Source organism: Elaeis guineensis, chromosome 4 (assembly GCF_000442705.2).
Source record: "Elaeis guineensis isolate ETL-2024a chromosome 4, EG11, whole genome shotgun sequence".
Classification (NCBI taxonomy): Eukaryota; Viridiplantae; Streptophyta; class Magnoliopsida; order Arecales; family Arecaceae; genus Elaeis; species Elaeis guineensis.
Genome location: NC_025996.2, coordinates 100,621,430 through 100,693,518, shown reverse-complemented (window position 1 = coordinate 100,693,518; position 72,089 = coordinate 100,621,430). Strand labels below are relative to the sequence as shown.

The 72,089-nt window shown below is 37.9% G+C and overlaps 1 protein-coding gene across 3 annotated transcripts; it reads left to right on the top strand.

Annotated features, from left to right (window-relative positions):
- The first annotated feature begins 21,144 nt into the window (after positions 1–21,144).
- On the top strand, positions 21,145–54,818 carry LOC105040079 (uncharacterized ATP-dependent helicase C29A10.10c-like). Of its 3 annotated transcripts, XM_073256727.1 has the most exons (15): positions 21,145–21,296; positions 23,266–23,832; positions 24,179–25,330; positions 25,574–25,901; positions 28,648–28,903; positions 28,986–29,163; positions 31,180–31,328; positions 31,628–31,678; positions 31,838–31,906; positions 47,730–47,801; positions 47,946–48,026; positions 51,514–51,594; positions 51,677–51,721; positions 52,163–52,226; positions 54,532–54,818. In XM_073256727.1, the coding sequence occupies exons 1-15, from the start codon at positions 21,201–21,203 to the stop codon at positions 54,538–54,540; spliced, it is 3,198 nt and encodes a 1,065-aa protein (XP_073112828.1). In that variant the 5' UTR covers positions 21,145–21,200; the 3' UTR covers positions 54,541–54,818. The 3 variants fall into 3 exon arrangements, with proteins under 3 accessions (XP_073112828.1, XP_073112829.1, XP_073112830.1); XM_073256728.1 differs by lacking the exon at positions 47,730–47,801; XM_073256729.1 differs by lacking the exons at positions 47,730–47,801; positions 47,946–48,026.
- The last annotated feature ends 17,271 nt before the right edge of the window (positions 54,819–72,089 follow it).

The window sequence follows — 72,089 nt, the reverse complement described above, 5'->3', positions numbered from 1 at the left end:
TGATTCTGCTCCACTCCCTGCGGCGGACCCTACGCAGCTCTATTACTCCCTGACAGGCCCTAATAATGGCCATGATCCTGCTCCACTTCCTGCGACGGATACCGCGCGATTCTTCCATTCTCTGGCAAGTCGCGACAACGGACGTCGCTCCGCTCTCCGTGGCAGACTCCACGTGGCTCGCCCCGATGATAGCCACGGGTCCACTCCACCACTCTCCGCAATAAACTCCTCCTGACTCTGGGCGGTCCACCACCAGACGGTTACAGACATCGCCATCAGTTTGTTGCCCCCTCCGCCTATAAAAGGGGGACCCTAGATACGTTAAGCTCTAAGCTCTCATTTTTACCTAGAAACTCTGCTAAAAATTTTCGTTCGAGCACTCCATTCTTGTTGAGGCAGAGAACTGACTTGAACGTCGGAGGGTCTTGCCGGAGCAACTCCACCTCCGGTTTAGACTTCTTTTGCAGGTCCCGACGGTGACCACGACTCCAACTTCTCCGGTGCTAGCGAATTTTTGCACCAACAGGATTGGCGCTAGAGGAAGGGGCTGTGTCTTCGTAGTACCCTTATTCTTAAAGGAGCGCTCAACGGGATTGCCCCCGAGCATCTTCTCCGACATCCGCTCCCCTTTTCCCCCCACTGGATCCTCACCCGATGACTTCTTGCGAAGCATCCACACGGCGACCCACGGCCTCCGCAACCAGATCTCAGGCTCCGGCCTTGCCTCTAGTTTCCCGAGCCCCACATCCTCCGACAATGGTCGCCGGGATGGAGTGGTCGGACAATCGGCCTTCGACAGATTTCACCAACACCATCTCGAAAGGATCCCGGCAGGAAGCAACCAACGTACTGACCATACCCCCCAAGCGACAAAAGATTGAGGAGCCCGTAATCTTTACTGAAGAAGATGCTCAGGGAGTTCAATTCCCTCATAACGATGTGGTTGTAGTTTCCTTGAGTATAGCAAATTACGACGTCCGCCGCATTCTCGTCGACAATGGGAGCTCGATCGATGTTTTGTTCTACGACGCCTTTTCAAGAATGTCCATCCTCGACGGTCATTTGAGGCCGATTAGCTCTCCTCTGGTAGGATTTACCGGCGATGCTGTTCCGGTGGGGGGAATAATAACTCTGACTGTGACCGCAGGTCGATATCCAAGGCAATCTAGGGCTCTGGTGAATTTTTTGGTGGTGAAGGCGCCGTCAGCCTACAACGCAATCCTCGACCGACCTGGCCTCAATGCTCTCCGAGCCATCGTGTCAACCTACCATTTGAAGTTGAAATTTTCCACCAACCAGGAGATTGGAGAGGTCCGAAGAGACCAGCCCTGGCCAGGCACTGCTACAACATAGCCTTGCAAAGAAGCGACCGATTCAACCCCTGTCCAGTTGATGGGCTGGATGCTCACGACGACCTCACTGAAGAGAGGGGCAGCCCAATCGAAGATCTGGTACCGATCTCTCTGAACGACGGAAATGCAGAGCATGCGGTGATGATCGACTCCAACCTGGGGGAGGAGGTGCGGACGCGTCTCATCGATTTTCTGCGAAAGAATACGGATGTTTTCACTTGGGTTCTAGCAGACATGCCAGGGATTGACACGGAAGTCATGAAGCACCATTTGGCCGTCGATCCAAAGCATCGACCGACGAAAGAAAAAATCCGAGGTCATGCACCAGAGAGGCAGAAGGCTATAGTCGAAGAAGTGGACAAGCTCCTCAAGGCCAGATTCATTAGGGAAGTCAATTATCCTGATTGGATTTCCAACGTCGTCCTAGTCAAAAAGGCAAATGGCAAGTGGAGGATGTGCATAGACTTCAAAAAGTTGAATAAGGCCTGCCCAAAAGACAGCTACCCCCTTCCCAGAATCGATCAACTGGTGGATGCGACCTCAGGCCACGAGCTCCTCACCTTAATGGATGCATTCTCCAGCTATAATCAAATCAGGATGGCACCGGGAGATGAAGAAAAAACCGCTTTCATTACTAACCGTGGCCTTTACTGTTACAGGGTCATGCCTTTCGGCCTAAAAAATGCAGGCGCAACCTACCAGCGGTTGGTGAACAAAATCTTCAAGGAGCAGATCGACCGCAACATGGAGGTCTACGTGGATGACATGCTCGTAAAAAGTAAATCTTCCATGGACCATATCGCCGACCTCGAGGAAACCTTCGACGCCCTCCGAAAATATAAAATGAAGCTAAATCCGACTAAATGCGCTTTCGGAGTGACTTCGGGAAAGTTCCTGGGCTTCATGGTGTCGGGGTGCGGGATTGAGGCCAATCCAAAAAAAATTCGCGCCATCCAGGAGATGACCGCCCCAAGATCGATAAAAGAGGTTCAGCGCCTTACAGGGAGAGTAGCAGTCCTGAATCGCTTTGTCGCGAGGTCAGTCGAACGGTGCTTACCCTTTTTCCAAACTCTTAAGCAACCGAAGAACTTCTGTTGGACCCCTGAGTGCCAACAGGCATTCGAAGAACTAAGGAGCTACCTCGGCTCACCCCCGCTGTTGGCAAAGCCAGAGCCCGGAGAGGAACTATTTTTATACCTGGCGGTCTCTCCCATGGCCCTCGCAGCAGTCCTTGTCAAAGAAGAAGCAAAAGTCCAATGGCCGATCTACTACGTCAGTCGCGCATTGAGGGATGCCGAGATCAGGTATACCAAATTAGAAAAACTGACTTACGCCTTGTTGATTGCAGCCCGGAGGCTCCGACCCTACTTTCAAGGGCACACCATAACGCTGCTCATCGACCAACCAATCAAGGCGGTTCTGCACCGGGCGGATGCCTCCAGGAGGATGGCAAAATGGGCGATCGAGCTCACAAAATTTGACATCAACTATCGACCCAGGCCAGCAGTGAAGGCCCAGATATTGACATATTTCGTAGTGGAGTGTACTATCCCTGAGGAGGCCGAACCTGAACAAGGCAAAATTGATGACCTGAAGCCCCGATCGAACTCCCCCAAAGAGGAAGCAGATCCCTCTGACTGCTTTTGGGCCCTCTACGTGGATGGGTCTTCAACATGTCAAGCACAGGTGCGGGACTGATCTTGACCAGTCTGGAGGGAATCGCAGCAGAGTACGCTCTGCGCTTCGAGTTCCCCGTAACGAACAACGGAGTGAAATATGAAGCTCTGATCGCAGGACTGAGGATCGCTAAAGAGCTGGGAATCGATCGGCTCCGGGTCCACAGCGACTCTCAACTAGTAGTGGGACAAGTCAACAGAAACTATGAAGCACGGGAGGACAGCATGGCTAAGTATCTTGAAAAGGTAAAGGAGCTCGTCTCCGCCTTCAGCAGCTTTGACATCAGGCAGATTTCGAGATTGGAAAATACCAGGGCCGACCTTCTCTCCAAGTTGGCAACACTTGCTCCGACCGAATTACCCAAAGGTGTTCTTTTTGAAATACTCAAGTATCCGAGTACGGAGGAATCACGATCCGTGATGGAAATTGACCACGAGCCCAACTGGATCGACCCACTGATAACATATCTCAGAGACAGGGTTCTCCCTCAGGATGCGAAAGAAGCTCGAAAGCTCCGAAATCAAGCCTCCCGATACATCCTTTATAAGGGCAAGTTGTACAAGAGATCATACTCTTTGCCCCTTTTAAAATGTCTCCGGCCTTCGAAAGCTGACTACGCCTTGTGGGAAGTGCATGAAGGAATCTACGGAAGCCATCTGGGGGCTAGATCTTTATCCCACAAATTGCTCTGCCAAGGATATTACTGGCCGACGATGCACCATGACTCGATTGAATACGTTAGAAAATGTGACCGATGCCAGAGATATGCCAACATCCAGAGACAGGCCGCCACCGAGCTTACACCCTTGAGTGCCCCATGGCCTTTTGCGCAATGGGGGATGGACATCCTTGGACCCTTTCCCGTGGCATCGGGGCAAAGGAAGTTCCTCCTGGTAGCAATTGACTACTTCATCAAGTGGGTCGAAGCCGAACCACTGGCAAAAATCACAGAAGCTAAAGTGCAAGATTTCATCTGGAAGTCAATCGTTTGCAGGTTCGGTCTGCGAGAACCCTAATCACTGATAACAGGCGGCAGTTCGCGGAAGCAAGATTTGCTGAATTCTGTGAAGATCTAAATATCTCCCACAACTTCACATCAGTAGCCCATCCTCAGGCGAAGGCGAAGCTGAAGTGACTAACAGAACCCTGCTGTAAGGGATCAAGACGAGGCTTGAAAAGGCGAAGGGAACCTGGACAGACGAACTTTATCATGTGCTGTGGGCATACCGAACTACCCAAAGACTGCCCACGGGAGAGACCCCCTTTGCTTTGGCCTTCGGGATGGAGGCCGTCATCCCAATTGAGCTTAAACTCCCATCGGCACGAGTCGTGGCATTCGACGAACATCAAAATTCGCAAGATCTTAAAGCCAACCTCGACCTGCTGGAAGAAAGGCGGGAGGTGGCACAGGTTCGAATGGCAGCCTACAGACAGAAAGTCGCTCGCTATTACAACTCACGGGTCAAGAACAAAATCTTTAGAGCAGGAGATCTAGTGCTTCGATAAGCCGTTGTCACACAACCTCAAGATCGAGGAAAGCTCACCTCAAACTAGGAAGGCCCGTATGAGGTCAAAGAAATAGTTCGACCCGAAAGTTATTACCTCAAGGAGCTCAGAGGAGCAGACCTCCTGCGACCATGGAGCTCGAAAAACCTACGAATGTACTACCGATAATCTTATTTTAAACAAAAGTTGCATATTTATATGTCTCCTCCCTTAGCACAAGCTTATGCCGACAGGGCAATCAAAACAAACCATGTTGAAAGCGGGAGGAGGACTTCGTCTCGACAAAGTCGAAGGCCCGGTTCTCTTCAGACCGGATGGGGGGAGAGGCCCTGCAACGCCCATATGTGCCCCCACAGCCCTGTTAGGGACAGGAGGAGAACCTCACCCTAACTTGAGCAAAGTCGAAGGCCCGGTTCTCTTCAGACCGGATGGGGGGAGAGGCCCTGCAATGCCCATATGCGTCCCCACAGCCCTGTTAGGGACAGGAGGAGAATCTCGCCCTAACTTGAGCAAGGTCGAAGGCCCGGTTCTCTTTAGACCGGATGGGGGGAGAGGCCTTGCAACGCCCTTATGCGCCCCCACAGCCCTGTTAGGGACAGGAGGAGAACCTCGTCCTAACTTGAGCAAAGTCGAAGGCCCGGTTCTCTTTAGACCGGATGGGGGGAGAGGCTTCGCAACGCCCATATGCGCCCCCACAGCCCTGTTAGGGACAGGAAGAGAACCTCGCCCTAACTTGAGCAAAGTCGATGGCCCGATTCTCTTTAGACCGGATGGGGGGAGAGGCCTTGCAACGCCCATATGCGCCCCCACAGCCCTATTAGGGACAGGAGGAGAACCTCGCCCTAACTTGAGCAAAGTCGAAGGCCCGGTTCTCTTCAGACCGGATGGGGGAAGAAGGGTTCAGCAACGCCCATATGTGCCCCTACAGCCGTGCTAGAGACAGGAGGAGAACCTCGTCCTAACCAAGGCTGAAACCTGTTACGACAGAAGAATGGGAAGAACCTCGCCCCAACATCAAATACGGTCTGGTCATGCAAGACCAGATGAGGAAAATGGGGACCTTCCCAGCGGCCCCTTCGCAATAAGACACTGTTCCGACTCCTACGGGAGCCAGACTTCGCCCTCGACTTTGATCACAGGAGGACTCCGTTCGGACTCCTATGGGAGCTGGACTACGTCCCCGATTTCGACCGCTGGTAGACTCCATCCGGACTCCTACGGGAGCCGGATTTCATCTCTAACTTCAATCGCAGGTAGCCTCCGTTCGGACTCCCACGGGAGCCGGACTTCGCCCAACTCTGGGAGCCGGACTCCCGCAGCCCCACCAAGAGTAGAGGGAAAAGAGAAAAAGAGGAAGAAAAGAAGCAGAGAGAAGGGAATATAACAACAACAATGGTAAAAGAAAGAAGTTCAGCAGACAACAATTCGACGCAAAGCGCGAACAAAATAACAAAATCTTCTTGTCATTTCTCGAATAACAAGATGTACTTTACAAGATCCGGAGGGCCGAAAAAAGAGAACATTATTACAAGACTCAAGAAGGACACACCGGAGGCCACTTCGAGCTGCAGACTTCTCTTCCCGGTTCTGTCTTTCCCAGCAGTATTTTTCGATACGTGTGATGAGCCTCTCAGCTCTCACCTCCCGCCTCATTCTGCTTCATCTCCAAAATCCCAACCCCAGGGGGAAAAGGATGGGATAGAATCCAGGGGGCAGTAAAGGCAACGGCAGCGGTGATGACGACCTATTTTAAGAAGAATCGGAGTTACCCCGGAGGCAGCGATGGCGCCGGAGATATGCACCACCACCGTGTGTTCCACAGCTACCTCTGTCCTAGGTGTTCCGGCTAGATCGGCATGCGCTACTTCCACCATCCCCGTAACAAGTTCTGCTGCCCCGCCATCGACGCCGATCACTTCTGGTCCATCGGCCCCGACGACATCAAGGATCCCGTCACGGCTTGTGACGAAAGCTCTGCCCCCTTGACCGGTGCCGTCCCGTCCGACTACTCTGAAGTTCTCAGGCAGAATGCCTTCACCGGTTGTCCCCATTATTAAACCCCTGTTGTTGAAGGAATTCTTCCTTGAGCCCCATTTAAAGCGGCAGGAACCCTTAGCGGCAGTCTGGCAACCAGAGAACTCGCAGACTGCTATTCTCCTCCTTGCATTCTTCTTAGTCTGTGGCATCACCTTAAAATCGGCCTCCGGGGTGGAGGCCCCGACAGGGGAATCCCTTGGAGAGACTCGGGGGACTGGAAACGGCGGAGAGCTGGCGGAAATGGCAAAGACCGACGCGAAGGATGCTCGGAGTCGGAGGGGGCACAGATGGAGTGGCTGAGTGGTTAAGCCCTCAGGCGAAAGAAAGATGTCGTGAAGCCCCTAGAGGAAAGGTGGGGGCTTAAATAGGCAACGGAGCCTGGCACAGTTATGGTGGCAGGTGTCCCTAGGCCAACTGGTGCCCACCACGTGTCCCGCGTGTCCCACTCACCATGACCTAGGGTTGACCGTTCGTAGACTTTTATGGCGCGACGCTTGGGATCACGTCCCGGTGGGAGTTCCGAAAAGACTCTTCGGGTCGCCCTAATCAGAAAAAGGCTCCAGCATGCGTGCGTTAAATGCCGAAATATCTGAGGACGATCGCGCGCGGACATCGAGGAAGAAACTTCAGCTGTGACAATCTTTTCGTACTTTCTTCATTCGAAATTCGAACTCGAAAGTAGGGGGACTGGTGTTGGGTATAAAATACCCCCCAGCCGAAGTTCATGATGGGAGTGACCCTCCGGGGATCCAACTGACTTTCGACCTCCGGCAACATCTCCTCAAACCTCTCGGGCGGCCAAGCCTCCGCCACACTCCCAAGTTTTGCCGACGGGTAGGACCCCGCCAGCATCGACTGGACTCCTACGGGAGCCAGATCTCGTCGCCAACTCCAGCTACAGGCAGACTTCATCCGGACTCCTACGGGAGCCGGACTTCGTTCCCAACCTCAGCTGCAGGAAAACTTCGTCCGGACTCCTACGGGAGCCGGACTTCATCCCCAACCTCAACTGCAGGAAGGCTTCGTCCGGACTCCTACGGGAGCCGGACTCCGTCCTCGACCTCGACTGTGGGAAGGCTTCGCCCGGACTCCTATGGGAGCCGAGCTCCGCCCACGACTTCACTTACAGGTAAACTCCGTCCGGACTCTTACGGGAGCCGGACCTCGTTCCTGACCTTGATTGCAGGTGGACTCCGACTGGACTCCTACGGGAGCCAGATCTTGTCGCCGACTCCCGCTGCAGGCAGACTTCGTCTGGACTCCTACAGAAGCCAGACTTCATCCCTAACCTCAACTGCAGGAAGACTTCGTCCGGACTCCTACGGGAGCCGGACTTCATCCCCAACCTCAACTGCAGGAAGGCTTCGTCCGGACTCCTACGGGAGCCGGACTCCGTCCTCGACCTCGACTGTGGGAAGGCTTCACCCGGACTCCTACGGGAGCCGAGCTCCGCCCACGACTTCACTTACAGGTAAACTCCATTCGGACTCCTACGGGAGTCGGACTTCATCCCTGACTTTAATTGCAGGTAAACTCCGCACAAGCTCCTACGGGAGTCGGACCTCGCCCATGACTTCACCTGCAGACTCCATCTGGACTCCTACGGGAGTCGGACTCTGTCCTCGACCTCGACTGCGGGAAGGCTTCGCCCGGACTCCTACGGGAGCCGAGCTCCGCCCACGACTTCACTTACAGGTAAACTCCGTCCGAACTCCTACGGGAGCCGGACCTCGTTTCTGACCTTGATTGCAGGTGGACTCCGACTAAACTCCTACGGGAGCCAGATCTCGTCGCCGACTTCCACTGCAGGCAGACTTCGTCCAGACTCCTACGGGAGCCAGACTTCGTCCCCAACCTCAATTGCAGGAAGACTTCGTCCGGACTCCTACGGGAGCCGGACTTCGTCCCCAACCTCAACTGCAGGAAGACTTCGTCCGGACTCCTACGGGAGTCGGACTTCATCCCCAACCTCAACTGCAGGAAGGCTCCGTTCAGACTCCTACGGGAGCCGGACTCTGTCCTCGACCTCGACTGCGGGAAGGCTTCGCCCGGACTCCTACGGGAGCCGAGCTCCGCCCACGACTTCACTTACAGGTAAACTCCGTCCGGACTCCTACGGGAGCCAGACTTCGTCCATGACTCTAATTGCAGGTAAACTCCGCACAGGCTCCTATGGGAGCCGGACCTCACCCACGACTTCACCTGCAGACTCCGTTCGGACTCCTACGGGAGCCGAATTCTATCCTCGACCTCGACTGCGGGAAGGCTTCGCCCGGACTCCTACGGGAGTCGAGCTCCGCCCACGACTCACTTACAGGTAAACTCCGTCCGGACTCCTACGGGAGCCGGACTTCACTCACAACTCCAATTGCAGGAGGACTTCGCCCGGGCTCCTACGGAAGCCAGATCTCAGCTACTGGAAGACCCCGTCCAGACTCCCGCGGAAGCTGGACTTCATCCCCGACTTCAACTGAAGGAAGACTTCGTTCGAACTCTCATGAGAGCCGGGCTCTGAGCTCCTCTCAGACGGGCAACTAGCCACCCCTCTTCGCCAGACACTCCAGTCGGACTTTGGCCGACAGGCCTAGGCCCACTGGCAGGCCACAATAATGGCTACGATTTTGCTCCACTCCCTCCGGCGGACCCTACGCAGCTTCATTACTCCCTGACATGCCCTAATAATGGCCACGATCCTGCTCCACTTCCTGCGACGGATACCGCACGATTCTCTCATTCTCTGGCAAGTCGCGACAACGGACGCGGCTCCGCTCCCCGTGGCAGACTCCACGTGGCTCGCCCCGATGATAGCCACGGGTCCACTCCACCACTCTCCGCAATAAACTCCTCCTGACTCTGGGCGGCCCACCACCAGACGGTTACAGACATCGCTATCAGTTTGTTGCCCCCTCCGCCTATAAAAGGGAGACCCCAGATACGTTAAGCTCTAAGCTCTCATTTTTACCTAGAAACTCTGCTAAAAATTTTCGTTCGAGCACTCCATTCTTGTTGAGGCAGAGAACTGACTTGAACGTTGGAGGGTCTTGTCGGAGCAACCCCACCTTTGGTTTAGACTTCTTTTGCAGGTCCCGACGGCGACCGCAACTCCAGCTTCTCCGGCGCTAGCGAATTTTTGCACCAACAGGTCCCAAGAAGTACAAGAAGAAGGTCATGATGGCCACTTGGAGTGGGAGTGATGACTCAAGCTCCGAAGAGGAAGACTCAACTGAACAAGCCAACTTGTGCCTTATGGCACATGATAATGAGGTAAATTTCGAAACTCCTAGTGACTTTACATTTGAAGAACTGCATGAAGCTTTTTATGATTTAATTGATGAACTAAAGAAACTAGGGATAAAGAACAAAGATCTAAAATCAAAAAATCAATCTTTACTGAAACAAAATGAAAGCATTTCAATTGAGAAATCTATCCTGTTTCAAGAAAATCAAAATTTAAAGAATAAAATTATCAAGCTAAAACTAATAATTGAAAATTTTACTTTGAGTTCTAACAAACTTAATATGATTCTTGAAAATCAAAAGGCCGTGTATGATAAGGCTGGACTTGGCTATAACCCCTTGAAGAAACAAAAGTATTTGAAAAATATCTATGTAAACTCTTCAAGTAACAAGTTTTCTAATATTACTTGCTTCAAATGTGGTAGAGTAGGACACAAGTCATACACTTGCTTCTCTAACAAATCTGTAAACTCAAATGTAAAGAAAATATGGGTTCCAAAAGGAACCATTATGACTAACCTAAAAGGATCCAAGAAAGCTTGGGTACCTAAAGCAAAAACTTGACTTTTGCCTGCAGGTGTGTCTAGCATCCCAAGGAGCAAACAGAAAATGGTATCTTGATAGCGGATGCTCGAGACACATGACTGGTAATGAATCCCAATTCATCACACTTGATGCTAAGAATGGAGGGATGGTCACCTTTGGAGACAATGATAAAGGAAAGATCATCGGTATAGGTAACATTGGTATCACTCCCTCCAAGTACATTGAAAATATTTTGCTAGTAGATGGTTTAAAGCATAATTTACTAAGCATTAGTCAATTTTGTGATAAAGGATATAAAGTTATTTTTGAATCTTCTATTTGCATTGTAACTAGTCTTATTAATGAAGGCATTAAATTTATTGGACATAGACATGGTAATGTTTATATGGTAGATTTAAATGATCTATCCAAGATAAACATGCAATGCCTAGTATCTTTGAATGCCAAGATTAGTGAGACTAGTTGGCTTTGGCATCGTAGGCTTGCACATATTAGCATACATTCACTTTCAAAACTCATTAAGAAGGAATTGGTTCTTGGTTTGCCAAAATTGAATTTTGAAAAGGATAGAATCTGTGATGCATGCCAACTAGGTAAACAAATAAGAGTTTCATTTAAATCTAAAAATATTATTTCAATTTTTAGACCTTTAGAGCTATTGCACATGGATTTATTTGGACCTACTAGAACTACTAGTCTAGGAGGAAAACGATATGATTTTGTAATTATTGATGATTTCTCTCGTTTTACATGGGTTTTCTTCTTGGCACACAAAGATGAAACTTTTCAAGTTTTCTCTAAATTTTACCGAAAAGTCACAAATGAGAAAAGATTTTCAATTCTAAATATTCGAAGTGATCATGGAACCGAATTTGAAAATCAAGACTTTGAAAAATTTTGTGATGAAAAAGGAATAGACCATAATTTTTCTGCACCTAGGACACCCCAACAAAATGGAGTAGTAGAAAGGAAAAATAGAACCCTAGAAGAAATGGCCCGTACCATGCTATGTGAAGCAACCTTCCAAGATACTTTTGGGTGGAAGCTATTAACACAGCATGTTATATTTTAAATCATGCTTTAATTAGATAATTTTTAAAGAAAACCCCCTATGAGCTTTGAAAAGGAAGAAAACCTAATATTGCATATTTTCATATTTTTGGCTGCCGATATTTTGTGTTAAACAATGATAAAAAAAGACTTAAAAAATTTGATGCAAAATCCGATGAAGCAATCTTTCTTGGTTACTCCTCCTCTAGTAAAGCTTTTAGAGTTTTTAACAAAAGAACCTTAGTAGTAGAGGAGTCAATACATGTTGTCTTTGATGAAACTAACGATCTTCCTTCAAGGAAGAATGAAGGTGTTGATGATGCAGATCCTCTTATAGAAGGAATGAAGGAGATCACTCTGAAAGATTCAACAATTCAAGATGATGAAGAACATGAAGACAAACAGGATGAGGGAGGTGAAGAACAACAAGAACAACCTCAAGGTACAAATGACCTACCCAAAGAATGGAGGTACGTTCACAATCACCCTAAGGAGCTAATTATTGGTGATCCTATGCATGGGGTAAGAACTCGTTCTTCACTTAAAGATGCATTCAATTATTTTGTTTTTGTCTCTCATCTTGAACCTAAAACCATTGAAGAAGCTGAAAAAGATTGTAACTGGATTAATGCAATGCAAGAAGAACTTAATCAATTTGAAAGAAATAATGTATGGACTTTAGTATCAAGACCTAAAAATTATTCAATAATTGGCACAAAATAGATTTTTAAGAATAAATTAGATGAGCATGAAAATGTAATAAGAAATAAAGCAAGATTGATTGCTAAAGGTTATAATCAAGAAGAAGAAATTGATTTTGATGAGACCTTTGCACCTGTTGCTAGACTAGAGGCAATTAGACTTCTACTTGCATATGCTTGCTTTATGAAATTTAAATTATTTTAAATGGATGTCAAAAGTACCTTTTTGAATGGATATATTGCTGAAGAAGTCTATGTAGAACAATCTTCAGGTTTTGAAAATCATACTTTTTCTAATCATGTTTTTAAATTAAATAAAGCTCTATATGGTTTGAAACAAGCACCCAAGACTTGGTATGAAAGGCTAAGTAAATTCTTACTTAATAATAGTTTTTCAAGAGGCAATGTAGACACGATCTTTTTCATTAAAAGAAATCAAGATGATATATTAGTTATACAAATATATGTTGATGACATTATCTTTGGGTCTACTAATGAATCTCTTTGTCAAGATTTTGCAAAGCTCATGCAGGGGGACTTCGAGATGAGCATGATGGGAGAACTTACATTCTTCCTCGGACTCCAAATCAAACAAACAAAGGAAGGAATCTCCATCACCCAAAGCAAGTACACAAGGGAATTACTTAAAAGATTTGGAATGGAGAACTCCAAAGCAATTGGCACACCCATGAGCCCTTCATGTAAGCTTGACAAGGATGAAGAAGGTAAAAGTGTAGACTTAAAATATTATAGAGGTATGATTATTTCTCTACTATATTTAACTGCTAGCAGACCTGATATTATGTTTAGTGTCTATCTTTGTGCTCGATTTCAATCTAATCCTAAAGAATCTCACTTGAATGCTGTTAAAAGAATTCTTAGATATTTGAATGGTACTCAAACTCTAGGATTATGGTACTCTAAGGACTCATTAATTGATTTAATAGGATATTCAAATGCTGATTTTGCTGGATGTAGATTAGATAGAAAAAGCATTAGTGAAACTTGCCAATTTTTTGGAGTTAACCTAATCTCCTGGTTTAGCAAGAAATAAAATTCGGTAGCACTGTCTACGACCGAGGCCGAATACATTACAGCCGGAAGTTGTTGTGCTCAAATCTTATGGATTAAGCAACAACTCGAAGATTTTGATATCAAACTTAATGAAACTCCCATAAGATGTGATAACACTAGTGCCATAAATCTTACTAAAAATCCAATTCAGCATTCTAGGTCTAAACATATTGAAATCAGGCATCATTTTATAAGAGAACATGTTCAATATAAAGATATAATTCTTGACTATGTTTGTACTGAAAAATAATTAGCCGACATCTTTACAAAGGCTCTAAGTGAAGATAGATTCTGTGAAATTAGGAGAGAACTAGGAATCCTTGATCCATCTGCTTAAATGTCTCTCCAATCCTAAGGGATCAATGTCAAAAACTCCTTGAACTTAATTCTCACCATTTCTCTTGGGCTTAAAAGCTCAAAATTATCATTCTCATAATTGATCATTGAGCAAATATCCTTCTCCTAAAGTTTCAAATTTTTTGAAAATTATCTCATCATTTTTCTGAGTTTCAATGTGCCATGAGTCGACCCCTAGGGTCGACCCAAGGGCAAACTTGTAGTTTTGGCAAAATCCCATGGGCTCCTTCTTTTTGTTGAAAACCCATTCTTTAAGCCGACTCATTCCACCGTCTTCTTCCTCCCTCCAAAACCTTAGGTCTCCTTTTCTTCCTCTCCAAACCCAAGTCCTTCCCCCAAGATTCTTCTCCCATCACCCCTGACACCTCAAATCGACCCTTAGGAATCGAGTTCTTCCCCATCTCATCCCTTATTTGGAGCAGATTGAGTGTGCCCTAGATTCTACTCTTTTCTTCCAAATCGGGGTATCACTCCTCCAAAAATTCCTATCCTTCCCCTAAAATTCCTCTATCTCTTCACACATTTGACCTCCTAAGACCCTTGCTTGCTCTGGTGGTGGAAATGGCTCCAAAAATGAAGCTCCCACAAAGAAGAAAGTCGGTCCGCGAGTTGGAAGAAGGCATGTGCAGGAAGAGACAGGCTTCTTAGACCTCATCAGCTTCAATCCCTGTTTCGGCATCTGCTCCAGGTTCTTCTCGATCTCCATTAAGCCCTAGTAAAATTCCCTTATCTGATAGAAAGGTAGAACCCGGGAAAAATGTAGATTTCAGATTTTTTGAAAAAGAAGAGTTCTCTATCGGTTGAAAAATCAAAAATCAAGGTTGGGGATTCTATTGCTCACTTAAAGAAATTATCTATGTAAATTTGGTTAGAAAATTTTATCTGAACTTAAGCTATGGCAATGGAACAGTAACATCCACTGTTAAGGGTATAGAAATCTGTCTAGATCCTGTACTTTTGGGAGAGATTCTTCATTTACCCTGTGAGGGATACTCAAACATGGAACTCCAAGTCAAGGAAGAAGGAATTACTGTGATTTTAGGAAGAACCTTCTCGGGAAGCCTAAACAAACTAGAGGCCAAGATCCTTTCCATTGAGATAAGGATACTACATCAAATGGTAACAAAGTTTTTCTTCCCTAGAAGTGGTAGACATGACCTCTTCTCAGGTCGAGACATCTGCGTTATGTTTCATGTGATTATCCAAACCCCCCTGAACCTCCCAGCATTAATGATTGAGGCCATGAGAGAAACACTGAATAGATCCAAGGCACATTTGCTTTTCGGTATGGCCCTCACTTTGGTATTCAGGAGGTTTGGAGTTAGTTTTGAGGGGGAGGCAGCAGCTAGGCTTTCTCACTCTGACACCATCAACCAACACACTCTGCACCGCATGGGATTTACTAGGACTGATGGTGGTTGGATCAAAGGAGTGAAAGAGAGAGCTGAGAATAGAGCTGAGGAAGAAGGACCATCTTCACCCCTCCATGATCTCAGGACAGCATCTCCAGATATTCAGTTCGTTTCAGATCCCGAGGCTGGCCCATCAGAGTCTACTAGGAGGCACACTCCAGTCAGCAGCCAGACAGCAGAGCACATCCCTCAGAGATCAGATTGGCTGATGATCAGATAGAGATGATCTCTCAGCGTGTGGCTTCCTTACTTTCTCGACAGTTGGGCACTTCAGCTTTTGCACAGGGATCCACATCATATGATGTATCTGATCTGACTTTGATCCCTCATATCTCCACTGTCTTCCAGATGATTTCAGATCAGTCAGTTCGGATTCAGTAGCTTGAGGGTTATATATTGAGACTGACTGGGAGAGTACTTAACTTGCAGGGGTAAGTGTTAGCTCTGGCACATCCACAGCCACAGGAGTGCATCACTGAGGTCTCAGACCTATCTACGGAGGCAGCCAGACTTAGAGGAGTTTTGGAGAGTGGATTTGATTTTCTGAGGAGAGAGATCAGAGGCTCTAGTGAGCATGCATCCACCCAGTTCACTGCACTGCTTTAGTCTGTTTCAAGAGCCTTAAACCTTCTGGATACCATCAGACTCTCTCTTGCAGTTCAGTCTGTTGCTTCTCAGCCTTCAGGATCTTCTCATCTGCCCACTCGTGTCGGCACCTCCACTCGTGGCAGAGGCAGACGGGGTCGAGGTCGAGCCCTTGGTCATGATCCTTCATCTCCTCACCCCATCTCCGATTCATCTGACTCTGATCCATCCAGTCATGATCTCTACTAGATCCTGTTTAGCTAGTCTTTCCTTTAGTTTTAGTCTAAGAACTATCTTTTGGGCCATGTAATGATGTTGACTGATTGACTTCTATATTTTGGTATATGTATTGGAACAACTAGGTGGTATCAGTCACTTTTTGATTATATTTATATACTCTTTGACTTTCAATGAATGATTTTCAAATTGAGTTACTTTTAATCATGTGCATGCAAAATAACTCATATCCATGATGTAAAATACTATGAATTGCAATATGGTATCCAATTGGTATATCTCTTATGTTTGCTGTATTCAGGGGGAGTAAAACAAAATTAATTCCATCAAAAGAAAGAAATAGAGAAAATATATAAAAAAAAAGGGAGAGTAAATAATTTTTGTTGATGCTGTCAAAAAAGGGGAGAAATTAAAGAATCAAAAGCAAAATGTTAAGCAATTGAGAAATAAGCAAAGAGCAAATTTTCAAATTCTTAGGCAAATTCTGCTCTGATACCAAACATTCTGCTCTGATACCGAAATTAAAGAATCAAATGAGCAATATAAGCAAATGAGCAAATTTTTAAATTATTAAGCAGATGAGCAATAAGAAAATTGTTAAGCAATTGAGCAAATTTTCAAAATGTTAAGCAATTGAGCAAATTTTTAAATTATTAAGCAATAGGTAAATTGTTAGGCAAATGAGCAACACAAGCAAATGGGCACATGTATCACGTGCCAAAGAATCAATCTTTTCAAACAAATGCACTTATAAGTAATTTTCAAATTGGTAGCAAATTTTCTATTTATCTTCAAACTACCTATGATGCATTTCATTCCAATACATGACATAATATTCAAATAATACATCTTCATAACTTCGAAATTCATACTCAATGTTTTATATATATGCTTTTGCTCAAGTATTTTATCATCATCAAAAAGGGGGAGATTGTTGCTCCTTGGATTGATTTTGATGATTACAAAGCATTTAAAGGGGTACTAATGATTTTGCTTGAAAAAGACTTATTGCATTTCAGAGGCAAAATCGTAATTTTATCAAACCCTGATTTGAAAGCATCAAGTGCTAGAACAAAAGATTTGTGATCCATTGATAAAAATTTTATAGTTTTTGGACATGTATTTTGAAAGATATCCATGTTTGAAAATTTGAGTCGACCCCATGAGTCGACTCATGGCACAAAGGGCTGATTGGTATGCAGATTTTTTGGCTGACACAGTCTGTGAGTCGATCCATGAGTCGACTCCCAAGGCATAAGTCGACCCATGAGTCGACTTCTGCTGTTTTTAAGCCAAAATTACAGAACTTTTGTTTTTTGCTGTTTTTCACAGAGGTCGACCCCATGAGTCGACCCATGAGCATGAGTCGACCCATGAGTCGACCCCTGTGACGAGAAGGTTCTGCAACGGCTAGTTTTTAATCCGTTTTAAGTACTTTTAATGTTTATTTAATGTGATCTAACGGCTCTATTTCAGCCCAGATTACTCTCCACCATTCCTTAAAGCTATAAAAGGGACAAATAGGTGGAAATCATTAAGAAGAGAGATTTTTGAAAAGAGGATTTCAAGCATACTTTTCAGCCCTAAGCAAGAGCTCACTCAAAGCATTCAAGAAGCTTTTAATTCAAGCTCACCAACTCCTCAAGTGCTCATTCAAGTCTCTAACCACCTTGAGGAAATCGAAAAGAGCCTTCTTCTCTTTGAGTAAAGTGTATTTAAAGCCCCATTCGCTCATTTAAGGAGCTTCTTTTGTATTTTCTGTGCTATTGATTGTTATACTCTGTTTGAGTTATTATTTTTATTTTGGAAGGGTTCCAAAACAAGGAAATGTTGATCCGAATCTTGAATCAGAGTGTATTGGGTTGGCTTGTACCTGAAAAATAAGTGGACTAGCTTGGGATAACTAGAGTCGGAAGTTCCGACGAGTGTATTCAAGTTGAATACAAGTTAGTGGATTCGAATTCTCAAGTAGGAGCTTGGAGAGTGGATGTAGGTGTAAGGTTGGCACCGAACCACTATAAATCCTTTTTATTTGTGTTGTGCCTAATTGCTCTTCTTTAGAACTTCTTTAATCTCTTGCATTCTTGCATTTATCCATTAGCCTTGAATCAACTATACTCTCCTTATCTATTTAGCTATTGTTAAACAATTTTCATAAGATACAAGTTAAGGTTAAAATTTTTAGAAACCCAATTCACCTCCCCTCTTGAGTTGCATAGCTGGGCAACAGGATCATTAGCTACAAATGGTTATGATGATGATAATGATGATGGTCATTTGGATTGTTGAGGTAATAATATTTTCACTTTATGATTGTTTTTCTAATTTTATTATATATATTTACTTAATTATATATTTATTTTTTTTGATTCTTTGTTATCGAGTCTACTATTTGCTTTGAATGATTTGTGGAGTTGCAGTTGTCACTTCGTGAAATTATTTGAAAGTTTGATATTCAAGTTCATTACTTTTTTGGCACTATACTGAATTTTCATGGATGAAACATTGGACTTAATGGTTATGTGCTATATTGAATTATAATTCTATTTTCATGTTTGATTTCTATAAATCTGGATTTATAAATTATATTTTATATTGAATTGGTAATTCTGTTTTGATTGATAGTATATATAAAATTATTTTGATTATTTATATGTTCTATATTGAATTATAATTTTATTTTTATATTTGATTTCTATAAATCTAAACTTATAAATTATGTTCTACGTTGAATTGGTAATTTTGTTTTAGTTGATAATATGCATAAAATTATTTTGATTATTTTTTTTTGGGTATGAGCGGATATGGGACGGGTATGGGAAGGATATAAGGAAATGGGTATACCCGTGGATATCTCCGAACCCATTGGATATGAAAATGGGTATCTCTTTTCTTATTCGATCGGATATCGAATAAGATTTTGATATAGGATATTAAGTTTGGATTTAGGGATCGGTAGTACAATACCTAATCCAAATCCTATTCTATTGCCATTCCTCAGAGGTTCTAAGTCACCCTATGATGATAATAATTATAAAAAAAATATTTTGATTATAATAATTATTATTTTAATTTATATGATAATGATTATAATAAAATATAAAAATATAAATTATATATACGAATTAATTAGCTAAATATAAAGTTGCTCTATCATAGGTGACTTATAGAGTCACCCTATGATAGAATGACTTATTGTATTTTTTTTCAATATTATATGGATTCTTTGGACCTTAAGTATTTTTTTAATATTATTTTTTAAAAATAATATTTTATCATTATTTTAAAATTTTATTTTTTATTACAAAAAACTTCTAATTTTAAATATTTTTAAATTTACTATTATTTTTATTATTTTTAATACTTATTATTATTTTTATTATTTTCTAATATTATTATTATAATTTATTTTTTTATTTTTATTTATTTTTTTCGTTTCTCTTCCCTTCCATCTTCCTCGCACGCCACAAACCCCAAACCCCCCATCGCTCCGCTCCCAGCCCCCGACCGTTCGCCTCCGACTCACCAGCCATCACATCTCCAGCACCATCTCTGACCTCTCGATCATCCGTACTATCTTTTGCACCGATCCTTGACCCCCAGCAAATCCGGATCCTGCGTTCTCTGCAACTGCATCCATCCGTCCATGCTACCACCCATATCCACCCCCCTCTGGTCCCTCGCGGCCCCGTGCCATCCTCTGGCCACCTGCACCATCTGTCGATCATCCGTACGCACTGTACCCCCCTCCCTCGTGGTGCATTTTCCATTGCCCCGTGGTTCGTCCAAAACAAAATATTAAAAAAAATTGAAATCACCACTTAAAGTGGCGATTTCAATTTTATCCATCTTATCTCACCGGATGGATCAGAGATGGGCTTAGGTGACCCATTTTAAGCGGCGATACGCGTGCACGCCAACGCCTACCAAAAGCCGAAGCTAATATGAGCCATAAAGGCAAACACGTAAGGGAACATATGCGAGGTTGATGGCCGGGGAAATGGGTCCCACTATTTAATGTTGTAAAGATCCGGTCTGCCCTAGGAATTAAGTAGAAAGACAAGCGGTTCACTACTGAACCCATTCTAAAGGCCCTTACCCTTGCCCCTGTTCGTGTCGGACATAGGTTCTATCTACGGCGTTGAAAGAAGGATCCACCTTCCTTCACACGAATCTACCATTGGATCATGCAGTGGTCACTTAAAATCTGTGCAAGCAGATGATTGAAGAAGTTTGGATTGCTATGAGACCTATATAGGATGTAATTTAATGGTTGATGTTGACAAAAGATACAATTTGGAGCCGTTCATGTTTCCGAACGCTCCTTCCTTGCATTGCCACAATCGACCTTCCATCTCGCCAGCGTCTTCACACACTATTGCACCGTCGCACATCTAGGAACATCCCACCTTCGGTACACCATTGCACCGAGGAGGTCAGGAAAGGGAAGACCGAACCGTGTCAGTATCCTGGACTGAACCGGACCATTAACGGGATAATGACGTCAAAGTCCTCGGACCCATTTAGTCCACTTGTCGGTCTAGGATGCAGGTGACGATGTGCCGCAAGGCGCATGAAGTCTAAACAAAAGTAGAAGGAAAACCAACACTAGTGGGGTGGCTCATCAAGTTGTCGCCGTGAGTCGTGAGAATATTCGTAGAATTTCATGGTGAAGCGACTAACGGAGCCGACCACGAACATTATTGGCTTTATTAAAACCTTCGCAGGACGATATTGACGGGTTGGTGAAGTCTTTTCTCCCAAAGCATTGCCACGTCTCCTGCCGGACTTTTCTCTTGCTTTCCTTGGTTCTTAAGGAAATAAGAGGAAGCGAATTTTAGATGAAATTTTCGGTTGGATCAGACCCACCATTAAACTGGTGGACCAATCCAATTATGAAGTACCATGATAAATATTTACGTGACTTTTCTTTTGTTCGTGTTTCTGCATGCTACCCCACAGTTGGATTAGTCCATCAGTTGAGTGGTGGACCGGGTTCAGCTAATAATCACTCAAATTTTAAAGTTAAATCCCACTTGGATGGCAAGAGAATTGCTTTCTTCGTTACATATATATATATATATATATATATATATATATAATGTTAGGGGCTCTTCGTTTTCCCACCTGGGGTCCAACTTCCAAAGCCGTCGGATCATTTTCTTCTATTATTCCCTCTGCACATTAGCGCAAGTTCAAACTAATCGATCGTGGTTGTATCCTTCGCGACTAAGAAAGATACGCCTTCCATCGGGCTCGACACAGATCGCAAAGTGAGAAGTGGATGATCCAACGGTCACCGGGCCCGAAGGAAGCCGGGTCCTTCTTTCGTGCGGAGAATACCACCACGATCATGAGAGTACATGATGGCCACACCACATTGTTAAAGCCACAACGAGAAGAGGAGCTCGAAGGAGAAGGGAGAAGGCATGGCGAAAGGTGAGAAATGGGACGGAGATCTTGTGGAACTAATCTTCTCTTGGTCTCTGGAAGATGTATTCAACCAAGATCTCTTCAAAGACAAGGTCTCTCTCTCTCATATTTTGTTCTTTTTTTTGATGACTCTAGAATTATCTTATTGTTATAAGTTCGTGATTAATCTCGTTTGATACATCTCCTCTGCTATTTTTCATTGTTGCTTCCTCTATAACAAAAATATCGAGCAACGTTTTCCCGTTCCATTCATAATACGAACCTCCTTTCCATTTCTGAGCTGCTTCCGGTCCGGTTCTGTTTCGATCCCAGCTGGTTTACTAGCGCTGATGAAGTCACCCATGGTTAGTTTTCAGGGGGATAATCTATTCTTATGTATTCCTCGTTACTCTTTTCATGCAGAACACTAAACACAGAAAGGCCATTTCGCCTGTATATCTTAAATCATGACAAAGTAAATATAACTAAGGAGTGTATATATATATATATATATATATATATATATATATATATATATATATATATATATATATATATATATATATATATGTATGTATGCATGCATGCATGCATGCATGCATGCATGCATACATACATACATACATACAAGTTAGATTTATGAGCTTAAGTCATCTGCAAGAAAATGACATAGTCGTTCAGCTTAAGTCATCTGCAAGAAAATGACATAGTCGTTCAGATTTATGAGCTTAAGTCATCTGCAAGAAAATGACATAGTCGTTCTACATACATACATACATACATACATACATACATACATACTTTACACTCAATTGTACTTGCATATTTACATTTCGATATATAGTGCTATTTCAATTGCCAACAGTTTCAAGAGCAGATTCGGGTAATGATCTATTATTAGTACACTCTTTTTACAAACTCGTTAACGTACTATAGTCTAACTCTTTATACACCCCATGACTTGGCCTTTTCCACAAGTTGCTAACAATTTAATGCATTCAATTTTTCATTTTTACCCCAGAAAATCTCTTGGGATTGTCTATTATGAAATTCAGAGTACCGTTTTTTTTTTTTTTATTTCCATGCATGGGAGTGTGTGTCTTCTTCCTCCTCCTCCTTTTCCTACCCTTTTTTTAAAAAAAAAAAAATTCTTGGGTGCGTGGGGGCATTACATGTCTGAAAGTACATTTTAGTACGTCTTTTCCTTTTTGTTTAGTTATTTCTTCATTATGTGGTGTATCCTCAACTTGTCAGTTTTCATAAATTTAACAAGATATGTTTTCAGTCTCGTACTTTCTTTTCCTTATTGCCAAGACATTTGCTGATGGACATGTTTTAAGGATACTGCACGTGATGACACAAAACATTCATCAAACTTTTACAATGAAAGAAACCATGGATTTATACATCAAAAAATTGCTAGTATAGGTGTCTTCTTGGTTTATAGCATATAATGTAATGAGAGTTAATCGAGTATTATGTATGACAACAGTGTGTCTATTCCACAACAGTGGAGGTTTTATTTTTGGTGTGTATCTGATCAGCATCCAAATTGTATGTGTAGTAATATATGAGATTAAAGAGACCTTTTGTACTGAATTATTTTTAATATTACCCTAATCCCTACTTGGTGGTTGTTTTAATGAGAAAAAAGTAAATAAAACCTACTGTTATTAATGCATGTAACTAGACCTAATCTGTTTTGATTCTGATTTTCACATAAATTGAAAATTATGATACATCTTCTTTAATTTAATATTTGATTATGTTGTAGGATTTTATTTCGAACTCTCTCTCTCTCTCTCTCTCTCCTCTCTCTCTCTATATATATATATATATATATATATATATATATATATATATATTTTGAAGTTCCATGTGCACAATTTCCTTCCATAACTTATGTATTCAAATAGGTGATTCGCATAACACCAATATTGTTACAAACAATCGAGGATGTGAAACATGTACATGCACTTTTTAAAATTTTTATAGTGATCTTTAATTCTATAAGACATGAAAAAATTTCATATATGTTGGCTAGTTAGTTTTCTAAGTTCTGCTCCTGGTGGATCTGTACAGGTGGTGAAGATACCCAGTGCATTCACTTCTTTGAAGAACTACTTGGGTTCATACACTTTTCCTTTGATGGAAGAAATACGTGCTGACATGCATTCTAGCTTGGAAGCTTTATCCCAAGTACCTTTTGTCAAAATATTGTCACTTGACAATACTAAGAGACATGAGCAATGTATGTATGAGATTGTCGTTGGTGACGTTCCGGCAAATGTTCCATCTCCTGATGTCAATGGAAACTACATTCCAAACAAGGGTGATATATTTCTCTTGTCAGATGGGAGACCTGTTCATGTTTCTGATCTCACTAGGAATGGGAGATCATATCGTATCGCCTTAATTATTACGGGTGGAAAATACGGTGACCTACCACCTAATATGTTTGTAATTAGAGCATCAAGCAGCATAGAAGTTTCAGAATATAGAAAAAAGAACAAGAAAAGAAGCCCACTGTTTGCTGTTTACTTGTTAAACATCACAACATACTGTCATATTTGGAAGGCACTGGACTTCAAGTTGTCTCCGCTTCGAAATCTGAACCTTGTCAAGAAGATTTTACATTTTGATCCATTGGTATGAAAATATTATCAATGTTATGGCTTGTTTAATATTTTGGTTAATTTATTGTATTTTTATTTTCTTATTGGCCATCAGATGCTTGCATGACTTAAATATTTCTCTTGAAGACTGTTGTGCCGGGGAAAAAAACAGTACCAATCATGACAATCATCTATCAGCTTTTGGATATTAATATAAAACCTTCTTGTGTTTTCTTTTAATATGACCTGTTCTGATAACTTTTGCTAGCTTTCTTGCACTAAGCATGGTCATTAATTGGACTGCAGTAAGAGATAAAGTATATAAAAGCGGGCTACCGTTACATATTCTGTACATTGTTTGATGTTCTTTTTGCTGACAGGTTGCTGGATTTGATGATATCTCTATGTCTGAAGAATTCAGATACATCCATGACAGACGCATACAGAACAATTTGTCTGCATTGAAGCTCAACGAATCTCAAACTAATGCAATATTAACTTGTATTTCAGCAAGAGAGTGTCAGAACAAGAATTCCATTAACCTTATCTGGGGGCCCCCTGGCACGGGGAAAACTAAAACAATTAGTGCCTTGCTATGGATTCTGAAAGAAATGAAATGCAGAACAGTTGCTTGTGCACCTACAAATGTTGCTATCAAGGAACTTGCCTTGCGTCTTTTAAGATTGGTTAAAGAGTATGCTGCAGATGGCAGTTTGGGAGATATTATAATGTTTGGGAATCAAGATCGGATGAGGGTAGATGGCATTCTTCAAGACATGTTTTTGGACTTTCGTGTGAAGAGGCTTTTAGAGTGTTTTGCACCAAATACTGGTTGGAAGCATTGTCTGAATACAATGACAAGATTTTTCGAGGATGGTTTTACTTGGTACCGGTCATATTTGGAAAGTAACAAGGATACTGTTGAGATGACTTTTCAGGATTTTGCTAGACGAAAGTTTGCTTCGGTATCGAAGGAATTAACTAGATGTTTAAAGACATTACATCTGCATCTGCCAAGTGCTTCCATTTCAGAAGCAAACACCACAAACATGAAGATGGTTCTTGAATTGCTCGAAATTTTCAGAGAACTTCTCTGTAAGAAAAATATTGGCAATAGCCTTGTAGAGATCTTTGCTTCTACCGATGAAGAAAAAGGTATAGCATTTGTATCTCATGGTATGGTTAGTTCTGGGAAAAATGATTCCACTACAAAATCAAGGCTTCGCAAAACTAGAGCTGACTGCTGTAGAATCTTAAAAACTCTTGAAAAATCACTTAATCTTCCCATAACCTCTTCCAAACCTGCAATTACATATTTCTGTTTGCGAAGTGCTTGCATTGTTTTCTGCACAACTTCTAGTTCATCTAAATTGTACAAAGTGAGGATGAAAAAATCATTGGAAGTGCTAGTTATTGATGAGGCTGCCCAGTTGAAGGAATGTGAATCATTGATTCCCTTACAACTCAGTGGCATAAGACATGCTATTCTTATTGGCGATGAGTGTCAATTGCCTGCAACAGTGAAAAGCAAGGTCAGATCTTCTATCCTCATTTAGTACGCAACAAATTCTCTTCTTATTTCATACTATTTCTAATATCTGATCTATTGAAGAACAGAGATACATTTATTATGCATAAGCCACACAAAATATTTGTTATCCTATATGTGTTTCCTTCTCTTGAAGATATTCAATGACATTTCTGCAACTTTCTGACCCTTCACCCCAATGTTTTCTATGTTTCAAGAAGTTTATGCCTGTATTTCTTTTCCTTAGGTTTCTGAGAATGCACTGTTTGGAAGGAGTCTTTTCGAGAGGTTGAGTTCATTGGGACACAAGAAACACCTTCTTAACATGCAGTACAGGATGCATCCCTCCATAAGTATTTTTCCGAATGCCAACTTTTATGACAACAAAATTTTGGATGCCCCAAATGTCATTCATAACAACCATTCACGAATATATCTTTCTGGACCCATGTATGGTCCATATTCTTTTATAAATATTGAATTTGGAAAGGAGAAATGTGATGATCTTGGACATAGCAGGAAAAATATGGTTGAGGTAGCTGTTACCTTGCAAATATTGGGCAAACTTCGTCAAGGTATGTTCATTGTATTATTGACTTATTTTGCAAAATAGGATGTTTGATGGTGAATCATTTCCCTTTATTTTCATTGATATCTAATGTCAGTAATTAAAATCATGGATCTTATCCAACTTAATAGATCAAACTTGACATGTGAACCTTCATTGAAATATTAGTTTTGCAACAAGCTTCATTCCTCAAACCTTGTCAGCTCTTTCTTTTTATGACCAATGATGAAGCACAATACATATAGCCAGACAAACATCAATGGGCCAAGTTGTATACATGGATCCTATATCTGATGTAGTCACATCAGAGACTCAATTTACAGTACACAAAAGCCAAATATCAGTTTTACCATAATCACATCAGAATCTCCTTTTGTGGTGGGCAAAAAATATTAGGAAAATCCAGGGCTTGCTATTTATTGCTTTTGTTTTCTGTTTTTCTTTTGAAAAATCGAAGAAGAAAACAGAATTAGACTGAAAATTTGTTTTTTGAATTGTTTAAAATCTGTTAGGGATTTTGGAATCAAAGAAGTACTTCTCTCAAAAAAGTGAAAATAGAAGTAAGGGATGGATGAATTCCAGCATAAATGCTATCTCCCGTAACAATCTCCAGCAGCATTTCACTTGTTTGTAGGTAAATAAATGCACAAAAACAGGAAGAAACAGGTTTTCATCTATTAATGAATCTTCTCAAATCTCAAGTCTTGACTGTTTTTCTGGAATACCTGACAAATTTTCTGACTGCAATATGTGAAGGCCTTCTTTATTAATGCTCATTTTACCATTTAATCCATTATTAACAATGTTATATGCTTTCTTCATTCTCACGTGATATTGCATGCTTCTCTCTGTTGTTTTGTTTCAACCACAATCTGGGCATTTAAGACTGTAACCCATCTTACAAGTGATAAAAATTTCTGTATCATGACTGTTCCCTACCATAGCCTGGTCCTGATGGTATTTCTGTCCCTTTAATCCCTCTCAGTTGAGCTATAAATTAGATGTAGAATATACCAATTCCCTAGCTATTGAAAACCTTTCTCTCATGTTTACAACAAAAAGGAAAAAAAAGCTCATTTTCATTGCTTTCATATACCTTTTCTGAGGTTCTCTTTCATATACTAATTTGGTCTGTTTTTATTTTTAGTAAATAGCATCTGAACTCCACATGGGCTTTAACCACCAGACTGACCTTAAACTTCTCATGGCGAAGTAGCATTACGCACATCGCTCTCTCTCTCTCGATTCTTCCCCCTCCCCCCAATGAACTAGGTGAAATCTTCTTTCTTCAGCTGTCCCTAATTTGCTAGCTTTTTCTAGACAGTATGGAAATTATATATTGAAAGTTCTATGTAAAATATAATACTAGGGGATCACATATCTAAAAAATTGTCCAAGATCTTCCCAACAACACCCACTGTGCAATTGAAATTTGTTATTTTTTCTCTTGATGTTGACTAAAGAGAAGAGGGTCATCGACATGTTATAAACTTAGGCTTTTTCTTTTGGCCTTTTGAGATGTAGGATGGGTGGATCTGCAAGATTGAGCTCCTTGGTACCCTTAATGGTGTTTCTCATTTCGAAAATATTAAAGGAATTAGCATCAAGTGCTGGCTTGATATAAACTCCAGTTTTGCAGTTGTCTTGATAAATAAAAGCATTTCTCAAAAAAGATAAATAAAAAGCAATTAACCATTTTGGGATGTTAGAAATTTTATGTCTAGGTTATAGAAATGCTTGGCTTCATTGGAGAATTTCAACGGAGAAGTAGGCATTTCGTACATCTCCACCCCCCCCCCCCCAACAATCAACTAGGTGAGATCCTCTTTGTTCAGCTGTCCTTAAGTTACTAGCTTTTTCTAGACAGTATGGAAATTATATATTGAAAGTTCTATGTAAAATATAATACTAGGGGATCACATATCCACAAAATTGTCCAAGATCTTCACACCAACACCAACTGTGCAATTGAAATTTGTTATTTTTTCTCTTGATGTTGACTAAAGAGAAGAGGGTCGTCTACATGTTATAAACTGAGCCTTTGTCTTTTTTGACCTTTTGAGAAGTAGGATGGGTAGATCTGCAACATTGAGCTCCTTGGAGCCCTTGATGGTGCTTCTCATTCAAAAAATATTAAAGGAATTATCATTGAGCCCTGGCTTATAAACTCCAGTTTTGCAGTTGTCTTGATAAATAAAAGCATGGTACCATTTTGGTATGTTGGAAATTTGTTATAGGAATGCTTGGCTTCATTGGGGAATTTCAAAGTCATGCATATTTGAAGGGAAGGAAACAGTATAGCTAATTACTTAGCTAAGACTATTCCTCAAGATATATCTAGAATTGAGTGTATTCTGATTATCCCTAATGACCATGATCTCCCTCCTGAATTAGTATGTATTCTTGGAGATGATGAAATGGAGTGTATTTAGGGCTTAAAACACGTACTTTTTTTAATGGGAATTACTTTTACCTTTCGAAAAGAAGATGGGTAGAAGACTGACTGGATATTGGAATGAGGAAAGGATCAAATGCAGCTCTCAACACAAGAGAACTGACCAAGACGGTCTGTCATTAGCCTCATAAAATCATGCATTTTAGGAACCTGTAGATTCTTCACGGATTCTTACGTAAATATGTATTCTTAAGTAAAGGATTCTGTGTCAACAATTTGCCAATTGATCTGTAGTAGTATTTTTCTTTTCAAACAAGCTCTCTTTTGTGAATACTAACTCCTCCAAATTATGATGTAGCATGTGGTAGAATGCAGAAAAGACTTAGTGTTGGGATCATTTGCCCTTACACTGCCCAAGTTAATGCAATTCAGGAGATGTTGGGAAAAGATTATCAGAAGAATACAAACTTGGCTGTGAAAGTCAGTTCAGTTGATGGGTTTCAAGGTAGTGAGGAGGATGTGATCATATTATCTACTGTGAGATCCAATGCCTCTGGTTCTGTTGGTTTTCTTTCTAATTCTCGGCGAGCAAATGTGGCTTTGACCAGAGCAAGGTACCCTGTTTGATCAACATATATTTTTATGGTAGTTTTCTTGTGCCTTTGTTGCTTAGAATAACATTCTTTTATGCTGCAGATATTGTCTTTGGATTCTGGGGAATGGACCTACTTTACTGAACAGTGGATCTATCTGGGAGAAGGTAGTCTGTGATGCAAGGGATCGTGGATGTTTCTTCAATGCAAATGAAGATGAGGCCATTGCCAATGCAATCACTGATGCACTACATCTGAATAAGATAGGGATAGGGAAGAAGGTCAGTCTCTAAGTGAAGACTATTCCCTGTTTAAGTGACTGGACTAGGAGAAGAAAAGTAAAGCATTTATTCTATACCAGTAATTAAGGATCTTTTTACTTGTTTGTACAGAATATCATGTAACAAACTCTCTAACATGATGTACTAATTGAACCTAGCTTTGTTTAATAAATGTTGCTTCCATCCTGGTAACTGCAAAACCTTGAATGTGCTGCTTGTGAGTATATCTGAGAATGGCAGGAAAAAACTTATTCTTTTTCTTCCATGCACGGATCTCAAGCTTTCTCATTTTCATCCGCATAGTGAGGATTCTTGCATGCCATTGAGTGGTTCTTAGAGGTCTAGCCAGTAATTCATTTGTCTGTATTCTCCTATCTTTATATATTGATGCCTCACTACCTTGGAGGAGAGTTACAGAAGGAAAGGGCATCTACTGGGTCCCAGCCTTTGCACCTCCACAAATTTTTCCCTTTTTAACCTTAAATGAATCTCAATCATCAGCAACAGAATTTCTTCTGAAACAATCTCTTAATGTGCTTGCCTCCAAATCCCTCCTTGCTCTTAAATTTCATGGCATTAGCACAGGTGTGGGCTTTATTTCTTCTTTTCTTCTTTTTTTTTTTTTTTCCAAAAAAAGAAATCAATCTTTGGCAGATGGGTACATGTTCATGCCAGACTATGTTTCAATGGCCGATATGATGGTTGACCATTTGATGTATACTCTTCTTATTTAGGCCCTGTTTGTATGATTGCAGTAATTATTTATAACTCACTAGTGCACCAAATATACTTAAGGGAGAGAAGCAGCCACAATAAACAAGGATCTCAGAGTAATATTGTCTAGACCATATGACACAGCCTATCAAAGGCCATCATTAGAACTCCTTGATAAGAACCTTCTGCTAAAACACTTAATCTAGTTGAAGTTATCATTCATGGTTATCCCTCTAAGTTACTCTCATGCAACCAACTGCTGCTGCCCAGCATCAGCCCCCCTCATGGCAGTCGGGGACTGGTGTGGTACATCGGGGTGATGTAGGTGACAAGCAGGCCCCATGTACCAGCCTACCAGCCACTGTGCACTGGACTAGAGCAGGGATCAGAGTTGCGCAAATTTTTTTTTTTAATAAGAGGGAGCACTTTTCGACAGCCAAAAAGTCACAGCGAAGCATTTTTCAATGCAACTCATCTGCTCAGTTTTAGTTATGATGAAAGGCTCTTCCATGAAATGCTCAACTAACCATGTGTAACCCTTCCCTCTATTGTGTCGCTTTTTTTCTTCTTCCTTAAATTTTTTAATTTCATATCTATTTTATTTCCCGTGAGATCCAGCAGATAATTTTTTTGGCTTACTTTGTGCTCTTTTTTATTTATAAGCCCAAACACAATGAAAAATTCTTTTTAATTTAAGAATCTCTTAATTTGTCAAGTAGTTGCTTTTACAACTTTGTGACCGGATCCTGTTTTAATTAAACAGTTCATATCTAACATGAAACTTTTTAGATGTACTTTAGTCTGTAGAAGTACAGTTAGATACATAAAACATGTAAATGCTTAATTGTTAATATGCATGTTCAGCTCATGCAGAAACAAAAGCACAAATGAGATGAGATATAATTTCCTTGTACCAGATTGAGTAGCTAATGATATGGACGCACATAAAAGAAGTTGCTTTATTCAACCATGTAGACACAATGATTACCAATGTGACAGGGGATCATGTTCATGCTTTCCTGAAAAGTTCTGCATATCTTCAAGTTTTTTTCCGGACATTGGAAATTAGGAGGGAGATTAATGCAAATTTTTCATCTTTTCCTCTTTAAAATATTATATTATTTAAAATTATGTACATTATTTATCATAAAACTATGAGCTTAATGACAGCACAAAATTTAATCTCTTGACTCTATCTTATTCATTTACTAGTCTCTTTAAGATTTGTCCTTTTGTTTTCCATTTATACTAGATCATACTAATTTGAAATGATTCACATATATTTTGCCTTCTTTTTGCAAGAAATTCGAAGGTATATTCTTTCCAAAAACTCATTTTGATTCTATTTCACCAAAATGCCTGGAAAATTTGGAGCCAAGGAAGCATACATCGGGTCGGTTGCTTCCATGTAACTCAGGAAAAGACTGTGAAGATTCTACAGCTAATTTAAGGTATGCTGTATCTAAGATTAACATCTTTCATCTGTAGAGTATTGTCAAAATTAAGGGTAATTCGATGCTCAATGTTGGTTCATGCATGTTGTTTTGGGGACAGCAAGAAATTTAATTATAAAAATAGGAGAGAAGAACATTCTTTCTAACTTTTCCTGAGCAGGCAAGATTTGTTTATTTCCTTCTTTTCCTGTTGTTTTTTATCAGTTAGCTGAAACTTGATGCCACTCTTGTATCATACTTCAAGAAAAACAATCATATTACTAAGTCCAGATTATCTACTTCTTTTGTTGATGCAGGACTGAAACAAAAACAAGAAAGAATATGGCGAAGAAGTGGCAAGTGAAATAGTCAGTATTACTTAACTATTACCAAGTACATTTTGGTTTCACCTAGTTATCTTTTGCTGAATATCGTTCTAAAGCAGCAGCTTTTTTAGAAATAATATAGAATTCTTTTTTGATGCACAAAGATGATTAACTACTGAACGTGTTCTGTTGTTGATATAGTACTGATTCAAAGAAAGAACTAATATGTCATTCAAGCTCCAGCGCAGACAGCAAGACTTATTCAACTTGGTGAGTTTGTTTCCTCTTTCCATGTTCTATTCTACAATATAATGATATCCATATTCCTCATTACAGTTTCACTTGGTTATAACTGTTACTAGATATGCATCTTTCATCAGTTATTCCTGATAGTGGAATAAATGTTGAAACACATTCATTTCTAGATTTATCTCTATCCCACTATGAAAGTAAAATTGCATAATAACAAGAAGCAAGAGAAGAATAGCAAGTGGCAAATATAATATTATTTCTCTGTCCTCTAGATAGACACATATACATGGTAGTTTGTGGTAAAACTGTTATCAGCTCGGTGTTATGTTTTAACAAGGAGAAAAGACAAATAAGAAAGAAAAGAATGATGGATAAAAGTGAAAGCATTCAATAAATAGTTAAGCTTATTATTCTAAATACACATACGAAGGAATCCTAATTGGTTCATGGAATATTTTCTCTGGATCAAAAGACAAGCAATCAAGTTATTCTTAATATCCAGTAGTCTATCATTTGTCTTCACGTACGTGAAAAGTATAAGTTTAATTCTTTCCTTTCTAATGTATGGTAAGTATCAACTTCTTGCTTAAGTTTATATATTTGAGCCATATATTGGTCTGCCATGATTATAGCCTTAGGAATCAAAACTTCTAACCATAGTTTGCCAAATCGTGCTGAGTTGGTTAGTTCGGGGTGTGCCAAATCGGAATGGGCAGTTACTTGCATGGTTTATGGCTTCGATTTGGTACCTCCATGCTTTGATGCCAAAACCCTATATTTTGGTTCGAAATGGAGGGAGAGAATATAAAGGAGAGAGAGGAGGGAGGGAGAGAGGGAGGAAGGAAAGAAAGAGAGAGGGAGGGGGGAGATCAGAAAGGCCAAGAGAGAGAGAGGGAGGGCTCGAAAGCCCTTGTCGATATAGGAGACCCCTATCTCATTTCGAAATGGGAGAACCCACCGCTAGTTTGCTGGCTTTGAATTGAAGTCAGCAAACCATTTGCCAATTTCAACTTAAGTTGGCAAAAAAAAAAAAAGAAAAACCAGCAAATGGTTTGCTGACTTCTTAAGTATAGTCAACAAACCTTTTGTCGACCTTGGTTCAATTTTTTTTTAAAAAAAGGCACATTCTAGTACGGACCTATACCATATACTGCCTGCCAACTAGCATGAATCCTGTTACAAGTTCGGAAAATCTTGCTTCTAATTATATCAAATCATTTGTGAAATCCTAGATAACTTCTTTAGTGCTTGATATTGCAACATAAAAAATTATGCAAGACTCATAGATCTTGCAGTTAGTCTGGTATATGGTTCAAATATCCCATCTCCAAGTTCAAAAGCATATTGTATTTGTAATATAAGAACCATGTCATCTTATCATTATAAAATTGTTTTGTGTACATTAGAACTCAACCCCATGACTACAATCATGGTTGATAAGCCATAAAATGTTCTATTTCTTGTTTGTTTTAGCCTTTTAAATTATTTTGCTTGTTTGTGTAGGTTTCATTGATGTAAGTAGGTCTCCTTGATGCAGTTGAACTTAATAATATACAAGTTTTGTTTGGTAGTTAAATGGAGGAATTTTTACTTAAGATAATTTTACTTTTCTCCCTCTAGAATGTACATCTATCTTTCTAAAGCGATTATGCAGCTGCATGTGTGCATAGCATGGGCAACCAAGCTCTACTATGCCCACATGCCAGTTAAGTAGCCCAAAAATCACGATTCAAGGAGTAATTAAGAAGAATAGAACAAATAATGTTAACACCTTTTCTTCACGATATGGATGAGAGAGAATGCTTTGCGATTTAGGTTTTGCAAATTGACTAGGACCATGTGTTTCCCCAAATTCTAAGACCTAGATGAAACCACGAACAAAAGGAAAATTTGGAATGGTGAAATAAATTGAAAATGATAAATTTAATACAACATTTCTCAATAAATCTTCAATAACATGAAGGCTTGAATAATGTATCCTAACAAAAGTTTGGCAATTTATATCATGTTTTTGTATAGGTGTCTAAAGTAGCCTCGCCGAAAGGAGGCCTGGACTAAGGTCATAGTTTCCAAGTCATGAACATACTACAAAATGATCATTAGCAACTTGAGATATCTTGTGCCAACGCCATTCCATGTTGTTTTGTGCACCAATGTTATCTACTAATACCAAATTCTTTTAAGGCACCAGAATAGTTCATACCATGCCATTCTGGCTATGTTAGTTGGTACTTTAATTATGATACCTGGGTCTTTAAGTATGTTAGCGCTATCAATGACTGGACATCTTATTTTCATGGAAGTTGAGAAGGATCAATCTAGGTCCTATAGTCACAACCTAATGATGATGCTTTGTAACTAGAATTCTCCAAATATGTTTTTGATTACTTGCTCAAAGAACCCATCTAAAACTCATTTGGCATTTCACCCTGGTCCTGTAATCATCTTATTTGTACCCGTTAAACTCTTTATTTTTCAATTACAAAGAATGGTTTTCCACCAAAGGTAACCATGCTGAATGAATTAACTTGTCCAACTTAACAACTCTCAAAGTAGATTTCTGCATAACAATTTGGTCAATTGGTATGCTATATTTTTGTTGACATATATATTTAAGATATCTAACATGTCTATTTGGAGAATTTTTCAGATTTGCATCTTATTTTCTTATTTGTCTTTACCAAGGTTTATCATCTTAATATTGGACCCCATACTGGTACCATTCTATTATAATATCGGTACATAGTATGGTATGAGATGACAAAGCATATTGAGTGTTTATAGAATATGAACAGATAATTGAACTAAAACTATCTAATCATCCTTCTATTTATCCATTCCATGCTAGTTTCTCTCCACGTGGGATGCATATGCCATGTTAAAAAGAAATAAAAAAAGAAATAAAAGACAAACATCTTACCCTCCATATCTATTTGTATATTAATTAAATATATCTACTAAGATCCATAATCTCGGTATCTGATATCGTATCAGTTCCATTCGATAGGGTATGGGATACATCTTGTACCGAAATAGCTTTCTAATCATTTTTCTGAATTGTTATCCCAGTACGCTTTTATTTAAGTTAGTGTGCTTCGATACGAGTTGGTACTCATTTCAATACTCCTCGGTGCATCTTGGTACACCTTGATGCACCTTGGTGCAAGTCGGTACTCCAAAATATTGAGCGATATAGCTCAGTATAGGGCTTGTGTCAACTTGAAGATGAGTTTCGTATCTGTTCCGTCTTAGTACAGTTTGGTATGTGCTACATCGAGTGGTATGGGGTAGTATGGCTGCCCATAATACCCACATTATTAAACTATATATAGGTATGGGGCAGTATGGCAAATCATGAAACCCACATGATCAAATTCTTACTTTTTTTAAAGAGAAAAATATAAAGTTCACCTCCTAAAAGTTGGAGCATATATATATATATATATATATATATATATATATATATATATATATATATATATATATATATATATATATATATATATATATATGTATGTATATTTATATATATGTATGTATGTATGTATGTATATGTATGTATATGTATGTATGTATGTATACATACACACACACACACACACACACACACACACACACACACACACACATATATATATATATATATATGTATGTATGTATATCTATATATATATATGTATGTATGTATGTATGTATGTATGTATACATATATATATATATATGTATGTATGTATGTGTATATACATGTATATGTGTGTGTATGTATGTATGTATGTACGTATGTATATGCATATGCATATGTATATGTATATATATGTGTGTGTGTGTGTGTGTGTGTGTATGCATATCTATGTTTGTATGTGTGTTTGGGAGCCTGTCTATGTGCTTATCAATAGATAGTTTGTCTATGTGTGTATCAATGGAAAACAAATAACTCATATTTCAAGATCAAATCCATTTATACTATGTTTCGTAATATCGAGCTTGAGGATGTTGTGAGAATAGTCATATTCATAGGACATTGGGGTTTAATTTTTCTTATTCATCAGTTTTTGATTTGATAAATAGTTAAAATGTGTTAACATGGTTTTAAATTTTGATGGTATGTCTTGTGGAAAGACAAGATGTGGTATCATTCCATGTGATAGGAGGAGACCATCCTACCATCGTACCATTATCCCAATTGGTGCATCTTAGGACATCCCATTTCCATATATCAAGATGGGGATGGGAGAGCAGCATGCCCCATTCCATGAAAAAATTGGAATTGTTCCATCTCACAAGATCACCTTGTGTGTTACTTCTAATGAAGTTAGTGCATTGAAGGATGAAATTTCAAGGTCAGATCTCTCATCCATTTAAAATGAAAAGAAAAGATAGTATCTAAGTCATGCTTAAGTAAGATAGTAAAACAATGCCATGATAAGAGGGAAGGAGAAAGATTCGTATATCACCTTGAATAACTTCAATGTTCCACCTAGGCTCTTGATCTAGTTCAGTAATTTATGAGGAGAATTTTCTTAAAATGTTGAACTAGTGATTCCTTGAAAAGTCCATTTGCAATTCACGTACTTGTGAAAGATGCTGAAATCTTTTTCTGAACATGGGCTAGGTTCTTTCCTAACTTGAAAGACCTAAGGTAAAATGTTCCCTAGCTCAAAACATGTATCAATATTAAGTTCTACTTGATATGTATGTTGAGTTAATCTGGTCTGCCTCATTTTATGGTGAGAGTATGCAACCTTTGATCCGATTAGGGAGAATACATGAATCTCTTTAACTTGCTCAATGCAGATCTCTCATGGAATTAAAAAAAGTAAATAAATCAGAAAGAATTTAGGTGGAAAAGCATATTAACTCCTGTTTACTTTCTTTTAATCAATGCATATAAACTATGGTTTAAGGCTTCTTTATGTGCTTGTAAGGTTCCTATTTTTGAATCTGGTTGGATTCCTCTTCTAGTGCAAAATTTCTAAATATTAAGATAATTATATTATGTCATAACTTATCTAGGAGCTAGATCTCAAATCCTACATCAACTTCATTTACTACCATATCTCCTAATTCTTCCTACATTGAAAGTTATGATTACTTAAAATATTACTCAAAAGGAAAGTTCTATTTTGATTGGCCCATTTTAAGGCCTAAACATCATCAAAACCCCTTGTTAGTAGTGACGCAAACCCTTATGGGTGGTCACATCATGGTATTACTCATTCAAAGCTTCATTTTAGTGCTTGGCACATTAGATGATAAAAGAAAGTTATGCCCTTAGGAGCTTTGATGCACGACTAGAACTCGAATGCAGCATATCTTGCCCCCGAACCCTATTAACTTAGTATGAAGAATGGATTGAAGGAAGGATGGATGAAAAAGAAAGGATGGATGAGGGAAAGGATATATTTTTTCATCCATCCTCTCATATGTTTGGTGACACATAGAAGGATGGGTGGAAATGATTTCCCTCCTTTATTTGGTATAGGAGGAATGAGAGGAAGAATGGATGATATTTGTATGATATTTTTACTAAACTATCTTTTGATAAAAATATTATTATTATCAATTTATAATATTTATTTATACTAAAAAAAGTAAACAATGTATAAACTTGTAATCTTTATAATCTATAATTATATAAATATTTAATTTAGTACATAATTTTATAAATTAATTATTAGTGAATTAATTATATAAATAATTAATTAATTTATAATTTAGTTTTAATATTTAATTAATATTATATAAATAGTTAATTAAAAATAATAAATATAAATAAAGAAATAGATGATAATTTAATTATTTAATTATAATTATAGAAATTATATACTAAAATTAAAATAATGATTAATAAAATTTAATAGTATATGATTAATAATATATATATAATATGATTAAAAAGGTGAAGAAGTATTATAGTTTTATCAAAATAAATTAATAAAGGGTAATTTTATCTATGCAAAAGTTCATCCTTCAATGCTCTATCCATCCTTCCTTTATTCTCCTAATTTAGGAGGATATAAATTGATGGGCCAGGGTGGATGTGCAACCCTCCTTTTCCATCCATCCTTTCTATAATTTTTTGTACCCAACGGTGGATGGAGGCCATCTATTCTTCCAACCCCATCCTCTCATGACCACAATCATAGAGTAAGAGCTACCAAAAGTGACCTAAACTCATTTAGAGCAACTCTAGAAAAGTTTGAAGAGAACCATAAGCAATTCTAAATGATATTGTCATCAAGGTTAAATCATGGATTATTTCAAGGTCATTTTATTTCACATTTTCTTTCTTCTTCTACTTTAGAAACCATGTCATGCTGATCAACATTTCTTCAATGGAACACTATTCTATTGTTAAGGTTTGCTTCTTGGAAATTAGAAAGTTGAGCATGGGGTGGTTGGTGGCTTGGAACTAATTGCAGGGCATTGCAACATGTATACTCATGCTAGGATTTGTTGGTAGCTGAAATGGTTACGTCCACCTTGTTGTTTACACTTCTAACAACCAAAAACATATATCATATCTGCTTATAATCATATCTTGTTCTTTATCTTGTCACTTGCATTTACTATTAATGCATATATTTGCTTAGGTGCAAGGGGTTTATCACATAATATGTTCTCATAGATATATAAAATTGAGATAGACAAGCCGAAAAGTTTGTGCTAGATAAGCTCAATGATGTTATCAACACTATCTAAGAATTTGCAGGGTTCAAAGAGTGACAATGTTTTTGTAGTGCGAGATGATGAATATGAAGAATCTACTATAATTGTGTTAGGATTTGTTAATAGCTGAAAGACTAATGTCCACTTTGTTGTCTGCACTTCCAATAACCAAAAGCATACATCATATATCTGCTTCCCGACAATATAATAATCATATTTTTTTTGTTGTCTTTTAACTTAGATTTATTATTAGTGCATTTATCCACTTAGGTGCATGGGATTTATCACATAATACTGTTCTCATAGATATATAAAATTGACATAGATAAGCTGAAAGCTTGTACTAGATAAGCTCAATGAAATTGTCAACACCACCTACGAATTTGTATGGTTAAGAGAGTGATTGTTTCTGTAGTGTGAGATGGTGAATATGAATATTCTACCAAGGGTTTTGCAAAGAGTGTAGAGTAATGCGTGTTGAGGGCAGGCAATGTAATTGAGTCATTTAATTTGCTAGAAGATGATAAGTGTAAATATTATTGACTTTTTGTCCTAGGGTCTCTTAGGTTGATAAGTGAATAACCTACACTAATGATAAAAGCTCAAAGTTTGTTTTAATCTTCTCATATTGTTTTGTCCTGGTCGTTTCACTACTATCGATACGAGAAGGATCGACAACATATCATACTAATCATGGTCGGCACACTTATCAATGCTGGTTTGACCACCATTAGTACTCCAGTCAATAGCCTTTCACCCAAGAATATTTAACAAAAACCCTAGGGAGTGCAGCCTCTAGAGATTTTGATCTTGTTAGGTACTATATGCTAAAGATATATTTTAACAAATACATTTGCTTCAATTATGAGAAAATTACAATTTTGAGTTCACTTAGGTTTTATCATATTCATTCCACTTTATAGCATTTCTTTCTTTTCATTATGGTTTAGCATTTGACATGAAATTAAGCTATCACATATTTTTTTGTTTTCATACTAAATTGAAATGATGGGGATAGGAGACCCACAAAGTTATTATTATGAACCCAGTTGAGTTCACAACAATAGAAATGGGAGTAAGAAGAGAGAGAGAACAAGAAGGAAAATGAAGGGAAAGGAAGAAAAATGAAGAGAAATAGAGAAAAAAGAGGAAATTATGAGGGAGAATTAGGAGAAGATTTTATTATGTATCATCATCATCATTAGTACCAATCTGTACCATAAGAACCTATTTATAGGCTAATTATAAGTATAATTGCCTTCTAACAATATTGTCACGTTAGCTAATAGAAAAGATTCTTCAATTCCTCCCTCTAACAAACTTTCTACTAAATGTATGTCCTAGAACCAATATGTCAGACACATTGTAATAGTTCTAGGATATATATTTATACTTAAACTATTAATTTATTAATAAAATGGGCTTTTTCTATCCATTCTTGTCTTATGTGTCCAAAAATCATCCTAAGAATTAATAATTTAAAGATACATATTCTCAAGAGTTAAGACTTAGAGACATGTATGATTAATTTCTAAATTACTTCTGATCGATGAATCATCATGAAAAAGGTGACTGATTCGTTTAGATCGGCACATGGATCGCTTCTTTCGAGATAGATGAGTCTCTAGTATATAGTGTAGAGATATTAAGCGAGAGTGCGGATAGTTGTTAGAGAATATCGATACTGAATGTGACTAAATGAGAGATCACATGGATTCTACTCACTCATCAGTGATCTTCTCGATGTTGTAGTGGCGTGAGTAGTTCTTTAATCTACGGTGCCTCGGCTGCTCACAATGGGATTGCTGTAGTTTAACTGCATATAAATATGGTCTCCTAACCATTTGAGTCTTTATAGTATATGTAGGCTATAGTAGGTTCATTGTAGGAATAAGGTGTGCACCTATATGAGATCTATCGATCTTAGTAGATAAGAAATAGTTCTATGAGATTTGAGAAGCTGAGTCCTTAAGTCATGGCCACAATAAGGTGATTGATAGAAAGAAGTTCCATCAGTATCACAGTTTGAACTTAAGCTAATCGAATCTTCCATATGATGGATATTGGGGTTTGACGAGGTTCCACAATCTCCATCTTGTTGGGACTCTTGATAGAGGAACTAAATCACATGGTAACTATACATAAGGGATTCTAATTATTCTATTTTGCTAGGTTGCCACTACATGCTGCTAGGCGTTACTAGTGGATTGTGAGAGCTCATTAGGACTTCTGAATCGATGATCCTTATTGGATAAGAGTTGGAAATGTTTCAACCTATTGAAAGGTATTTCAATGATATTATGATGGAGATCATAATATGTCCCACTATCAGACAAAACAAAATCTATGGGGTCACACATAAAAAGAATTTGATCAGATCAAATGGTTAGACTATGATCAAATTATCAATGTGATTGATTATTTCGATCAATTTATAAAAATTACAAGTATAGGATCAGCTAACAATTAGCAAGAAGGACCTAATTGCAATTATTATAATCTAATTTGATGAGATCAAGTTAGAGATCAAGTCTTCAATAATCAAATCAGATTTAATTAGTTTAGATTTGACCTAATTGAGCTTTTGGTTTCATAATTGGTTTCTAATTGGATTAGGATAGAGTCTGGATCGAATTGGGCTCGAATCGGATTCGAATTTGATTCAAACTAAATCCAGATTAAATCCAAACGATAAAGATGCAAGAGTCTTAGGTTTACTGAGATTCTCTCTCCTCTCTCATGATAGAAAGGAGGGACGCATATGGGGATGCGCACCCCCTTCTTTGGCGTGCGTGAATGAGAAGAGAGGGCATCAAAAGTTGGTGCTTCTCTTTTCTAGTCTTCTCTCTCTTTCATATCTTATCCTTACCCATCAATTTAAGTTTGAATTTGATTTAAACTTGAATTTAAATCGTAAATGGATAGGATAAGGAGGTTGGGGCATTGGATTTAAATAAGAGAGAATTTTGGGGCGCCATAAAGAATTTTGTGGAAGTTTCATCGGAGAAAAATCAGAGTGCCGCCCCTTCCTCTTTTCTACGCCCCTTGTTCCACATGCCCACTTCTAGTTGGCCAAAGAAAGAAAGAGATCATAGAGAGAGAGAGATCAGAACAAAAGGACAAGGAGTTCTCCCATTGCCCCTGTTCATCCTCTGATCCTACGCGAAAGGAGTTCGTGCATAGATTCATCTTCGAATCCTCTTCTATGACAATCGAAGGAGATCAGATCCAAATAAGAGAAGCAAAGATCTGAAAGAGAGCTAGTACCTCGATGATCTTTGGTGCTTTCGATCTGCATCAACCCCGTGTGGATACCCGTAGAGGTCGGACGCATGTGCGGCTCCAACAGAATCTGCAGACATCTCAAATCCAGATCCAGCTGAAGGAGTTTAGCGATCAGGTAGGTGATCTGATCACCCAGTTATTTTATTTTGAAAATTAGATGCATGCTATCATTTTATTTTTATCATATGAATTAGATCCGTAGGTGTAAGATTAGATCTATGCATGCATAGATTAAAATAATTTTAATTTGATCGTCGCTGCATGTTTTCAAAATTATTTTGAAAATTTGCATGGATGACACCTCGAAACCTAACACTTTCTAATTACAGCCCCTTATTATACTGACCATAATATTGCCTTCCCCATAAGAAATCTTTGTCCTTAAGGATTAGGCTGTCCTCCAGGACATTCGGCTGCATGTTCGTGATTGCATGGCGACGTCGGCTCAGTATGTCTATCGAGAGGTGAACAGTGCCACCAATTGGGTCGCTTCCTTTGTGGCGAAGCATACCAGCCATTGGACCTGGCATCAGGGTCAAGCCTATCTGCGGGCTCTATAGGATATTTTGTTTTCTAATCTTATGGGGTGCGCCCACACTAGATTGGTGTGAGCACTTGCTTGTAACTTCAAAAAAAAAAAGGATTGGGCTGAAAGGTAGGGAACTGGGCATGTAGTTGATCAAAGTCTTCCCAAGTAGCTTCACTAGTGTCCAAGTTAGCCCACTTGACAAGCCACTGAGTGACAGCAACGTTGTTTCTTTTCACAATTCTCCTGAACAACACTGCTTCTGGCTCTAGCCTAAGTTCACCCTTGTTAGTAGTGCTTGGCAATTAAATGACAACTTGAGTCATGGGTCCCAGTTTCTTTTTTAAGTGAGACATGAAAAATAGGATAGATTTTGGAACCTGGAGGAAGTCCCAATATGTATGCAACGTGCCCCACTCTAGCCAATATAAGAAAAGGGCCATAATATTTTGGGGACAAATTAAGATTTCTTTTCACTGCCACTGAACATTGCTTGTGGGGCTACAACTTCAAATACACCATGTCTCCAACTTGCAAAATCCTCTCAGATTTTGCAAAATGGAAAAGAGGTTGTCACACCCCAAATTCGGGACATAACACGGCCATACTACCGAGGGATGAAGCCCACGATAACACGAAGCCAATCTATCATAATCATCTAAAATCCGTCAAATAAAAAGATTCAATTCTATTATTCATCAAATAATCGAATCAATATTGGTTCAGAGTATCTAAATCCAAAACAAGTACTAATCCGAATCTCAACATTCATAAATAACTACAAATCCATGATTATAAAATAAATTAAACTTCTGCTGCCAAATTTTCAAGCTTGCTATGCTGATCTTCAAGCTTGAATTTCTTTTGTCGATCCTAACCTTATTTCTCTGTTCAAACAAAAAGAAAACAAAAAGAATATGAGCTACACTAGCCCAGTAAGTAGAACTTGCGCTTCCTTATCGGATCAAACATAAGTTTTTCATGATAATGCAATATTTAGAAAATAGCAGGTAATACAAAATAAAGCATTTCATAGAGCATATAACAAAACAAGTTATAAACTAATCATGCATGTATAAATCATGTATATTTCACAATCATGAATCGTAAATCATTTTCATCGTGTATTTATGTCATGTTTCAAAACATTGCTCACAGATATTCGTGCTAAGGTCACTATTATATCCGTGACAGGGCCATGTTTCTTAATTGACAGAGTTTTTAATTCATGTGCCAACTTTATACCCGCTGGCAGGGCCATATTTCGTGTGGAAGCTAGCTCCGGATGTCGATCTTCTCGAAGGGATTCATTCATAGCCATCTGAGAGCCTTTGAAATCATTATATCTTTTTCTTAAAGCATACATATACATAGATGGAAAAACAATGAAATTCATGCTTCATAATCATGCTATTTTCATAAGACATATTCATGAAATCAATGCTCATAATAAAACATGCTTTTTCATATCACATATGTCGATCCTTATTTTATGAAAAATTATGATTTCATCAATAGCAATTCTTTGCATAAAAATATGATGATTTAAAAATAAATAAAAAGCATAAGATCTACTTACCTCGTTCATCTTAGATCTTCAGACGTCGTTAAAAGAATCAGCTAATCCTATTTAAAATATCAAATCATTATCAAATTCTATTCCATAAATATAACAAGATTAAATCATAAGGAAAGATGACTGTTGACCGGATATGTCGGACCATCCAGATACCAGGGCAATTCAGGATCCCTTATCTAAGGGTCAGATTCAAGTGACTTGATCAAGAAATCGTGAAGCACAGATCGAATTAAGGTCAAGATCAATCAATAGGGTTCTTTAATAATGGGTTTGAAAAATACTTGATATGGCCAAATGAGTTTGACATACAGCACGGATATCAAAGCAACTTCGGATCATCTTATTAGAGTCAATATGAGCCTCTAAAAGATGAAGGCATGACTCGATACAGGATTTATAGACCTTCTTAGAGAGAGAAGGTCAGTCATGAGAGAGAAAGTAGAGAGAGAAAGTGGAGAGAGAATCTTCGTATCCTTCAAAAGTGGCAATCATGGTTGAGATTATCAGAGGTTATATCAGGGTGACTTAATATGGATTAACCATGATTGATGTTATCAATTTCGAATAAAGATCGGATCGGGATCCAATCTACTGCATGAATTTTGGAGCAGTCTCAGATCATCATATTTTCATCTCAAGTTTAACATAGGGTCTGTGATGCAATCAGAGAGAGAGAATGATCCTAGAGAGACGAAATCCATAAAAAGAGATAAAAGATCTAGAGAAAGAAAATAGGGAGAAAATCTAGAGAGAGAAAATGGAGAGAGAATGAAGAGAGAGGAAGTCCAATTCTAGAGAGAGAAAGACTTAAGAGAGAGAGAAGAGAGAAACTTTCTCTCACATATATTTATTATTATTATTTTTTTTTCTTTTTTCTTTTTCCTTTTTCTTTTCTGTTTTTCTTTTTCCTTTTTCTTTTCTTTTTCTTTTTCCTTCTTCCCGCGGCCTTCTTGGGCCGAAATAGGGGAAGACCGTGAGGTCCCCCCCTCGGTGGCTCGGGCTCCGATGGGGTGGCGGCTTGGCCGGAGGTCTGGCAACGACGGCCGACCATGCGAAGCCGGTCGGCGGCGGGGTTCAACCGGCAAGCTTTCCTTTTTTTTTTTTCGAAAAAACAGAGGATCCGTCCCCTTCTTCATGATTTCCGACCATGGGTCGGTCGCCGGTGGCCAAGCGCTCAAGGAAAGAGAGAGAGAGATAACGGTCTGATCTCGGGGATGAGATACCGCAACCAGCGGCGTCGGTGGCCGAAAAAGAGAGGGAAAGGACTCATCCGAACAAGGCAGAATAGGATCTCATCTTTTCATGGATTTTCCGACGATCCCGATGGCCGGCGAGGGTGCACGAAGCTATGGGAAGGAAAAGGAGGGTCGGAGCTTACCTTCGACGCCGGCGAGGCTTTCCGGCAAGAAATTGGACAGACACAGGTCGGATCTCCATGGTGGTTTTTCGGCGATTGCCGCCGACTGGGTCTCGGGTCTTTGGTGAGAGGGAGAGAGGAGGGTTCTCCTCTTTAAATAGAGCCGGAGGGGGGTTCTTTCCGACTCCGATTGGGAGCCGGTGAGAGGAGGAAGAAGACTTTCGAAAGGAGTCTTCTCCTCTGTTTTCTTTTGTTTTGTTTTACTTTGTTTTTTTTTTTTTTTTGTTTGGGCTCTGTGGGCTGGTTTTGGGCCCAATTGGGCCAGGTTATCACAGAGATAATAGTACTTTGAGTTCTGTATTTGTACTTTTCTGCCACACATTTATCTTTGTTCAATAGGCTTATAGATCAGAGTCCTTCTTCACTGATGTCCACCATGTTCTGTAATTATAGGACTCTAACTGTATCATTCTTATCATAGGAAGTCGGAAGCTCCACAGATCCTAAAAGTGGTCAAGTTCATTTATTGCCTAATATATAGCTTGAAAATGTGCAAAGTATATGAGATTTAATCTATATATTCTGGAATGTTTACATCAAGAAAAATGGTTTGGAATTGCAAATTGTATATATTGCTACCATTCAATTTTTTTCCCACTATTCATAGATAAGAGACATCTCAAATAAAAATTTTTTTAATAATTTTTAGTTCTAAGTTTTTATATTTCATAAATCATGATCAACGTTGCTGATTATCATTTTCAGAGGGCCTTAATTGTTTTTCAGTACAAAGCATCTAGATTCAAATGATCTCAAAGCATCCTAACCTCTCTATATGTGTGTGATCTAGATATGACCATTACTTTTCTATTTCTTCTTTATTAACCATTTTCACAGTTCTTTTGAGAATCAGTATCATCACAATTCTCCCTGCATCTTTTTTATATTCTTTACTTTTATAAGCTTCTTCCTCTTTCATAATATTGCAAGTTATGGGTGTTCAAATGACTACAGTGTTGATTTGCCAAAAAACACATCTTACTCTCAATCTAGGATGAACACAGGTGCCATAGTTTTAAATTTAATGTAAGTTGTTTCCATTGATTTGTAGAGATTGCTCATTAGTATCTTGAAGCCTGGAATATAGATCCTTTCCTAATTTCTTGTTTTCATTAAGAATCGAAAGCTTTAATGTCTTTTTTTTCTTTGTTCTGAACTTTCTGCAACCAGTACTGAGATGGAGGACATAGTAGGTCTTTTTGCTTTACAAAAGGAGGCTGAGAAAATTGATGCTTCATTTTCATCCACAGGGTCTATTGTTATTTAAAAGTTTTTATCTATTTATGTATAAGGTTTTCAGGTGAATCTCACTATGTGTCGATATTTTTGACTCAGACAAAAAGATGGAACCAAGAGTGAGCAAAGAAAACAATGATGAAGGCTATACATGCCTTATTTAGTTTCCATTTTTTTGATTGAGTTCACTCTTTATTTCCATTATTCAACCATGGATAAACTCATGAGTGAAAGAAATCTATAAAACTGTGACTTTATGTTTTGTGATTGAAGAAAGTCAATGGCAGGATGTAAGGAAAAGAAACATCAAAAGTATGGAATAATTTACTAATCATTTTTTTTATGATAATTAGCACACGAGAGGAACATTTATTTCTTGACTATAAATCTCATTATCACAAAAGAAGTAATAGTACTTTGAGTTCTGTATTTATACTTTTTTGCCACACATTTATCTTTGTTCAATAGACTTATAGATCAGAGTCCTAACTTTTTCACTGATATCCACCATTTTCTGTAATTCTAGGACTCTAATTGTATCATTCTTATTATAGGAAGTCGGAAGATCCACAGATCCTAAAAGTGGTCAAGTTCATTTGTGGCCCGGTTTATAGCTTGAAAATGTGCAAAGTATATGAGATTTAATCTATATATTCTGGAATGTTTACATCAAGAAAAATGGTTTGGAATTGCAAATTGTATATATTTCTACCATTCAATTTCATTCCCACTGTTCATAGATAAGAGACATCCAAAATTTAAAAAAAAATGAGTAATTTTTGGTTCTAAGTATTTTATATTTCATAAATTATGATCAATGTTGCTGATTATCATTTTCAGAGGACCTTAATTGTTTCAGTTCAAAGCATCTGGATTCAAATGATCTCAAAGCATCCTAACCTCTCTATATGTGTGTGATCTAGATGTGACCATTACTTTTCTATTTCTTCTTTATTAATTGTTTCACAGTTCTTTTGAGAATCAATATCATCACAATTCTTCCTGCATCTTTTTTATATTCTCTGCTATTATAAGCTTCTTCCTCTTTTATAATATTGGAAGTTATGGGTGTTGATATTATTTCAAAAGTTATCTATCAACCTAAGAAACTTCACTCAAATGACTGCAGCGTCGATTTGCCAGAAAACACATCTTATGCTCAATCTAGGATGAAAACAGATGCCACAGGCTTAAATTTAATGTCAGGTTTTTCCATTGATTTGTAGATATTACTCATTAGTGTCTTGAAGCTTGGAATATAGATCCTTTCCTATTTTCTTGTTTTCACTAAGAATCGAAAGCTTTAATGTCCTTTTTCTTTTTGTTTCTAACTTTCTGCAACCAGTACTGAGATGGAGGACATAGTAGGTCTTTCTGCTTTTCAAAGGGAGGCTGAGCAAATTGATGCTTCATTTCCATCCACAAGGTCTGTTGTTATTTAAAAGTTTTTGTCTATTTGTGTATAAGCTTTTCAGGTGAATCTCATGATGTGTTGACATTTTTGACTCTGACAAAAAAAATGGAACCAAAAGTGAGCAAAGGAAACAATGATGAAGGCTATATGTCACGCCCCCGACCCGAGATTTGAATCGAGGGTCATGGCAACCGCCGCATACTTATAGAATACTTTTCCCATAAGCATGCAAGGCATCTCATCATGATATCTTCACAAATAGTTAAATAAATTTTTCTTCATTCAATAATCAAACCTTGGTTCAAATAATAAATCCAAACTAAGTGTTCAAAAAAAATAACTGTCTGACAATGTCAATACTAAAAGCAAAACTAAAAGTCTTGAATCAATTCTGAGAAAATCCTAAATCAATGAGTTAACTCCATCTCTAATCGCTCTCCCAACCGAAATCCCGCATCATGCTAATTTTCTGGATCTGTAAGAAAAACATAAGACTTATCATGAGCTAAAAAGCCCAGTAAGCAGTGTATACCTTTAACTGAATAATCAGGCAAATAATACTATGCATCACAAATCAATATGTAATTTCATGAAATCATAATCATACTGTCAATCATATAAAAGTCAATTCATCATAATTTTCAATTATGCTTTTCTTCTTAAATTCATCAATTTCTTAAATTCTTCTTACCAACCATGACTATGACCACATTATCCCTGTGGCAGGGTCATAATACCGCGTATCTGCTTGCGGTGGGCTGCGAATCATCTGGCAGCCAAGTCCTTTGGAACCGCTGGTCTAACTGGCGGTTTTGTCGCTGGTCTATCTGGCGACATGTCGCTGGTCTTACTGGCGACGTAAACCCTCAGGACAATCAATTGCCAACGTATATGCCCCCATTGGCGGGGTCCTCAACACAGTCAGGTTGTCAATTTCATATTGTCTTCCAATTCATATATTATTTTCAAGAATAATAAAATTAATTGATATTCGAATCAAATCAATTATAACATTCTTTGAGATCATATATCATCAAAATAATTGTTCCACAAATAACTTCAATCATAAATAATTTTTTACAATTAACTTTCATCATAAATAATTTTCAACAATTATTTCAATAAATAATTACAATCACAAGCATGCATAAATTTATTTAATTCATAATTTACCAGATAAATTCAGTAAAAGTAAACACTACTTACCTCAAAAGAAAGTCCAAACTAAAAATTCTAGGGATCTCGAAAATCCTTCTCAGAACCTGATACGTCAAATATCATATTTTGAATCAAATTTTCATCAAATTAAAAATAACTAAATTATTAAAATCTAATGTCTCCACTAGGATCAATTCGTCGACAGCATCCCGATTTTTCGAATTAACCCATGGACACCCTAATTTTATTTTTATTTTTTTATTGCTATTTTTTTTTTAATTTTTTTTAATTTTTTTTTTAATAATAAATTAATTCCATAAATCCTATGATCTAGAGAGAGAAAGAGAGAGGGAGAGCAAAAAGAGTTTCTCTCTTTCAGCCCCTTTTTTTTTTTTTTTTTTTTCTTTTCTTTTTTTTCTTTTCTTTTTTTTTTTCTTCTTTTTCTTCTTTTCTTCTTTTTCTTCTTCTCTTCTTTTTCTTCTTCTTCTTCCCGCGCCTGAACAGAGGACTCTTGTCCTCAGGCCTCAATCGGCCGTTCGGGCCGTGGCTGCCACGGCGGAGGCCGGCGGCCGACGGGCCGTGGCTGCCACGGCGGAGGCCGGCGGCCGACGGGCCGTCTCCCCCGGTCACGGAGGAAACAGGGCCGGCGGTCAATTCCGATCGCCAGCGCCGGAGATTTCAAGGAAAATAAGCCAAAAAACAGAGTCTGTTCCCGACCAAAAATCGGCGACGTTCGTCGCCGGCCACCGCGCACAAACGCACGGGGGAAAGAGGAAGGAAGGGAGGAAAAAGTGAAGGACTTACCACGACCTCCTGGGACTTCGTCGGCGGGCAATCACGACGGAATTCACAACGGTGTCCGCGGCTCTTCTTCGGGAAAAACGGAGAGAAAGAGAGAGGGAGGAGGCCGTTCTTCGGTCTCAAGGGGGAGGGATTTACTTATAGAGGACCTAGGACTCCGAGGGGTCCTAGGAGTCCTGATTCCGTCTGGATTTCACTGGAGAAGGAGACTCCCATCGGGAGTCTTCTTCCCGATTTTGAATTTCCCTGTTTTTTTTTTTTTTTTTCTTCGTTTTGGGCTTTGTGGGCTGTAAGGATTTGGGCTATAACACTATACATGCCTTATTTAGTTCCCATTTTTTTGATTGAGTTCACTCTTTATTTCCATTATTCGACCATGAATAACCTCATGAGTGAAAGAAATCTATAAAACTATAACTTTATATTTTATGACTTAATGGTAGGATGCAAGGAAGAGAAAACTCAAAAGTTTGGGATAATTTACTAATCAATTTTTTATGATAATTAGCACAAGAGAGGAATATTTATTTCTTGACTATAAATCTCATTGTGACTTACTTCTTTATCATTCTTTTTTCATGAGTAGCAAAATGGAAAAGAGGTAATAGTACTTTGAGTTCTGTACTTGCACTTTTCTGCCATGTATTTTCTTTTATTCAATAGGCTTATAGGTCAGAGTCCTACCTTCTTCATTGATATCCCTCATTTTCTATAATTCTAGGACTCTAATCGTATCATTCTTATTATAGGAAGTCGGAAGCTCACAACTCCTTAAAGTGGTCAAGTTCATTAGTGGCCTGATATATAGCTTGAAAATGTGCAAAGTATATGAGATTTAATCTATATATTCTGGAATGTTTACATCAAGAAAAATCGTTTGGAATTTCAAATTGTATATATTGCTACCATTCATTTTCTTCCAACTATTCATAGATAAGAGGCATCTAAAACAAAAATTTTTTTAGTAATTTTAGTTTCTAAGTATTTTATATTTCATAAATCATGATCGACGTTGCTGATTATCATTTTCAGAGGGCCTTAATTGTTGTTCAGTACAAAGCATCTGGAGCCAAACAATCTCAAAGCATCCTAACCTCTTTATATTTGTGTGTTCTAGATATGACCATTACTTTTCTATTTCTTCTTTATTTACTATTTTCACAATTCTTTTGAGAATCAGTATCGTCACAATTCTCCCTGCATCTTTTTAATATTCTCTACCATTATAAGCTTCTTCCTCTTTTATAATATTTGAAGTTATGGGTATTCATATTATTTCCAAAGTTATCTATCAACCTAAGAAGCTTTTCTCAAATGATTGCAGTGTCGATTTGCCAAAAAACACATCTTATGCTCAATCTAGGATGAACATAGATGCCACAGGCTTAAATTTAATTTAAGTTGTTTCTATTGATTTGTAGAGATTACTCATTAGTATCTTGAAGCCTGGAATATAGATCCTTTCTCATTTTCTTGTTTTCACTAAGAATTGAAAGCTTTAATGTCCTTCTTTTCTTTGTTCTGAACTTTCTGTAACCAGTATTGAGATGGAGGACATAGTAGGTCTTTCTGCTTTTCAGAAAGAGGCTGAGGAAATTGATGCTTCATTTCCATCCACAAGGTCTGTTGTTATTTAAAAGTTTTTTTCTATTTGTGTATAAGCTTTTCAGATGAATCTCACTGTGTTGACATTTTTGACTCAGACAAAAAATGGAACCAAGAGTGAGCAAAGAAACCAATGATGAAGGGTATACATGCCTTATTTAGTCTTTTTTTTTGAATGAATTCACTCTTTATTTCCATTATTCTACCATGCATAAAACTCATGAGTGAAAGAAATTTAAAAAACTGTAACTTTATATTTTATGATTGAAGAAAGTCCATGGTAGGATGCAAGGAAAAGAAAAGTCTAAAGTATGGGATAATTTACTAATCAATTTTTAATGATAATTAGCACCAGAGAATAACATTTCTTTCTTGACTGTAAATCTCATTGTCACTTCTTTCTCATCCTTCTTTCATGAGTAAAAAAAGGAAAAGAGGTAATACTTTGAGATCTATACTGTACTTTTCTGCCACACATTTATCTTTATTCAATAGGCTTATAGATCAGATTCCTATGTTGGTTCACTGATATCCACCATTTTCTGTAATTCTAGGACTCTAATTTTTTCATATTCTTATTGTAGGAAGTCGGAATCTTCACTGCTCCTAAAAGTGGTCAAGTTCATTTTTTGCCTGCTTGGTTATAAGGTAGTTGTTATTTAAATCATTGCAATCATTGGTGTCCGTAAATTATTAGAAATTTTATCATGGACTGCACTTTTTACTTGTCGTGTTAGGATATTGAATCATATATAAATTCCAATTATGTTGTCTTCTCTCTTGTGGAGAGTTCTTTGTAGGCCATAATTTGAATAAAGCTGCATGTAATCTTTGTTCCTCTCTCTTACAAGATTAGAGTGTGGTCATTAGATGGTTGGCATAATGGAAGAAATTCAGGCAACTGATTGTTTTGGCATAAAGTAGGCATAAGGTTTGGAGTATTTTTATGCTTGCCTAATGGCATTTAAAAGGTGCATACGAGTAAAAAATAGTTATTGTGGTCATTCTTGCTTATGACAGGGATAACTATTTCCATGAAGGGTTGTCATAAGCTATTCTTGTTATAAAGGCATTGTTTATGCATGCCATATTTTTTTTTTTTTTTAGATAAAAACACCCTTTCCCAAAAATAATTGTAGAATTGTAGCCAAAAAATATAGGAATAACTACTGGGTAGCTGTTCCATAGGCTTGCTTAACTTTTCTTATTCACAAAAACAATGCGGCCTAAAAGAAATGCTCTGTATAGTAGTAGTTGTGGGTTACCCATTCTTTCTACCGTTCATTAACAAATCAGGTTCGGTTCTTCCCTCCAAGAAAAACTTATAGGTTACACCATTTTATTACATATACAAGTCTTATGCATCTACTTTTTCTCTTTTGTTCCTTAATATGCTCTTAAATGAATTGCTTTCATAGTATTGCATATATTTGCACTCTTACAAAATAAATGCTTCTTGTATAAATCTGTTAGCCTAATGCTTTTGTCATGATTGTTTCGATCAGGGATTAGTGAAATAAAACAATGCCTATGTTGTACAATATAACATATAGTGCCAAAACTCTGAAGCACATTAAAAATCTACATTTTCCAATAACACCACCATACTTTTTTTTTTTTCCTAAATGAAATTTTGGGTCATGATTTCTTTTATTACTAAATTCAGTTAATACAAGTACGAGAAACTTAAAATCCGTAATGGAGATTTAGGTGAGGAAAACTGGATTCGCTCAAATGGAATATCATTAAGTTCTACCCTTACTATGTATTCACTAGCAAAATGCCTGTAGTTTATTTCGTTAATCTGTTATCTATAAGCTGACAAGAGCCCACAAGATATAACCCATTAGGGATATACAACTGTAGTATTTTAATCTGATAATACGGCTTGTAGCATGAAAGGTTGCAATGCATCACTTTTAATTCTATGAATTGAAGTTTGAGATAAAGACAAACCTAGAGGAACCAATCTTTTCTGGATAGTTTGATACTGCTGTGGCTTGACCAGAAATGTAGGGCATCAAGTCACAAAATGCTGAAATTTTTCTAAAATGCTAAGCACCTTAAGAACCAACCTGCTAGGGATTAATTAATACTAGTTTGTTTGAAGAGAGGCCAATCTAGAGAACTGCCGAAAAAACCAGCAACACCAGGAAAAGCCTCTAACTAGACAAACCATGTAGGAATTAAGCCACAGGATATTTTGAATAAATGTCTAGTGTAGAGTTTATTTCATATTGGAAGAGCAAGACTTTCCACAAAACATTTCCTTTCTTGAGGCATCATCAAGGAAATTATGAGGTTACCAATTCTCCAGTTTGACATGGGAGTTCAAATGATCCTGCTTCTTGAAGTTGTTTTATCAGGTCTATTTGTTCTGATGTTATCCTGTTGCCATGTTGATGAACAGTGCTACAGGGTTAGGCCCAGCCTCCATTTATGTATTGTATGTTACTCTGTTATATGACATTACATGTGTTGCCCTGGGTTTGCAAATATTCCAGTTTGACAAGAAGAATTCGAATGGTGTTAACAAATATATAATGTCAATTGTTTGGAGATTATCTGATGACCATCTTGATGAAAGACAATCATGTGTAAGGTTATGCCCTTCATATTTGGATATGGTGTCTTCTATTTGCATAATTAGTTTGCTGGTTATCAGATAAGGCTTGATCATTATAGTTGTGTAATAATGACTGGAATATTATACTTTTCTAAACAAGAAATTAAAATTCCAGTTTGCTAGTATCATCATGAATTGTTCTTGGTCTGGGATGTTGTTTGCACAGCATGTCCAAATGGAATCAATAGCATATGTTTTATTTTTTTTTGGATGGAAATTCATTTGTTATTTACTATCATTCTTTGACCATTTCAATCGGATTGTCTCAACTATTTTTGTGATTGAGCATTAGACTGTGTTTTAACTACATAATCTTGACTTCTGCAGAGAGAGTAGTTCTACAGTTCATAAGCACCCTCCAACTAAATTCCAACTGGATAGCCACAATCCCTGGAGTTGGTCTTTCATTTAGGCCTTTCTTCTGTTTTGTACAATTGCATGGCACATTTTGGTTGATTAATTTTGGTGACATCAGCCTTGGCAGAAATGTACTTCTTAGTATTAGATCAACTTTATAATTTTCTCAACATCATTAATTACTGATTTGCCTCCATGCTAATTGCATGAATGAGTATTTACCATGATAAGCAAGCTGAAGGAAGGGAACAATTCGAGATGGGCTACTGAATGCAAGAGCTCTTTGGTCTATCCGTTCTACTATTTCATGGCATGTTTCTGTCTACTAAAACCTGAACTTGTTTTAGTAGTTCCTATTTGACCAAATACGTATCAAACGGTAAAGAATAAGTGAACCTAGCAATCACTTGTGACCTAAGCTTAGCTAGAATATGCCACACGCGACGCAAATGAATGTTAAATTTTCTACCATACTTTTTGAGAAATATCTTTCTAAAGCCGCCAGCATAGCCTGCACCAGCAGCAGTTCTTGAGATGCCTATTTTATTTCTGACATTTACAAAACCCGCTCCTAAAACCTTTCAATCCGTTAGTGCCAATCTCCAATGGTATTTCAGGTTTTCTTTCAAAATGACGTCGGTTGTAGCCCAGGTTGCCGATACAAGTTCCCGGCTGCGATTTCAGTTGCTGGTGTAGAATTAGAATAACTTTTCACCGCATTTTTGTACTTCTGGTGATTGTTATGCATATTAAAGAAATTTAATATTGCTGTCAATGTGTAAAGAACTATTCAAAGTATACTTTACTTTTTTTACTGGAAAAAAAAAAAAAAAAAAAGTTCTACCGTAAAGCATTTCCGCACCCAATTTCAAATGATTCTATCATGGGAACCGAATCTCTAAAACCATTCGTCAAAAAAATTATTTTGGTACTCCAGTCACGATCTTATATCAAAATCCAAGCTCACAATTTTTACCAAAAAAAAAAAATCCAAGCTCACAATGACCAGAAAGTTCACGACCAGTAATTTTGAAGCAATTTTTTGAGGGGTGGTGGCTACCGTCTTCTCTCATGTGACCGAATAGATTTATTAAAGGTTTGAAACCCTGTTAACAAAAGTGGGTCACAAGACTAACTAAAGGCGTGTATAAGAATATAAAGAGATACGATCGCGTGTGGTGAAGAGCACCAAAATAATATGCACTAGCCTATTCAAATCATGCCACATCATGATAAATCTTCACCTTAGCTTGAATTGAATCAAGTGACACCAAATGAAAGAACCCGTCTGCTACCATAAAGCCCTGAAGGACATCTCACAAATTGTGAATACCAATCAGTCCAAGCAATGCATGAACTTGAGAGTAGTAATAAGCTTGGCCATTATATCTACTAGATTATTTGCTGTAACAACTTTTCTGATTGAAACAATGCCTTGTGATATAATTTTTTAAATAAAATGATATTTGACATTAATATATTTCTCATGATACATTTGATTTTTGGTCAAATGTATAGGAATTTGATTAATACAAAATATAATAGTCTCAACCTGTTGTAAATTCAGATTACTAACAAACTAAATAATTTTTTGACTGCTTCTGTAATTGCTATATACTCTACTTAATAGTGGACAAAGCAACTGATAATTATAAAGTCACTTTCCAACTAATAAACAACCAAAAAGAATGAAGACATAACTTATCAAAAATCTCCTGTTATCCAAATTAGTAGCGTTGTCAGAATCGATGAATCCAACAATAATTCTAGTGCTAGAACTACTATTATCTACCAAGCCAACACTAATAGTACCTCTCATTTATTGATAGGTTAATTCACAACTCGCCAATGCTCTTTACAAGAACAAGCAATATATTTACTAACAATACTAATAGTATGTAAAATACCTAAATGAGTGCAAATCATAGCATACATGCTTCTAATTTCGCTAGTATAAGGAATACATGACATGTGCTTCTCCTCATTAGGCTATGATGACAAATCTATTGGAAGACTAATATGTGCAGTAGGTAGAATCCTCACAGGCTGGCATCTCTGTAAATCCAAGTTTTTAAGTACCTTCTCAATATAATTTTTCTATGATAAAAATAACTTGCCGGCTTTTCGATCTTTGTGGATTTCTATATACAAAATTTTCTTAGTTAGACCAAATCTTTCATTTCAAATTTACCACTAAGTTGAGCCTTCAAACTGTTGATCTCAAATAGGTTCCTAGAAGCAATAAGCATGTCATCAATATACCATAATAGGTATACAAAAGAACTATTTGAGAGCCTCCTGTGATACACAACTATCATAGTTACTTCTAGAGTAACCATGTCTAACTATAAAGGTATCAAACTACTTGTACCATTGCATAGAAGATTGCTCCAAATCATATAAGGATTTCTTCAATAAACAAACATGGCCTTCTTTTCTCTGAATAACAAATCCTCTGATGCATAAATATCTATTCCTTAAGCCCACCATAAAGTTGTCTAGATATCAAACTCTCAAGCTCTATATCAAATGGTATAACCATAGCAAGCAGTACATGAACCTTGGTGCTTCAACTCTTAGGGTTTCTTCCTTTTTTCTGAAGTCCAATTTATAAGAAACAACATTTAGGCTCTTAGGTGTTTCACCAATTCCTAAGTATAGTTTTTTTTGAAGAAACTCAATCTTCTCTCCCACAGTAATTAACCGCTAAGAAGAATCACTGCTAGTGAGAATCTCATGATGACTAAAAGTATCTTGAGCATTAATATTCTCTCCCATAGTTAATGCATAAGACATGAGATTTGCATACCCACATCTCTATGAAGGTCTAATCTGTCTCCTCTTCTTATCAATGATAATACTATACTATTATTGCTCTACTGGTGCATTCAACTCATCAACGGTAAAATCATGCACCTCTTCTTGAAGGGTTGAACTAAAGCGCTGCCTTACACTTTGCTAGGAGCTTCATACTCAAGCTTCATTTGCTCATCGACATTATGGTCTTTACATTTTTGTTGACAATCAAATCAGGGGAAGATGAATCCATACACCACAACCTATAACCTTAAACCCCGATGCATAGCTCAGGAATACATATTTTTTCCCTTGGCTCAAGTAAACCATCATTCAAATAAGCATAAACAAGACACCCAAAAATCTTCAAACTAGAGTAATCAACAAGAAAACTAGAACATACTTTAATAGTTTACAATCAATAGTAATTGATGGAGACCTACTCATCAAGTAGCAAACCGTATTAACTATTTCAACCCCAAAAATCCTTAGACAAACTAGCATTGCATAATATACAATGAGCCCTTTCCAAAAGAGTTCTTTTGATATATTCTACAACTCCATTCTATTATGGTATGTTTCTTATAGTACAGTATCTTCCTATTCCTTCATTCTTAAAGGACCAATCAAATTAACCTTTGCAAAATCCGAAACCATTTTCTATCCTGAAATGTTTAATCTTCTTACTAGTCTACTTCTCAATAAGCATGATCCATTGCTTGAAAGTGACAAATACATCAATCTTTCACTTTAAAAAAAATACACCTAAACCATTCTCGAATAGTCATCAATGAATGTCAACAAACACCAAGAATAAGTCTTGGACGGGACAATAAAAGGGCCTAAAAGATTAAAATGGATGTAATCCACTGTGCCCTTAGTCTTATGAACAACTGAACTAAACTTGACTCTAATTTATTTGCCAAAGACTAAATGCTTACAAAGTCAAAAGCTTATAAAGTTTTTGACTACCAATAAATCTTATTAGCTAAACATTGTCATACCATTTTCACTAATATAACCCTAATGCATATGCCATAAGTGAGTAAAATCTGAATCAAGATCTGATGAGGATGATATTGATGCTGCATTAACAATTATACTATCCTAAAGTAAATAGAGACTATTCACCAATTCTCTTTTAATCACAACAAGAACACCCTTGCAAACTTTCGAAACTTCACCTTCGTTGGTGTATCTATATCCATAGGGTCAAGAATACTCAAAGAAGGTGAAAAAAATAGTTCTAATTCTATCACCTTGATTGCTACCTTAATTTTTAGACTCCCTCTTCTTCAACTTTTTAGAATTCAAAGTATCTTTTACGTCTTCAATAGAAATAGTTTTTCTCTCATATAACATAGTGCCAACAAAACTTTCAGAAGGAAGCAATGAACACAACTAAATTAGGGCAAGATCTTTTTCATCTTACGGTCTTATCTTTCAAATCAAGAATAATTCTATTAAATTCATTAGAGTGGTCAAAGATGGATGTACTTTTCTTTATATGAAACGTACAGAGCCATTGTATAGCCGATTAGTGAGAGAATTTGTCATATACCAAGACTTTATTCATAACCATAACCCACCAACAGAAGTCTCGTCTATAACCTTCTGCAACTCCATATTGGTCAATGATAGCTTACTACAACTGTATGCCTGTTCCAAAATATCATCTTTTTCTTTCTTTGACAATGATGCCAACAAAGGCTCTTTATCCTTCAAGGCCTTGAGAAACCCTTGCTGCACTGACAAAGCTTGCATCTTTACATGCTAGAGGCTAAAATCATTGTTTCCATTAAATTTCTCTATTTCAACTCCACAGCTGATGAAACTTTTGCAACCACCCTAAAACCCAAAACTAATAATTGATTGCACAACTAAATAGATCTAAATTTATTTAGATAACCAATAACCCAACATAATATCCAAAAATGAAACTAAGATAACCTCGATCCAATCAAACCAACCTATTGCTCTTATACTTGTTTATCATGAATGCACCAATTGTATTGGCAAATTACAAAATACATAACAAAATAAAGCAAAAAAAATTGACATAGGAAACATATAAACTTATGGTTGCGCATCCTTTGGCCTACACCACTAGCAGCAAGAGGGGGAGATGTCACTATTGTAAGAGGTTAAGTCTCACATCGGTTGTGAGTCAAGAGTAACTCTGGCTTACATGGTTGGACCCTTTTTTTTTTGAAGTACCTTTTGGGCTCTAGCCCATGGGACAAAACCATACAAGGGGAGTGTATGCAAGCAGTCCTCAAAGCAGACAATACCTCATGAAGGGTGGAGACCTCAAACCATCCAAGCTAAGAGACCTCAGACCACAACCAACGGTAGCACCCATCGTGGGGCCTCTAATAAACATTCTCCTTGACTGGAGGGCTACTATTGTGGGAGATTTAATCCTACATTGATTGTGAGTCAAAAATAACTTTGGCTTATATGGTTGGATCCTTCTCTTTCTTTTGAGGTGCCTTTTGAGCTCTAGCCCATGGGCTAAAACCATGCAGGGAGAGTGTATGGGGGAGTATATGCGAAGCAACCCACAAAGCAGCCCCTAAAGTGAATAATACCTCACAAAAGAAGGAGACCCCAGGCAACCCAAGCCAAGAGACCTCGGACCAACATACAATGCCATTTTGGGACATCCAGGGCTAAATGCTCTCAAGATCATTATGTCAACCTACCACCGTTGATGAAGTTTTTCATTGAGCATGGAACTGGAGTAGCTCAGTCAGAAGCTGCAATATGGCTAGTACTCCCTATGTCTGACTTCAACTCAAACTAGAGAGTAGGGGGCATATATTATGGATGAGTCCATAGTATCCAAACCGAAGACATAGGGGAGACTTCGGTCATATAAGAACATGGTTCATCACCAAATCCCATTTCAGTTACCGACCTACATTCAAATTTTCGACATGGTTTGCCTAAATAGATATTCGATATACGCCTGACCTAATAATCCTCATTTCAAAGGCCGACCTTACCTTCGCACACTTTGGTTCTTACCTCGGGGAAGTTGGAATAAATCTATTGAGATGATCAAAGGATGGGGGACCAATGAGGAGGCCCATTGAGGTCCTTCATCACTCAAAACCCTTATAGCAGGAGCACCAGACTCTAATCCTAACCTTGAGCTTTGGCTCCCGCGGTGGTGCCGACCTAGATGCTCGTGGCCGACCCTATCACTTACGGTGCATGTGATAGGGTAGATGACCCCAACCTTTCCGATCCGCACTCCAATAAGCATATTCAAAAAGGTTAATGGATAACTTCCATGTAGTCCCATCAAACTACGTCGCTACCAAAAATAGCTAGTCATGTACTAGATGAGGAAGACGTATCTGCTCAATCCCTTAAAATCTGATCGAAAATCTCAAGATTGAATTTTTGATAAGTATATTAATAAAATATAAAAATTTTAAAAATTTTTATTAATTGATTTAGTTTATATTGAAGTTAATATTTTTTATTTTTTTTAAATATTTTATATAAAAAATTATTTATAAATCAAATTGTAAATCACTGGTTCAAGTTCAAATGAAAGAATTATACGGATGCAGAACGAGTGCATGGACGGAAGAGGGACATATATGGTATTAGTATAAAGGAGAAAGGATTTTAGGGGAGAAGAAGTGGCATTAAAGAAGTGGCAGCTTTTGAGTTTGAATTTTTAAACATTATGGTGGCTTGGGTGTTTTTTTTTTTTTAAATGAAAGGAAGTGGCTGGGCTTTGCACTTGAAGTGCGGACGTTGGAAGTGGTGAGCACATGGGGTTTTGGCACGGTCAAGTGAAGCGGTACGCGTGAAGGTTGCTAGTTGTGGCACGGGAACACGGACGCGATGCAGCGCGGAAATCAGTGCGGGAATTGGATGAGAAGGTAAGCAAGTACGCAGAATTTGCGTGAGGTGTCAGGCATGGGAGATGAACGTTATGTGTGATCTGTGAGCGCACGAACGAACACGAAAATAGCTTCACCGATGAACGCGTGTGCGATGCGTGAAGAGCCTGGGATGCAGAAAATAATCAGCAACAAGCGAAAAGTCAGATGAGAAAGCAGAAACAAATGCGGAAGCCACGTGCATGCAATGTAAATTTTGGTTTGAACCACGGAACACTGAGTCGCAGATGCTTGGAACACGAAAACAAAATTCTATTTAAAGAAACACCGATTATTTTATCGGGAGAACCTGGCCACCATCCATCTCAATACCTCCACCAACTTTCTTCACTTAGAAACTATTTTCACTGCTATTTTTTCATCTCTCTCTTTCTCCCATACTCCACATCTAAACCCAATATACATCACCCTCTCTTCTTTTCTTTTCCACTTCCACAAACCAATTGTCTACCATCCATTCTCCCTCTCTCTTGCCATCCAAAGCCCTTCCACACCTTCCATCCTACCTTCCTCCATAAATATTTTTCCTGAAAGCAAAATGAAGATGGCAATAACGGACAGCACCTCTTCCATGCGTGGCTAGACCTCTCCATCTCGAGAAGAAGATAAAATTCTATTATAAACGGATTTATTTTCTTTCCGTATCTTATGTATTTCTTTTATACAAAAGTAATAAAATTTTTATTCTTTTTATTCATTCTTGTATATTGTTTCCTTTAACCGAATTAAAATTTTGAATAATTTATTTTTCATGGAGACGTGTCGTGATCCAAGAGATAGTAGTTTGTGCTCAAGAAGAAAATGGATTGTATTAAACTTTTAATCCTTCTTCTTTAAAATCAGAAGTTGGGATAACCTATACTCATAAAGAGACGGACCGTAATCCAAGATTACAATTTGTACTTAAATAGAGATAGACTATATCCAAAACCATTAATCACAAATCCTTTGCATGGTTAGAATACCAAAATCTATTTAACAAAATGAATGAATTCACAATCTCCAAGGTATTTAAAGCTTGATCATTTTTAAAGTTAATTTTTTTTTGTTTACTAGTTTGGAGCATCCTACAATCAAAAATTTTAAATATTTCTTTCTTTCTTTTTGAAACAACTGTCCAAGATCTCCTGTGGATCGATCCTTATTCCACTACTCTACATAGTAGTGGTGGGTTAAGAAATAATTTATTTTTGATCGCTCTTGCGACAAGAGCGTATCAAATTTTTGATATCATGGCGGGAGATCTTAGCACTATTGATTTGAAAAAAAAAATTATTTTTATTATTTTATTTTGTGATCTCTTGCCTTCTTAATTTTTTTAATATTTGTTTGTTATTATTGTAGGTCTAAAAAAAAAAGAAAGAAAAAAAATATATATATTTTACTGCTTTTCAATTTTTATTTCTTACTTTAAATTACTTTTTATATTATAGATCTTTATACTTTCTAGCTAGATTATCTTAATTGAATAGTTAAAATAATTACCTTATTTGCATAACTAACTTACTGTTTGTTATTCTTAAATTTTTTTTTATAGTTTAAAATAATTTACTACTTTCTATAGCTTAGTATTTTATTTTTTTTAGACTTAATCACTTAAACTTATTTTTTTTTTTGCAAAACCAAAAAAAAAATAAAAACCTTAAAAATATCTATAAAAAGATAAAACCTTAAATCCTATATATATCTTTGACATTTCATAATACTTAACTAAAATAGCATAACCAAAAATATAAAAAAAAATAAAATTTTAACTTGATTGGACACCTTATTTGTATCTGCATTGCATTCTCATAAAATATTTTAGGGCACAACCCATTAACTAAGATAAGGTAGAGATTTAATTACCCTTTCTTAGCTCACAAATTATTTTCTTATATTTGCATAATTTAACCCTTAAATAAAATCAATTAGACATTGATCACTAAGGTGTTCGAGCTCACTAGGACAAGCATTTGAAAGAGTGGATCGGATTAGGATTAGCTAGTTAACTGATGTCTAGGAAAGGGATTCAGAGACAAGAGCCTGAAGAAAGATGGTTCTCTAATTAGGTCTATTGCCAAAGCATGAAAACTTCCCACTGATCTTATCTTTACTTGGCTTGTTGGCTAGTTGGTTTCTAACTTTGAGGGCTCTAAGACGGTCTTGATAGTTAGGAGCTATCTAGAATTAGGATAACCTAGGATAGATGTTTGCTTGATAAGTGCTTAAAAAAAAAAGAGAGACCAAAACCTTAATTAATTCTGCTCACTCCTCTCTTTCGTCTCTAGATTTAAGACTCCTTAGGATCCTTCTTTAAAAATCTCCTCTCATCTATCTCTCCTACCTCTTCTTTCTTCCTAAAATTTTAAAAAAAATTAATAAAAAAATTCAACTTGGAAAAGGAATTTGGTCGATTAGTATGAATTGAATCAAACAACATTCTAAGTGAAGGAATTGTCGAGACCATCATGAGTGAACCCAATCAAGAACCCAAGTATCTTAAAGACGTATGCTACCCTATAGGCTCAACCCAACCATCCTATATAAGACTCCCTGAGGTTACAATTGGTAATTTTGAAATTAAGCCTTAGATAATTAATATGCTCCCCAAATTCACCGAATTAAGGATGCTTACCTTTTCACTAGAGAATTTGAGGAGGTCTGTAAAACCATGAGAATACATCAAATGTCAGAAGATGCCATAAAATTTAGGGTGATCAACTTTGCATTTAAGGACAATACAAAGAAATGGCTATACAGCCTGCCCAACTAGTCAATCACGACATGGGAAGACTTCGTAAAAATATTCTTAAATTTTTTTTTCATCATAAGACAGTCAAGATTAGAAACGAGATTAACCAATTATACCAACTAGGGAGAAAGTCTTTTTGAAAGTATGTAGATCAATTTAAGAACCTCCTGAGTCAATGTCCACCGTGGTATAGAGACTTCGAGGTTGTGCCAAATCATCTATGAAGGTCTAGACCCAAGTTTCAGAACAATGTGAGAATAAATGTGTCAGAGCTAATTCATGTATAAGGAATCCAACGAGGCCTGGCAATTTCTGGAAGATCTTATAGAAAAAAATCTTAATGGAAATCAACTAGGAAATCAAAAATCCACACCAATAAGAGGTGGGATACACCAAGTCTAAACATCCCTAGCCATGGAGACTAGAATTGTAACCTTGGCCTGTAGGATCAAAGTTCTAGAACTTCAAGGACAACCCCAAGCAAACTAAATATCTATACCCATATGCAATGGATGCAATATACCAGACCATGTCTTAGAAAATGTCTTCACTAGAAAATCCAATTGGAAATGGGCTTGCACAAGTAAATGCAGCCTATCAAAGGCTTATAAATGATCCTTACACACCAACATATAACCCTGGATGGAGAAACTATCCAAATTTTTCATGGTCATAGGGTTCCAATTCAGGTAGTCATTTGCCAAACCAGCCCTATCTAAGGACCAACCAAGCACCAACCAATCCATCAGGATTTAGCTAACAGAAAAGGTTGAACACTTTAGGAAAGGGGTTAGAGGTTTTGCTCAAATCAACTTCCGAAACCACAAGTACACTCAATAATTTTATGCAGACCATGGGCCAACTTTTAAATTCAAATATCCAAACCATTGCCTATCTAGAAATGTAGTTGGGTCAGTTAGCTATTGTTGTTAGTGAAAGAGAAAAGTATAAATTATCCAGTCAACCCAAGGCTAACCCTAGGACCCAGAACAATCAAAGACCACAACAAGGACCAAAGATCAAACAATTGAATGCTATTCACTCACTAAGATCTGGGAGACAAATAGATAATCTAGTGAGCACACTTGAATTAGAAGAAGAAGAAATGAAAGAACCACTACCTGAACCACTGTTTGACCAGGGCCAGTTCGAGAAATCTGAAGCATCAGAACCTGATGCAGAGCTTAGTGCACCAGCTGAGTCCATACCTAAATCTCATGGACCAACTACTAAGGTTATAGCTCCATTCCCAAATAAACTGAAGTCCAATTGGAACTTAGCCCAATTGGACAAGATCTTGGAGGTCTTCAAGCAAGTAAAAGTGAACATCCCTTTACTAGATATGATCCAACAGTCCCAACCTATGCTAATTCCTTAAGAACCTATGCACCAAAAAGAAGACCACCAATATACCTAAAAGAGCCTTCCTGGTAGCAAGTGTGAGTTCTTATCTATCAAATCACATGCCAGTAAAATACAAAGACCCAAGATCTCCCATCATTTCATGCACTGTAGGAAAAACCCTCGTTGATAAGGCTCTCTTAGACTTAGGGGCGAGTGTTAGTATTTTGCCATATTCAGTATATGAGCAATTAGGATTGGGAGAACTAAAGCCCACGGGAATGACCCTACAATTAGCGGATCGATCCCTAAAAGTCCCAAAGGGAGTAGTAGAGGATGTGTTAATTAAGGTCAGTAACTTTATCTATCCTATAGACTTCATCATTCTAGAAACTGAACCTATCACAAATCCGAAGGGTCACATCCTAGTTATATTAGGTAGACCATTTCTGGCCATAGCTAACGCACAAATCAAATGCCGAAATGGATTGATGAAACTCTCCTTTGGCAACATGTCTATAGAGTTAAATATTTTTCATCTGACTAAAACCAAGCAAATAAGCGATGTGAACTGGATTCAAGAGAATACATATGAGCCTATTGACCTCAGTGATGAAGAATTCGATTATGAACTTTGGATGGATCAAGAATGTGAAGAGGTCAATGAAGTCTCTTCAAATGATAATCATAAGATGGAGTCAAAATGGGATCCTCTAGTTGAGCCACTTGAGACAATGGTCAAACCATTGCCCAAACCATCAGTGGAGGAAGCACCTAAGTTAGAACTCAAATCACTTTTCAGGCACCTAAAATATGCCTATCCAGGTCCATCAAAAATTCTACCATAATCATTTCAGCAAACCTAGACCCCACGCAAGAAGGAAAATTATTGACCATCCTCAGAGAAAACTAGGAAGCATTAGGATGGACCATGGTTGATATAAAGGGGATTAGCCCCTTGATTGTTCAACATAGGATTTACCTAGGGGAGGAAGCCAAGCCATAAGAGACCCCCAAAGGAGACTCAACCAGCCATGAAAGAAGTAGTAAAGAAGGAAATAATAAAACTCCTCGATAATGGAATAATATATCCAATTTCAGATAGTTCTTGCGTAAGCCTAGTCCAAGTAGTACCCAAGAAGTCAAGAGTTACTGTAGTACAAAATGATAAAAATAAGCTGGTCCAAGTAGAATTCAAACTGGATGGAGAGTCTGCATCGATTACAGAAAATTAAATAGACCACGTGGAAGGATCATTTTCCTCTACCCTTCATAGACCAAATGTTAGAACGATTAGCAAGGCATGACTTTTACTATTTTTTGGATGGATACTTTGGTTACAATCAAATCCCTATAGCTCCAGAAGATCAAAAGAAGACTACGTTTACCTATCCATTTAAAACCTTCACCTATAGATGCATGCCTTTTGGATTCTGCAATGCACCATCTACATTCCAAAGGTGTATGATTAGCATCTTCTCAAACATGGTAGAACGGTTCTTAGAAATCTTCATGAATGATTTTTTCATCTTTGGATCTATCTTCTCTGAATGCCTACATCATCTCAGACTAGTTTTAGAAAGATGTAAGAAGAAGCATCTGTACTAAATTGAAAGAAGTGCCAATTTATGGTCAAAGAGGGCATTGTCCTTGGCCATGTGACCTCAAAAAGGGGCATCAAAGTAGACAAAGCCAAGGTAGACTTAATTATAAATCTTCCACCATCCAAATCATCAAAAAAATTTGCTCATTCCTTGGACATGCTGACTTTTATAGGAGATTTATTAAGAATTTTAGCAAAGTGGCTCGACCATTGACTAACCTATTGGCTAAGGAAGTCAAGTTTGATTTCACATTAGAATGTCTCAAGTCCTTTGAACATTTAAAGAAGAAATTAACTTCAGCCCCAATTATTCTCCCATCTGATTGGACCCAGCCTTTCGAGCTCATGTGCGATGCATCAGACTACGCTATTGGAGCTATTTTAGGTCAAAAACTTGACAAGCTGCCGCGTGTCATTTATTATGCCAGTAAAATCCTAAATGATGCGTAGCTGAATTATTTAACTATTGAAAAAAAAATTTTAGCCATCGTCTTTGTCCTGAAAAAATTTAGATCCTATCTGGTTGGATTACATGTGATTATATATACTGACCATTCAGCCATAAGACATCTCCTTTCTAAGAAGAATGCTAAAGCACAATTGATCCGATGGATTTTACTCCTTCAAGAATTCGATCTGAAAATCAAAGATAAGAAAAGAACTGAGAATGTTGTGGCTGACCATCTATCGGATTAGTAACTACATCCAATAATGAAGTACCAGTTAATGAGTCATTCCCTAATAAACAACTCATGTCCGTATCTAAGGAACTATGATATGCAGATATTGTAAATTATTTAGCTACTGATGAGATTCCTTCTCATTGGTCGAGTCAGACAGATATAAGTTCTTTGCCTAGGTGAAATATTTCATCTGGGATGATCTTTATTTATTTAAACAATGTCCTAATCAGATTATTAGAAGATGTGTCCCAGACCATAAGTTTCAGAGTATTCTTTCATTCTTCATGACCAAGCGAGTGGAGGCTATTTTGGATCCAGAAAGACTGCTACAAAAGTCCTCCAATGTGGATTCTATTGGCCTAACTTGTTTAGAGATGCGCATGAGTATTGCAAGAGCTGTACTCGATGCCAACAAGTAGGCCGCATCACAAAGATAACATGATGCCTATGAACCCATCTTGGTTATAGAGATTTTTGATGTGTGGGGAATGAATTTTATGGGACCATTTTTAAGTCTTTTAGAAATGAATATATCTTAGTGGCTGTAGATTATGTATCCAAATGGATAGAGGCCATACTTGTAGATCCAATGATAGCAAAATTATTGTTAAATTCTTAAAAAAAAAATCCTTTCCATTTTGGTATCTCCAGAGCCATTATAAGTGATCGAGGAATACATTTTTATAATCGATCTTTCACATCCCTACTTAGAAAATATAATATCACTATAAATTGGCCACACCCTACCATCCACAAATGAATGGGCAAGTGGAAGTGTCAAATCGATAAATAAAATAAATCTTGGAAAAGACTGTGAACACAAATAGAAAAGATTGGTCCTTGAAACTAACAGATACACTATGGGCATATCGTACAACTTTCAAGATCATTCTAGGAATGTCCCCCTATAGAATAGTGTTCGGTAAAGCTTGCCACTTACCCATTGAATTAGAATATAGGGCTATATGGGCCATTAAAAAACTAACATGGACCTAAACGAGGCTGGAGAATATAGAAAGTTACAAATCGCTGAACTAGAAGAACTCAAGAATGAGGCATATGAGAATGCCAAGATATACAAAGAGTGGACTAAAATATTTCACGATCAGGCAATTTTTAGGAAAACTTTTACACCCAGACAAAAAGTGCTCTTGTATAATTCTAGGCTACATCTATTCCCTGAAAAACTTAGGTCTAGATAGACTGGGCCCTTCATAGTTAAAGAAGTCTTCTCACATGGGGCCATAGAAATAGAACATCCAAGTAATGAATCAACTTTTAAGGTGAATGGGCAATGATTAAAACCATTTTTAGAGTTGCCATCTGAAATTATAGAGGAGGCCATGATCCTATATGAACCACCTTAAGTAGTGAGGTATCTGGCTGAAAACGTTAAACTTAATACTTATTGGAAGGCAACTCAATATTTTATTTTTTAAATTATCTATTTTTTTAAATTTAATAATAATGACTAGCCAAGTTAGGGGGGGCAAATCATCAACATCTGTATGAACCCGATAGAGTCTAAGGATGAACCCACAAACATCAGGTGGTATCCCTTCTTGATAATTATTCTTGTTTTTCTCTTCTTCCATTGAGGATAATGGAAATAAAGTTGGGAGGGGGGAAATAACTAACTTTAAATTTAAGTGAGTTCTTAAGTATGATCTAAAATAATTAGCTTTATATACTAAACTTTATCTCGATTAGAAGATAATTAGGCATCCTAAATCAATGAGTGATTAATGATCTAGATAATTTTAGAGATACTGAGGAAAAATTATTAAACAATCTCAATAAATGATAAGGATTTAGACTAGACCAAATTTTAAAATGATTCCAGAGCCCTCTTCTTACCGATTTCAATGAGGAATCTATTTCATGGTGGTTGGATGGAAAGGTTAAAGTATGCAAAAGTTTCTCTTAGAATTTGTTGAAAAAAAAGGTTGTAGTACTGTCTCATTAATCGGGCTCTTTTGCCTAAGTAAGCATTGTGATTCGCATCAAAACATGGGGATGCAAGAAATCAGATATAAAAATATATATTTTTTTAGACTCGAGTTAATAAGTCCGAGGGATGTTCTATAGCTAATATCCTAAAGTCAATTGGTTTGGGAGTCATTGGCTGAAAGCTTGCTACAAGGATCCGCAAAAAAATACAAAAAAAAAAACATAAGAGAAAAAAAAATAGTAGATAATAAGAGGATTAAATTATAAAAAGCAACAAACCTATCTCACATCAAGTTAGAGGACTTAAGGAGTAAAGTGGAGAGTTGTTGAAAAAAGATCTCTAAAAATTTTTATGTATAATACTCAAGTATTAACTGAATCAAATTAGCAGTAATCCGATAAAGTACCTCTTTAATGATCCGACTGAATATCAGTTATCCTTAAGAGTGTCTAAACTAATTTTTAATTCAAGATCGAGTTGGTATACTTTGCTAATTTATCTGCTTTACTCGAAGATGAGTAAAATTCAAGTTGAAGACTGTGATAAATATATTAATAAATATAAAAAATATTAAAATTTTATTAATTAATTTAATTTATATTAAATTTAATATTTTTTTAAAAAATATTTTATATAAAAAATTATTTATAAATCATATAGTAAACCACTAACGATGCTCAAATGAAAGAATTATACGGATGTAAAACATGTGCATGAATAGGGATATATATGGTATTATTAGAAAGAATTTTAGGGGGGAGAAGAGGTGGCATTAAAGAAGTGGCAGCTTTTGAGTTTGAATTTTTAAACATTCTGATGGCTATAGTTTTTTTTTAAATGAAAGGAAGTGGCTGGGCTTCGCACTTGAAGTGTGGACATTGAAAGTGGTGAGCGCGTGGGGTTTTGGCATGGTCAAGTGAAGCGGTACGCGTGAAGGTTGCTGGTTGTGGCATGGGAACGCCGACGCGACACAGCGCGGGAATCAACACGAGATTTGGATGCGAAGGAAAGCAAGTACGTGGGATTTGTGTGAGGCGTCAGGTATGGGAGATGGACCTTGTGCATGATCTGTGAGCGCACGAACGAACACGAAAACGGCTTCACCAGTGAATGGGTGTGCGACGCGTGAAGAGCCTGGAACGTAGAAAATAATCAGCACCGAGCAGAAAAAGTCAGATGAGAATGTTGAAACAAATGCGGAAGCTACGTGCATGCAATTTAAATTTTGGTTTGAACCACGGACTGAACACTGAGTCGCAGATGTTTGGAATATGGAAACAAAATTCTATTTAAAGAATATTGATTATTTTTTCAGGAAGAACCTAGCCACCATCCGTCTCGATGCCTCCACCATCCTTCTCCATCTAGAAACCATTTCACTGTCATTTTTCTATCTCTTCTCCTCTCTCATACTCGACGCCTAAACCCAATATATGCCACCTTCTCTTCTTTTCTTTTCTACCTCCACGAACCAACCATCTACCATCCATTCTCCCTCTCTCTTACCATCCAAAGCTCTTCCACTCCTTCCATCCTACCTTCCTCCACAAACCTTCTTTCCTGGAAGCAAGATGAAGATGGCGATGGGGATGGCAACTCTTCCAAGCGTGGCTAGACCTCTCCATCTCGGGAAAGAGATGAAATTCTATTGTAAATGAATTTATTTTCTTTCTCTATCTTATGTATTTCTTTCATGCAAAAATAATAAAATTTCTTATTCCTTTTATTCATGCTTGTGTATTGTTTTCTTTGACTAAATTAAAATTTTGAATAATTCATTTTCCATAGAGACGCACCGTGATCCAAGGATACTGTTCGTGCTCAAGAAAGAAATTGATTGTATTAAAGTTTTAATCCGTCTTCTTTAAAATCAGAAGTTGGGATAACCCATACTCACTAAGGGACGGGCCGTAATCCGAGGTTGTGGTTCATACTCGAATAGAGATAAACTATACCCAAAACCATTAATCACAAGCTCTTTGCATAGTTAGAATATCAAAATCTGTTTAACAAAATGAATGGATCCATAATCCCTGAGATATTTAAGGCTTGATCATTTTCAAAGTTAATTTCTTTTGTTTACTAGTTTTGAGCATCCTTCAATCAAAAGTTTTAAATATTTCTTTCTTTCTTTTTGAAACAACTGCCAAGATCTCCTGTGAATCGATCTTTATTCCCCCCTACTCTACATAGTTGTGCTGGGTTAAAGAATAATTTATTTTTGATTGCTCTCGTTACAAGAGCGCATCAATGTTCGATGGAGTCCAGGTTACCTCCGTTCCTTTCCCCATGGCTCTTGCACTCTATAAATAGAGGTCACCATGGGGACCCCTGAGGTATGAAAAAATTTTTCTCAAAAGTGCTCATTCGTTATCTATTCTAGATTTTTGACTTAAGTATCGGAGGATATTCGCTGGAACCATCCCCGATGAAAGATTATTTTGCAGGTCCGATCGCCATCATCTTCACTGGATTTCACTTCACTTCACTTTAACAA

Bases quoted from the DNA above. Each gene is read 5' to 3' on its own strand.
- LOC105040079 (XM_073256727.1), top strand. From the start codon at position 21,201: ATGGCGAAAGGTGAGAAATGGGACGGAGATCTTGTGGAACTAATCTTC. The intron at 28,904-28,985 runs GTACCCTGTTTG...TTTATGCTGCAG, and splicing joins GTGGCTTTGACCAGAGCAAG to ATATTGTCTTTGGATTCTGG. The intron at 47,802-47,945 runs GTCAGGTTTTTC...TTCTGCAACCAG, and splicing joins GCCACAGGCTTAAATTTAAT to TACTGAGATGGAGGACATAG.